This window comes from Haemaphysalis longicornis, unplaced genomic scaffold, assembly GCF_048455015.1.
Source record: "Haemaphysalis longicornis isolate Haplotype H1 unplaced genomic scaffold, Haemaphysalis longicornis Haplotype H1 scaffold_8, whole genome shotgun sequence".
In the NCBI taxonomy this organism is placed as follows: Eukaryota; Metazoa; Arthropoda; class Arachnida; order Ixodida; family Ixodidae; genus Haemaphysalis; species Haemaphysalis longicornis.
Window position 1 is genome coordinate 65688154 of NW_027526445.1, and position 72089 is coordinate 65760242.

General features: G+C 46.3%; 1 protein-coding gene across 1 annotated transcript; it reads left to right on the plus strand.

Annotated features, from left to right (window-relative positions):
• The first annotated feature begins 25472 nt into the window (after positions 1-25472).
• On the plus strand, positions 25473-56670 carry LOC144148848 (peptidase M20 domain-containing protein 2-like). Its single transcript, XM_077680369.1, has 7 exons — positions 25473-25605; positions 29274-29579; positions 31968-32113; positions 42441-42590; positions 48963-49104; positions 53134-53376; positions 55621-56670. The coding sequence occupies exons 2-7, from the start codon at positions 29351-29353 to the stop codon at positions 55935-55937; spliced, it is 1227 nt and encodes a 408-aa protein (XP_077536495.1). The 5' UTR covers positions 25473-25605; positions 29274-29350; the 3' UTR covers positions 55938-56670.
• Positions 56671-72089: the final 15419 nt, after the last annotated feature.

A 72089-nucleotide genomic window follows, 5' to 3' on the forward strand; every position in this document is an offset into this window, starting at 1 on the left:
TATACCCACAGCTCCGCGATACTACACTATAAAAAAAGAACTAGTTAGTGGCGCCCGGTTTCGATCCCACAACCCTCTTTCCGCAACGGGAGGTACGCGGTGCTCTTCCCACTACGCTACAAATCCGGGACAGGAGCAAGTGCTACGAACGCGCCTTATGACCTTGACTCATTCAAACTACGCCAAGAAGCTACTGATACAATGAAGGCACGCGAAGCTGAACGTCAACGGAAACGACGAACTGAAAACTTTATAGGGGGATGCTGCATTTCCCGTGGGAAAGCTGTGGCGGGGAGCGCCACGCGCCTTGCAGCTCAACCAGCCCCGTCCATTGCGCCTCTGATGCTGATTGTGGCAGGATGCCCCTAGGGATTGGCCAACCAAAGAATCCATCACGAGATAGGTTCGCGTTCAACCACCGCCGTCATCTTCCCGTAGGGAAACCGCCGAAGAAGAAGAAGAACGGGAAGACAAAGCTGCGAAGAGGAGGGCGTGTACATTGCCTCAGCCGGTGCACCAATGTCAAAAACCTTTACCTCACCAAAGCTGACGGAGACTACCGATTCTACCACAGAGACAACATCGACAAGAACATGATGGACGAGTTTCGGCGCCTCGAGAACCACCGCCTACTTATCGTAACACAACAGCACCTGCATGCCTTTCCCACCGGTGTGGACCCGGACGCGGAATTCCCTCTGGCGCTAGTAAAAACCATATCACTCAACATAACGGCAACACAATGGAACCACACGGAACCGCCACGATGCTTCGCATCGTCATCAGGGTTCCCCACGGGAAGATGGTGTAATTTTTTTGGGCCATGTCGTCAACGCCGTGGGAGTCCGGCCTGATCCGACGAAAACTTCCGCAATAGCGAACTTCCTAAGAACGAAAGATAAGAAGTGGATGCGGAGATTTCTTGGATTATGCACATACTACAGGCGCTTCCTCGCTAACTTCGCAGGGCCGCCGGCCCTCGCCCACGACACTTCCCCCCTCTCTTACGCACTACTCCTTCATTCATTCCTCCCCTCCTCTCTCCTCCCCCTCTCCTCGTCGCCGATCCGCTCAACCCGGAAGCATCCCAGCGAGCGGCTCACCCGGCCGCCGGCGCGCAAACAGAACTGCTCCTGGCGTGTCGGCGGCCCACCTCCGCGCCCCTTCAGGAAACTTTCAGTGCCGTGTCGCGAGTGTTTGCGCGAGTGTGTGTGGCTGCAAGCATGTGTCCCAACCCCACCCTGTGCCACCATCCCGCCACGGATACGTGTCTGTGAGCCCTAGCCTGCTACTGCACCTCCATCCCGCCTAACCTCAACCTGTGTCCCGATCCCGGAACGCCCATGAACCAGCGGTGTGTGTGTGTGTGTGTGTGTGTGTGTGTGTGTGTGTGTGTGTGTGTGTGTGTGTGTGTGTGTGTGTGTGTGTGTGTGTGTGTGTGTGTGTGTGTGTGTGTGTGTGTGTGTGTGTGTGTGTGTGTGTGTGTGTGTGTGTGTGTGTGTGTGTGACTTCGTGCCTCAGCCAGCAACCCCACCCGGCCTCGGTCATAAACCGGATGGCAAAAAACTCCCCCAAAACCGAACACCTGTGCACCCGGTCACCTGTGCAAACGACAAAACTCTTTGCACCTCGGCCCACGGGTCCACCCACCTCTATAACTAACTAACGTAACCAGTATAACCAATGTGTACTCCCATTTATTCCCTCGTAACCTTTACCATATAATCCTCCTGATTCTATCTAGCAGGCTCACGTACTCCCAGTTACCCTTTTACCTGCGTCATTATCTCACTGTCTATCACCATGTATCCGGGCTTGTCTAATTCTTGTTGCCATCTGGTTTTTTTTTCTTTGTAATGTTTACCTGTTCAACTCTCATCTACTTTGTTTAGCTCAACCCTTATATATCTTGTTCAGCTGTTTAACATTTATCCACTACCTTTTATCAACTTAACTTTTTCCTTATTGTTGTTATTTGAATTTAGCTACTACTTAGCATCTAGTGTACTCCTTCTTTTTTCTCTTTTCCTTTTTTTCTCATTATCTTTTTTTTATTTTTTTTTATCACACACCGCACTGTTCGTTCCTATTCCGGTCCTGTTTTGCGGCTCAGCTGCTTAACCTCTTTTGTTATTAATTTTCTTTTGGTGTACCGGTTTTTTTTCTTTTTTTTCCTTATTTAATTTTTTTATTATGATTACTTTTTTTCCCCTCCCACCTCTCCCCCCGACAGCCCCAACCTTGTGATCCACTCCTGCATAACCCGCTAACCAATTTATAATGCATACCTAGCACAACCGCCAACCAGCGTGTAACCCCTTCTCCAGTAGTTACAGTTCAGACCTAGCGACTGTTGCGGCGGCGGCACAGGCGTAGTTACCCCTCGGCTACCATCTGGTCTTGCGCTCTCGCCACTCGAGGCAATCACAAACCGTCTGCTCACCTTCCCAGTGACGTAATCTTGTGACCCACTTACCGGGGTTCTGATCTCTTCCTGGCGCACCCCTGGGTTCGTGGTGATGTTCCCTGGGCGGGTTGCTGTGTGCCGCGCGTTTCCCCTGTCTGCAGGGATGGGTGCGTGCTACAAAAAAGAGTCGCGTGCCGAACTATTATTCTCCCTCTCTTCCTCCATCCCTCCTTCTCTACTCTTTTTACTGTCCCCCCTCTCGCTTCTGTTCGCCGGTTGAGGTGTCGGCGAAACGCCAGACAGTTACCGGCCTCTATCTCCCCTTCCCCCACCCCCAACAACCACTTCCTCCTCCTCCTCCACTGTACAAGGCCGGTGTCACCGTAACTGCAATGCTGTCCGACACCGACGTCGTTGAGGTAGCTGTCGGCGACGCAGCTGAGGATGCAGACGGCGAGCACCCTAAGGAAGTGCCAGCAACAGAAGAAACAAGAAACATGCTGCGCCTGCTTCGCAACCGAATGGAACGTAGCTACCGCGACCAATAATTGACAAATGCAATCAGCAGCTTGCGACAGCGTTTCTTGGACCTGATGCGAAGGCGAAGCAGACCAGCAACTCTTACTTTATTTTCCACCATAATAAAAAAAAAGGTTTTCCCGATGAAATTTGTGACCTTTATTACGAGATCTCCCCTGTTCAGTGGAGCATTTGTTGCCAGCACTCCAACAAATTTTCCGGCATTTCGCTGCACTCGGAACTACGCTTGTGTCCAAATCTTCAGCGAGTTTTGCATGTTCGTGTTAACAAGGGAATACTGAATATCATCTTAGATAAAGTAAAGAAGTAATGAAGGCTTTTGAACGGTCTTCTGACGCATCAAGTGAAGAGATGACTACTAGAGCGCTGCACGCGCCTGATTTTAAGGCCCGAGACCGGCCCGAGCCCGCTTCGCGAAGCCCGAGCCCAACCCGGGCCCGTAACACTTAGCCCGAGCCCGGCCCGGGCCCGCCATCTCAAGCCCAGGCCCGGCCCGGCCCGGCCTGGCCCGGTAACCTATTTTTTGGCCTAGGGATGGCCCGCGCGTGGTGAACCAAGCCCGGTCTTTGACGCTGAAGCAAGTTTGTATATTATATTCCGGGCGATCAGACGGAGCATCTAGTCTGTACAAGCATGTCACGAACTGAAACGCAACAATTAATGGTTTAAAAGTGCACGTAGTTTAGCTTTCACCGTCTGCAGTTCACGCCATATCGGCGTAATAATAGCTCGTATTCTTGCACGAGAGACATCATCACCTTTGATTACCAGACTCTTGGCAACTTGACGTGGTTGTCTAGGCCACAAGTTGGTATTGCTAAAATTTTAAATGCGACGCTCAGAGCATCTCTTGTCGGCGGCCCTGTCCTTCCTGCGTGCGTCCGTTGTTGTCCGAGCGCGGCCGTTGTCCCCAGCCACTCTCCCGCTGTCCTCTCCAATAACGAACACTCTCTCGCGAGGGGCATTCGATTGGATTCGATTGGATTGGCTTGGCTTGGCTTGCCTTGGATTGGATTGGATTTGGATTGGATTAAAGTGGATTGTGTTGGATTGTGTTGCGTCATAGCCGCTGCAGACGCACTGGCGCCGGCGCGTGCCCAGGTGAGAGCGTGTGTGGCCCAGCGCGCTCTCACTCCGCCGGTGGGCGGCGCTGCGCGCGGTGCTGCGCTTGTGCAGTACTCTCTCTCTCCGCGGTTTCCTCTCCTTCGGGCGCACTGCGCATATTATATATTGCTTAGAATATAACCGGTGTGCCGCTCTCCGGCGGCCTTTCGGTCGACGGTTGCTCTCCGCATGCGCTTGAACCCCCTCCGTGTCGCATCACGCCAGCGTTCCCGCGAGTGCACGTGGGCGTAATTTTTTTTATCCGCATTTGAATCAACGAGTATGTACGCGCGTTGAAATATTTCACCTCCAGTGGTTAATTAGGCGGTGGTGTTTCTCTGGCACGCGAGTTTGATTCCTGGCCACGGCAGCCGCATTTTAATTGGTGCGACATCTAAAGCATACGTGTACATACATTGACATAGGTGCAAAGCTCCAGGATATCTGAATTAATTCATTCCCCTCTTGGGCATTCCCTGTAATCGTATCTTTGGTATGTTGTACACCAAGATATAAAATCTTGATGCAGTACAAGAAATTTCATTAAAATTGCAGTATAGTGACCATCAGACCTAGCAAAACACGTTTTTAAAACAATGCGTAGAAATAACAGCAAGAAGCGCGCAACAATAAACCAAGAATATTCACTTTTATGCTCTTTCCTACACTTACTTCACGTCGGACCTATTAACGGCCGTGCCTATGAATTCAAGCCCGAGTATGGCCCGAGCTTATGGCGTCGAGCCCGAGCCCGGCCCGGGCCCGCCGATAATCTACTTCGGCTGGCCCGGCGCGGCCCGCGGGAATGGTCGGGAACGGGCCCGTGCAGTTCTCTAATGAATACGCCATGTATTAACTTCAGACAAATAAAAAGTCAATGATGTCGGAAATAATGCCTAATTTGACGTAACCAGAAGGACAAGTTCCAGCAAGACAGATACAGAAGGAAACAGCGAAGCATTGCCGGTTGCCTTGTTTACTGCTTTTATTTATTTCTTTTACGGCGCAGGTTTTGATTACACGTATCTAACGTTCCATAGTTCGGCTATATTTAAAAAAGGGATCCAGGTTAGCAAAAGTGATAGTACTCGGATGCCATTTCAAATGTCTGTCAACACATTGTGAAAGCAATGGTACTCCTTCATTACCAAAAAAAAAAATTTTTAACACACTTTATGTAATCTTAAGTTATATGCTTTAGTGCACCCGGCGCCACCTCAGCGATAGCGTTCAAATGCCTAAAGCACCAGCGAAACTCTTCCTTGCCCATTCTCGAGTCGCTTTTTGCAGGACGTTTTTCGAGTGAGTGAGAGAGAGAGAGAGAGAGAGAGATGGAAACATGGATGGATGGATGGATGGATGGATGGATGGATGGATGGATGGATGGATGGATGGATGGATGGATGGATGGATGGATGGATGGATGGATGGATGGATGGATGGATGGATGGATGGATTGAGAGATAGCTAGGGAGAGAGGGAGGGATGAAGCGAGACAGAAAGATATAGAGATGGCGTTCTTAGGGCCTCTCCTTGTGTGATGTGAAGTTGTCGCACGCGTCTTATATCCAGCTTGGGCAGGAACAAACAGAAGTTAAGAAAACGGCCAAGCAGAAGTATTCAGGTGTTAATGTAATTCCTTGGCATGTTTGTCAAAACATTTGTACGAAGTAAAACGGGAACTTCAAATAATCACAACACAATTCGCCGATATAAGCGTAAGACAATTGCCGTGAAGCGCTTCCTCTGCAGTGCGCGTCTTGACATAGCATTGCATCGAATGAACAACAAAAAAATTTCCGCGCCGTCCCGCGAGGGGAACACGAGTAAATGCAGAGCATTGGGGGTCGTTAACGCCGCGTAAAGTCGCGTTAGGGTGGGTAGTTTGGTCGTAGTTGCGTTGGTGTTGGTTTGGGGTAGAGAGAGGAGAGTAAAGTCGCGTTAGGGTGGAGCGAGCGTCAACCAAGGAAGGAAGGAGCAACGCAGTGACTGAAGCACGAGCGACCGCTAGCCGCTTTATATTTGCAGCGCGCGCAGTGGAGGGAGCGCAGTACGGGGGGGGAGAGCGCGCATGCGCAAGCAGCGCGCGCCCTTCCACGCCCCACCGCGCTGCTATCACGCACCTGTTACGCCGAGACCGCGACAGAGCGAACGGGCTGACTACGACGCATGCGCGCGCCAGCTGCTGTTGAGAGAGAGGAGGGAAGGAGGAGAGGCGCACCTGCCGCGGACGCGAAGCTGTGGACGCCGTCCGACGCAGGAAGAGGCGAGGCTAAGAAATGCTCAGCATTTAAAAATCTTATCATACGCAGGAAAGGGTCACTTCTCAACCTTAACCTGAGGCGCTCACCAAACATACTTATGCGCACACCCATCATTCGGATACCTTTCGCAAGCTCTTTCGGCGCCATAATAGACAACTGGGCGAGTTGGTAATGGTTCGTGGCTGTCATAACAGTGCGCACAGAAGAACAACTAAGAAAAAAACAGCAGGGTGATCGCTGACTCACAAATGAGTTGATAGCTGTGCAAACAATAATATCCTCCTCTATAGTTAAAATTTTAATCGTACATAGCATGTTTTAAATACCTCGAACGCGTTTCACTCCTGTGCATTGGTTAATATATGGTTATGTCGCACGATGCAGGGATAGCGAATGCCGGAAGGACACCAACATGCACTAGCAAACAGTTCGGCAACCAGGTGGTAGCTTTGCTGAGTGATGAGGAGCATTACTTCAAGGATTCCTTCTTTACAAAAGTGATCTGAACATCTTCTAAAGGTGTGCTAAATTGTGTAATTTATATTTATCTGTGGAACATTTGTACGCCCGGAGTCAACAATTTTTCGTCTTTATCAATAGGAAACCAGCAGCAACTTTAAAACTGACATACCTTGCGTCCTACGCAGAACGTGCCCGCAATCGCCTTTAACTTTCAAATGCCTCTGAGAAGGTGGTTCTCTTCACAGCCACGGTCTTATATGCTTAACGCGTATTTATTCGAAAACCCATTACCGTTGACTGGGTAGTAAACCTTGTGCTTTCAAAAATGTCTGGCCCTTTATAGGACGCGAAGTAACATTTCAGGGTTCACTAGTTCTTCCAACGCACATAAATTCTGCGAATCTCGGACGAAATCTCAACAACAGTACCGCAATAGGATAGCGAAGATAAAAACATTCTCTATTATATTCAAGGAGTACTGGTTGCTACCCCTATCCGGGAGACTGTGGAATGGTGCTCCAGGTGTTGCCCCTGCGATCTGCTCGTGCGAAGCTTTCCAGTATACGCGGGAGAGCATTTTTTGACCATTCAAACGTCCCTCTTTCATCTAACATAATTCCTTACTGGTTTGGCAAGCCTACACCGTGTGCTGTACGTCTGAATTTTGCCGCAGTGCACGTAATAACTGAGCTCGGAGTCGCGGGGTGGATTCCCAAATATGTCAACCAGTTTTCAGAAGGATTTGAAAATTAAAAACGGCCGTACGTACGAGATTTCAGCGCACGCTAAATATCCCCAGTTGGTCAAAATTGATCGTTAGCCTTCCACTACGGCGCGCCTCTTCGCCTGCGATGCGTCGGCGCGTAAAACGCTGCAACCAATCAATCACACAATCACTCAATCAATCAATCTGTCAGTTTACGCATTGTTATATATTGACTTGAGGGTATATTTCCGGAAATTGTTTGTGACTTGAGTAGGTTTCAGTAATTTCGTGAATATCATTTTTTTTTTTTGAAGCACAAGTAGTTTGGCTTTGCTGGGCAGACTGTTAAGGCTGACGCTATCGCTCAAAATCCTAATCCGTAAATACAGGACAAAAAAGGGTGTCTTGAAAAGGCTTCTCAGCACAGCGAAAAAAGAAGGGAAAAGGAAACTTCGGCGGATCGGAGTAATATGTGGGAAGTGCCGCAAAACGAAGGTTTGAGTTCGCATTTGATGGTCATGGTCGACGGGATTAAATCGACAATGTGGCATAAGTATCAGCAGCTCATGCAGCACAGGGTTTTATTCACCTCATGAAAAAGAGGCAGTCTTGTAATATCATGCATAATCGACAAAGGTGGTAACGCTAGATGAAAGTTCATTACAACAACGCTCGCGGTTTGGTTGTTGTTGTACTAAACAAATATAAAATGTTTTTGAACTAGTTCTTGGTCAGGTACAAAGTTATCCTGACAAGTGTATTAAAATAAGAATTCGTATTCCAGTTTTGAGAGACAATGTTTTATGCAGCTATAAAGTTTGTGCGGACGGAGGGTGAAGGAACCTGTCGCACAAGTAACCCAGCATGTGGCTTCGCATAAGTTAATAACATACTCAGTACAAAAGTTCCAGATTACGTTCCTCGTAATGTAAATGCCGAGGTATTTTCTGGGAAGTAACTGATTCTAATTGGGCGTTGTACAGATGACAATAAAATGGGTTACTCTTGGCGCGAGAAACACGCATTGCTTTGCATTTGTTAGCATTGAGTTGCATTAGCCACGAAGTCACACTGCAAAATAGTAGTGTCATTATCAGCGGTTACTTTTTTTAATAACACAGCCATCAGCCAATTATGAGCAATACATTTGCGCAGCAGTGATCGTGGTTATTACAAAAAACAAGAGTTTTACAGTGGCCGATCCCTACAGTATACCTGCATAAACGGGGATGACAGAAGAGCAAAAGTGATTAGTTGTACAAAATAAGAAAGGTTCTTGGATAAAACTAGCGCGAACTCAGACAAATACAAAGGAAGTCCAACACAAGGACAGCCGCGCGTTGTGTTGCACTTCCTTCGTCTTTGTGTGAGTTTGCGCTCGTTTAATCCAAGAATGTATTTCTAACTAGCCTAGGTTGCAACCCTAAGAAAGGTTACTGAGAAACCATTCAATCCATTTCAACAAACTCTTGCGCAGATTTAAATTATTTTTCTTCATAACATGAACATGTGAAGCCTTATCAAAAGCCTCTCAAGCATTTCAACAATTCTAGTGTACGTATGTCGATTGACTTAAATTTTATTTAGTATATAAGCAAGAAAATAGGGCACCTTCGCTTTGGTGGTGCCAAGTCTACGCAAACAGCGAAGCTAGGGTTTCACCCAGCTTATTCTTGTTTCGGCTAAGCCTATGCGTGGTCAACCTGGAGGACTCGGTCAAATATATTGTATGTGGTTATGTTTCAAGACTCGCTCAAGTTTTCTGCGTGGTGTCGTCGCTAGCTCCAAAAGAGCAATAAGCACTTGGTCGTGAAAGCACGTACAATGGTCGCGTGACTACTGCCTTTGTGGTGAAGCTATAACAATAGCACAGGACTCCGCGGGGCGAACCTTTTCCCAAAACGTTTGAGCTCATTCTGGGGCCACCGCTTGTTTCGGGTGCCTAATTAACGTTATAGCCCCTGAAAATTTTTGCTTATATCAATTTTGCGTTATTTCATCTCGTTGTAATATAACTGCACCACTCGTCGCAGCAAGCACTAGAGCGAGCAACCCGTGACGAGTATCCGAATCCGTGCTTGTACCAGATGCACTAGAGTGTTGAAGACGGCCTAGTTTCTTCATACTGATGGCAAAACACAACGCAAAGGAATTGAATGGAAGACGAGAAAGAGACAAACACGGGCGCTGCTTGTCGCCCGTGTTTTTCTCTTTCTCGTCTTTCGTTGGGTGTCTTTGTGCTGTATTTCGCCAATTGTATCAAATGTAACGCACCTCTCACAGGTCACGCTCGAGCGCGGCGAGGAAAACCGTCTGTAAAGCGCTTCCGGAGTGCGCGATGACACCATCGCTCGGAAAGGGTCTTTTGCGCATGGTCGCAGGCTTTGCCACCAGCTTAAATAGTGGCCCTGTTATTGCATTAGTTGAGTTTTACAAAAAAAGTTCTTACATGAAAACCGAGTTGGGCTGATTCACATAACGAGTGGAATTTTACAACAATATTCAAACTACTGTTTATTACATTGTAGCAGTTAGTGGTTAGACATATAAAGCGTTATTACCACGATAGTTTTATTAACTAACATATGGGCTAGAAGAGTGTCCACTATTTTCCATTTTCAGAGAAGCGTAGCTCTGTACAACAATTCCTGAAATATATGGCGAAAATGATAAAACTAGTAGCAGTAGTGCATTTCAAACAATTTGTGGTGATTCTGTCAATACCAGGAAATCACGAATTATTTAGGCCAAGTTAAACTTAGCGATACCGGAGATATCAATTTGTATTGAAGTCATAGCGGAGCAACTGGGCGTTTGGGTTCCTTGCTTTACATTGGTAGAAGCAGGATAAAAGGTTGTACACATGTTTGGTTGAGTGTCATTTCGCAGAGATTGCTGGCTTCCGGTTCGGGAGATATGTCGTTTGGTGATAGATTCGTTCTACTGAGGGTTTATGTTACGCCATTTTTTATGCTTGAAGAAATATTGGCTAAAGCACAGTAGAATAAAATTATCTCTTGCGTTTTTATGCCCAATATGTGAGCACTAGATGCAGTATTGTGCTGATTCGACGCGAATTCAGAGGTTGAATTCTGGTGTTGCCATAAAACTTTATTTTTCTTAGTAGGCAGATTCTTGATATAGGCATTATACCATAGTCCTTCAGCATGCATGGTGATAACTCGATTGGTTAGGTATTGTTTAATGAGCTCATGAGCTGCAGTTTTCATATTGTCCTCGTCCGCTTCCATGGAATTGTTGCCAAATGCACTCAAAAGTGCATCTGCAAGTTTCTGAAGTACCCTGTTGACTGCTCCGAATTAGGCACTGTTATTCTGAAGGGGGGGGGGGTTACATTGTTTTAGCTGTAGTAATAATGACTTGTAGCTGCAGCTCCCGTGCATAATTCCACTAAGCCCAGTGTCCCGAACGAGATGCCGTTCCTTAAATACAACTGAGATCATTTGCGACGTCTATGGCTAAAGAAGAGTTTTGAATTTATGAAATACTTTTTGTGAAAAAGCTCGGTAAAATGTTTTAAATTTGACCCGCTTACCTTCGCGCGCCGCAAAACATTTCCGATTCTACCCCTGTGCTCATTTCGACTCAACTCAGCAACGGGCTATTTACTGCATTTCCATTATGGCTGACTAGCATTTTGGCGGGGGAATTAGGTTCCAGAAGTATTTTAAGCTCAGTTAGTGGCCCTTTCTGCGAGCAACGTTTTTTAAACATAAATATTAGACACGCTTAGGCCATAAAAGTGCGCCAGCAAAATGTCCACTGCGGCATGTGGTGTTTGTGTAGGCAGCTAAGATTCACATACCCGGCACGAAGCGCCCTCAATGCGTCTGAAATAATGACTCCCCCAATGAATGAGATAAATCGTTTTCAAAATGGAAGGTCATAGCTTAAGAAGTGACTTCGGCTCGGCACCTATTACACGGTAATCTTTGGCCTTAAATCTGCCCCAATACTTGAACACCCTTGCTATCGTGATTCCTAAGTACAAGCATGCTTAACCATGCCTGTAGTGGGGAAATGTGGTACGTATATTTACACATAAAGAGGGCTTGACGGCACATTGAACAAAGATCTAAAGTTGCCGATTTCAACCTATACCAGCCCATTCTGTGTATAGTAAATTTTTTACAGGACACTGCTTGCGTTTATCTGGGTATTTTCAATATAGACAACACAGTGGTTAGCTTTATTTCGTTTTGAAGTAGTTGATCACGAGAAGGTACCTTTGTGGGTGATTAAGTGCCGGCTTGTTTTCAGACTATGAATGGGAAAACTGTGCGAACACAGCATGTGCTGGCGAAAATATTATGAACTAAACCGCATTAGTTGGAGTAAATATTGCGAATTGGGAGATCGCCAGCGTCCGCAAAAGGACTTCCAGGAAACATCTGCTAAATTAGGGCAATTCTGAAAACAAGCGGATGCCCATAAGCCCCGCAATGCATTAAATTTAGGTTAACCACAATTCTACTGGCATCTAAACTGAGCGAGAAAGAACTGGCACGGCTGTAAGTTTTGCGTTTTATGCCGGCCACAAATTTATAGTGAAAGCCTGCAGCTGTTACCTCAATGACTCTGTAAACTCCGGAGTCGTCTGCGGCCTGTACCTGTCCTTGTTATTCGTTTTTTCTTTTACAATCTGACAGAGGTTTTCTATCTATTTTCACTCGTGTGTCGGGCAGACAGCTGCATTCGAGGGACTGCGAGCGAATTCCTGTCCTTAGCTTATGATATTTGTACGTGAAGCCGCATCAAAAGCAAGGCCTACCCGCATTCTTTAGTTCCTGGCCCTTTAAATAGCCCCGACATTACTGGGGCTGCCGATCCCGTAACGACTATATATACCATGAATAGGTCACTTGACGATTTTGATCTTACTATACTGCTTATTTCGAAATGACCTTACTGATTCGGTAAAACACTTTTACCGTGAAAATACTTCAGCTGTACTCTGTCGCAATTTAAGAACATCAAAAGTAGCGACTCCGTCCTTGGAGAACGGCCTAAGCACATCCGTAACGCCAAGCGTGAGATGTATTGTTTGGCACCCAACATCAATTTTTGTTAAAGCGCCAGAAAAATTCTTAAATTTGTAACGTGACACAGTACAGATGTGTGAATTACCTTAATACAAATATGGTATTATATCATTTGGGGAACGTCTTTTCATGGAAAGCCCTTGCTTAACCAAGCACGAACAAGGGTGTTGCTAGTTTCAAGGGAAGCTTTGAGGTTACTGATGGTATTCGTACGTTAAATCACACTTTAGTAAAACCAAGTTTCTCTGACCATCATGATGAGTGTGGGTGATGTAGGGAAAAATAAAATCCTTTCCTGTGACGCTTTGTGTTAGCGGTGTTAGAAACCCCCACCCCCCTTCTCTCGCCCTCTAGCAAAAGATTGATGTGCCACTTAATGAGGAGATGATGCAGTCTTTGGATGGCGCCGCAAATATGGGCGTAACGTGATCTTCAGAGGCGGGCGTCGATAGCCGTTAACCACAGCTCGTTCGTACTATGAGAATGACACTTCTCCCTATGCCGCTGAGGCTGTTAGCCTCTGGACGATAGGCCTGACGTTGCATTATGAGGTTTAGGGCGTTACGCCTGACGTCCCAATTTAATGTTTAACACCATGAACCCACAGCCACCTAAAAAGTAGTCGGTCTACACTGAGCAGCAGGTAACGTTCAATCCGTAGGCTCCAAACGCAGACGTTTGGCCTGAGGAGCGCATACGTGAGGGTTCCTGAAGTGGTTATTCTAAAAAAAGTGGTGCACATGTCCATAGTAATACAAACTCGCAGTATGGCGTTACCGAACCAAGAATCCAACACGCGAAAGCTTCGCTTTAAATCATCTCCCGCGTTAGACGGTGGGCCGCATGTTTTTTTTCTGTTTTGGCGTCTTTACGTTATAACGTGAGGAATATTCTTCATATATTGCGAATAAGTAGATTTAGAATTATTTGTATTCATTTTACACCTCATACGGTCTGCTTAACATTACCTCATCCCATCGCTATAGCTTGTGTACTGCGCCCCGGGATTCCCACGAAGTTTCAAGCGAGGTGGTACTTTGACGTAAATTTTCAACGTCGACCTTACGTTTCTTTAATGCCTAATCACTAGGATGCATCCGTGGAGATGGGGTTACTATCGTTCACACGTGCGTATCTGAGACCAGGCACCGAAACTGTTAACAGCTGTTACTCACTATGTTTGTGCTGAGCAAATATTTTTTTTCTACTAATAAATAACCAACTAATATTAATTGGTAGGAGTGGCTCAAGGCCGCAGGGGCGACAGATGTGGGAGGAAGAGGAAGGTGTCAATTATGTCCTAACATGGAGCCGTCACTGACGAACCCCAGCAATGCGGATAAAGTCTCTTCAATGCAGTGTTTTGGACGGATACAGTATTTGTAAGCAAGGACCCAGGCAGGCCGATGTGTCGAGCGTGGCCCCATGAGGTCTACGCAGTCTCAAACAAGGTGGTGTATGCTGGGTTTCAGCGCCTGCTCACATACATAGCACACGTGAAAAGAGTCAGATGCTGATGCCGTCGCAGGTGAAAGATCGTTGGAAACTGCTGTAGTGGAGTTTCCACCCCGTGTTGTTGGGGTCGACGTGTCCTTCCACCTGGCCATGACGTCATCAGTGAACGCCCAATCAACACGCGCATGATTTATGAATACCTGTGCTCCGCGCGGGGAATACCAGGAGGCACTGCGTCCGGTTTGATGGGCACTGTCGATAGGAGAACGTGACGGCGGCGCTTCTTGCGGTGGTGGCGTTCGGCATCGGTATCAATGTAGAACTGCCAGGTGAGAGAGAAGTCAAGCTGGGGGCGGAAATTTCGCCAAGCTTCTTCCAACTTCTTGCATCGAATAACGTATCTATTAGCAGGTCTCCCATATGAAAGGACTCTAGCTTATTCTCAATTTTTGCGTTGTTTACCAATTGGTTGGCGATGAGGGCATGTTATTTCTTCCAGCTCCTGATTTCTGGCCAACACCAAACAGCTGGTATGCGCCGGACTGAAAACAAAACCAAGAACGGCGTTCTAAGAATTCTTATTGTTCTAAGAATAATACTGGAGAAAGGGCACGTAAGTGTTACCTGCGCAACACGTAATTACCACTGCGAGAATGAATTGACGGTTAGCTTCCCTTCTGCTGGATTTTTTTTCAGGCATCCGCTCAAAACAGCGCGCGTTTCGTAGTCAAACCGACCAATTAGAAGGGGTATGAATGAAAAAACAGTTACGAACAGTCGTTCTCAGTTACCATGTGCAGCTTTCCCGCTCATGGAAGTCCTTTCAAAAGTGATTACTGCTACGTATTTAGAGAAACGTAAAGTTCCTTTGCGCAGCTAAAATTGGGCGTGAAAATTTTCTTCGAGCAAATTTTCAAGTCTCGCACGTTGCGCGACTAGGTTCCTGAGCCATGGAAACTGTCTCTTAGAAATGAATGTGTGTAAGATTTCACAGCAAATTATGCACAAAATATTCAGAATTCAGCAAAGTACTTTCAGTGTTTTCATCTTCACGTTAACTTCTTGCTCTTTACCGAATATCACGTTCCTGAAGTGGTTTTGCTAGGTTCCTGAGAGGTCGGAATTTTAAGCGAAAAAGCTGGATATGAGCGAATGATAACTACACACTAGCAGATCAATCTTCACTACTTTACAAAGCTTACTTCCTGATTAAGAAATATGTGAACGCAAACCAGTGTGGGTACCGAAGGATACAATCTCGCGTGCCAAAGTGGCGTGGTCGGTGAACACTTGCACCTACTGGCATTTATTTCTCTTTGTAACGACCGCTTCCTGGCTATTGGTTGGCGGAGCAATGCAAACCTAACCGCGCTGATGACGTAGCGCGTCAAGTTAACAATGTTGAGGAGCAAGTGCGCACGCTGACGGTTTTGCTCAGCAGCGCCAGGTCCTTAGGGATTGGTCGTCGGACCGCTGCGAAAATAAGTGCTGTCATGCGGCACTGAAAGTTTAGTCTACACTTGCCACGAGTATAGGTTCCTGACAAGTTTAGTCAGACAGAGAAACTCGGATTTTGTTAACGCATAGACAGTTCACAGTGAGCAGTTGCACTCTTTAAAAACACATGGCACGGGCGGAACTCTTGTTAGCCAATGACCCTAGGTTCGGCTCAGAGTATGGGTCTCCACCATTGACTACACTAATGCGCTGTGAGGTGCGCTTTTTATAAAAATGGGGAAGGAAATGAAAATTCCACAATTTCTTATTCTCGAACAAGTTCTCTATCACTTCAGCCGTTGCTAATCGAAAAAAGCGTTGGTGGGAGATTTTCAGCGCGCGAAAACATCAGAAGGTCTCGGGTCACCGCCACCGTCCACCTGAAAAGATCCCCTACTTCTGATAATTTTTATTTCCTCTGCAGCTCGCTGCAGTCAGCTAATTGGGATAGATATATGAAGGGGACTGTGTTAAAGAAACCAAAACGTGTTTGTATTGCTCAGGCTGAAGATGTACAGGCGTCTCCAAAAGTACTACGAAGAAGGATTCGTTAAAATGGGGAACTGCTATCGTTAGTCTCTATTTATTTATTATTTCAACGTATTTCTAACGCTCGTCTGATGGTTATTACAGGGATGGAATGTATGAGACATAAAACTTACAAGGCTCTTTCAAGTAACGACAGGAAAACACAATAAAAAAGACCACATATTCTCGAAATATATCGGAGTCATCAAATAGGAACTGGCATGCAATCGTTTCCAAGGAACATAGAACATCGCAAGAGTTTAAACGAACACAATTTCCAGGACCATGCGTATCAAAAAAAAGGTTCAAACACTTTAAAACCGATATATTCAGCAATTAGTCCACGTATACAATTTGAGCTTTCAATGGCATCCAAAAAAGTGTAGAGAAAATCTAGTCTAGGCGGCCCGATGTTGGATGGTTGCATTATGGTTTAACCTCTTGCTATGTCTACCAGGTGCTCGTATGTTCATGTTTTATTATAGCTTTATGGCTATAGACTACGTGAAATAATACTTTTGTGCCGTTCTTCGGTCGCCTAGTTGCTAACGATTTCAGATTGCTTGAGCTGAGCACCTCAGATATTGAGTCAGTTTTTTTACATACAAATAATACGGCGATTCTTTTAATTCTGTCAAGTTCACCTTTCGGACATTTCTCCAGGGGACTCCGGCGTATTTTAGTAAATAAGCAATAAATGTTCTGTGTGCCAATAGGTCCACGCCTTCAGTTTCGTTTCGTAGTTTTATTCGAATTAAACAGAGATTTTTGTAGGCAACCAAGCACGCATTTTTAGTGTGGCTGTGCCAGTTGGGGTCATCGGCGGTCACTACACGAAAAATATGTGAAACTAGTGGCTCTTCGAAAAATAACATTTCTAATGTAATACTGCAAGGAAGGAGAACTTTTTCTTTGGGAAATGTGTGCACCAGTAGGTTTGGCATAATTAATTTCTATGTTTCACTTTTTACACCAAGCAGAAATACCCTCAAGGGACTGCATAATTTTCATCTTGTCTTTTTCACCGGCAACTGAAGTTAAAGTAAGCAGTCATCTCCAAATAGCTTGTACACCACTGGTGTTTTAACAACTTTAGCAACAGGAGTACTATAAAGCCAAAAAATACCCTGCCGAATACTGACCCCTGCGTTACTTTACAGAATACATCCAAGAAATTTGATACTGAATTACTAACACTCACAACCTGGTTCGATCTGTAAAATTTTCTTATATCTATTCTAATACACCATTAGCGATACCAAACTGACCAAGTTTATACAGCCGTTTACCAGTAGACACGTTATCACACCGTCTTCCAAAATCACCGTAGATCCAATCTGTCTGCCGTTGTTCGTCTAAGGCCACCAAAAAGTCGGTGGACCCTTTCGACTAGTTGCGTAACCATCGAAAGGCCCCGCATGAAGCCTTGTTGGTTCGCATAACGTAATTTTATTTGTTGCCACAACGTTCCTGATGGCTTTTGCGATTACGTGTTTCATGAGTTCGCCGCAGGCAGATGTTAGGGAAAGAGGGCGATGTTTGTCAAGCAGCCGAGTTCGGGTTTTGAACACAAATAACGGCCACGCAGAGCCAATCCTCTAGAAGAGAACGAGTTTGCAAGGGTTTTTCAATTAAAATTACAGGAAGCGCGCCCTGTTTTTTTTTTTTTTGCCTTCCGTTTGTGTGTCACTTTCGAGCTGCTTTTCGCGCGAAACCCAGCTTTATTATAGAGGATAAACGAATAGCTGCCTGTTTCGCGCCGTCACCGTAGGCATCATTCTGTTTGTGTAACACACACCGACCTAATACGCTAGACCACTGAGAGAGCACTAGACAAGTAGCACAGGGCTGTTTGACGTCCACGTTTAAACCATCCGCAAGGCTCAACGGACATAAACCTATAGTTAGGGCAGGAACCTATAGCTGTGCTTTATCGGCCCGTCATACCCACGCAAGCATAATCCGGCAACCGGTTACGGGCGCAATTTTAGTAGTGAAATCAATACTCGAAAATCTTCCTTCAAAAGCCCTTCGAGCAGAACAAGTCACAGAACAAGAACAGGCGTCCCGAACGGGGCAAGTTGCTGTTCTTTCGGCAGTGATTTGCAGATGCTCGATGAGTTGGAGCTTGACGCGGTAACGGCGGCCGCAGCGGCTTTCCCTTGTTTTCGCCTCCATTCGCGGTTCTGGTCGGGGCGACACTACTTCAATTACCGCTATCCTTTTTCCAAGGGAGCGACATGCGTGATTTCAATGGCGATTCCAATGATTGCAATCCAACAGCGTGATTCCAATGGCAGTCCCCTCATGGGGAGCGAACATTGCATACTGCTCCCCGCTGCCCTCGAGTTGAGTGCGCCAACGTTTACGAGGGTACAATCACTGTTGAACTATTCAAATCCTCCCCCCGATTTGTTAGTGTGCAGCGTACATGCCCGCGTCGGCAGGATCAGCGAAGGAATGTCTACCACGGGTTCTGGTTGGTGTCATCATGATCATCACCAGCCTATCTACGTCCACTGCAGGGCAAAGGCCTCTCCCATTAATCTCCGATTACCCCGGTCCTGTGCTAACTGCGACCAATTTATCCCCGCAAACTTCTCGATCTCATCTGCACATCTGACTTTCTGCCACTTGCTGCAACGCTTGACTTCTCTAGGAATCCACTCTGTTACCTTTAATGACCAACGGTTATCTTGCCTTCCCATCACATGCCCTGCCCACATCCATTTCTTCTTCTTCATTTATACTAATATGTCCTTAACACGCGTTTGTTCCATGAGAAACTCTGCTCTCTTCCTTACCCTTAATGTTACACCTATCATCTTCCGCTCCATTGCCCGCTGAGTCCTTCTCAATTTAAGTTGAACCCTCTTAGTAATACTCCAAGTTGCTGCCCCGTAGGGTGAGTTCCGGTAAGATAGAGCTGCCGCACACTTTCTTCTTCAGGGACAATGGTAGGCTGTCATTCATTATCTGAGAATGTCTGCCGTATGCGCACCACCCCTTCTTATCCTTCTATATATCTCTGCCTTATGGTCGGGATCCGGGGTAACTTGGCCTAAGTAGGTATATTCGCTTACCACTTCCACTGGTTCGCCACCTATCTCAAACCGCTGTGCTGTCCCGACGTGGTGTAACACGTACCGATGATGTCGGCAGCGATCCTCGGCTAAACGTTACCCATGCTCAGGTAAACGTCACCCAAATCTCGGATGAACTATCGTTTCGAATATTTCTCGCTCCGTGCAAGGGCATTGATTACTAGAATATTTGCCACAGATCGTCGTTTATTGTTCCGGCGTAAGCATGTTGCCGAAGTTACAACATTGGGCAGTGCTAGAAAATAGGCTCCTCCACCATCAGGTTGCAGCGAACTTAGGCACCTTTGCGTTATTTACAGGAGCTATGTTTCTTCCTGTGATATGTTCTCTCCTGGAACTCCTAAACAACATTTCATATGTTCTCACTAGAGCTAGAACTTCTAGTCATGGCAACTTTCTCCCTCTGAATGGGAGCTTCGACGTGTTTACCAAACAGGAAGTGGATTGAGTTAGTGGAGTTTGTATGTCTTCAACCGGACTTTGCTCTCTGATAAAGAATGCTCTTTCTAATCCTAAGCGTTACTCGTATCACCCTCGTTTGCTTGGTTTTGTTGATAATCCATGCTGTCCATGAAACACCGTGTAAAGCTTCACGTTTCCTCCCTGAAAGTTATTATGGGCATGAGCATGGGCTCTGTGCGTTGGTTTAACAATGGAGTGTTGTACAAGCCGTAAGTTCACCATCGCAGGAAAAAATACCAAGGAAAAACTGAGAGCTCCTAAGTGCGACCCCGAAGAGACAGCCGACCATCCTCGGCATGCGCAGTGGCTTTATAAAAAAACACCGGCAAATACCCCGGGGATCAAGAAAATGGCGAATGCCCGCAAACGCGTCCCTCGCGGCGACCGCCGAATCCTCGGGTGGCGCAGCTGATTTAGCAAAAAAAGGAAAGAAAACTTCAGCCCTGTAGTAAAGGGCTGCCGCGCATATAAGAAAAGTCTCCAGCGCTCACGCTATGATGCTAAAGCTTAAAAAACGCCGTGATTGGGAGAGGCCCCCGCGGCCGCCGCGCTCGCTAGAATTTATTGCGGATAATTGGAGCCATGGCTGCGAGTGTGTCAGTCCGTTTCGAGACTACTTGCACATCCCTAGACCGCTGCCTCTAGCCGATGACCAACAGCTGGTAGAAGTCTTCAATGCAGAGGATGACTTTGCATCCACCACTCGCCCCGAAAAAGACGATGATCTCTTCGAAGCATATGACGGTGATTACTAGAACGCACCGAAATTACACACATATACGATGATACCGACACTTGGCTATTTGTCTGAAAATGCTCATCCACAACAGCTTCGGCCTTCAAGTATTGCGCATGAGCGCAAGCCACGCCAGTATTTTTTTTGGCTTCGTTTAATCTCACGGCAGCCGTGAGAATTACCTCCGGGAAATTCACACGGCAGTTTCCATAAAAGCTGGCTGGCCTAATATTTGCTGAGTAATATTACGTCCCAACGTGACCTAACATAAGGTTACCTCACCGGACATAGCGTAACCTAACCGAACATGCCATAGCCTACCCAAATCGAGCCCAACGGTGACAAACAATCTAACCCAGCCCAACAATACAGAACACAACCTATATAAAGCGTATTTCAAACCATTCTAGAAGTCCTGTGGGTTGATATATTGATATAGTGAAAACCAGGGCGAAAGAAAGTGTTGCGATGATGTGTCTTGAAAGTGTCAGGATCACCAAAGAAATGAGAAAGATAAAAAAAACATGGAATGTCGGCTTCCAACGTGAGCCGCCTGGTTTAAAACCGAGTACTATACTACAAGGCTACATAGGCCGGGGCAAATATTACGTTTTAGGGCATATTTATCTCATAGTATTTCCGCGTAGCATGCTTAGCCAGTGAGAGGCGACTGCCGTGAGAAATTCGAAGGTAATTCTCATGGTGTCCGCGGGAAGACACCACCTTTTTTTAGGGGCAAAATTTAGCCTAGTACTTATGACTTCCCCGTGTTGCCAGTGCGCCGCCCCACTGATTAAATGACGGGGTTCTTCCTAGTAATCAGAATTTGAACATTAAACATGTCCCACATGTTGAAAATTTCACCGCTGTAAGAATTTTATCCTCACTAACAAAGACGGTTCTTTTTGCAGTAATTCTACTTATAGGACGAGTACCGACGATCTCTGGTGTATCAAACGACTGGGGAGGTACAAGGTATCCAAGGGGTACAGACGGCAGAAGTTCCCGGCCGGTAAGCACGTGCCGGAAAAGTAAACAAGCAGGCATAAAAGACTAGAAAGCTGCAGCAGGTGCAATACGAGCATTTTCAGACCGGAAAGAGGTTCGGAAGATTCTTCCAATGACGCTTGTCATGTATCGACACGAACGTCCACGAAGTTCAGCAGAACATACTACAAATATGGATCCAAATTATTAAATAAACAGCAATGTGAGCGGGAAAATCGCTTACTGTAAGGCCGCATGTCAACAGGTCAGCGTTTGATTCGCGGAGGATGATGTAGAAACAGGTGACGCCATGGCTTCTTAAGATTTCCGAAAAAAACGGTAAAACGGTAGATATATTCACACGCGAAAAACACACTGACAAAAGAAAGCTGGTGAAGCAAACTACAGTCTCCACGGACTACACACGCGTGAGGCGAAAAGCGAGAAGTCAGAACAAGAGTTCAAAAGGAAAAAGAGACGAGGATGCGCTCACGTTCGAATCTACTCGACGCTGCGCCGGGACGTCTCGGTGAAGCACAGAAGACAAGCCTCGAACGTGGCGGTGTAGAGTGTTGAGACACCGAAAATGTGACGGTACACTTTCTCCGTGGCACCGGTCGAGATGCAGTGGCAACCGCTTGGAACGTTGACGCACGCGCCCGTGCCTGGCCGGTATAGGCCCCGTCCCCGAGCCTTGTCCCGGAATGCGCCTCGGGAACAGGCCAACGGGAACACGCACCCCCGAATAGCAGCAGCGGGACCGCAGGAACAGTTTCTTCTACGATTCTCCAGTCCTCGGCGCAATCACGCCCCTGGATTGAGCTCGAACCTCTCCCGAGCACATTCTTTCACCTCGTTCCTTTTGTGCTGTATGGCCGCTACCTCCGCCCGCACAATCCCCTCTCGTGCTTCTCGGTCCGCCTGCTACCGGTGGTCTTCCTTCTTTCTCATCTTCCATCACCGGTTCTTCTCCGTCTTCTGCTAGCGCCATTTTCGAAGGCCGGGGATGGCAGTCATCGGACCTACAAATAAAATAAACTGGGATTAAATGTGCCCAGTTTTACCAAGAACAGTAATTTCGAGGGGTGCCCAGTTATTTCGAATATGAAGGCTATAGCCTTGTTACAATCGAGGGTAGAAGATGTTTTTGGCCCATTTCTTAAGCCCGACATGAGAATAGCGGGAAATGGCGATTGGTAAGGTATCTCTAAAGGCCGATCACAGAGACCTATGGTAGCCACAGACATGATGCACGGAACCAAAACAAAAACTGGTTTGCACAAGTCACCAAACTTAAACCGAAACAACTACATTTCGACTGGCATGTTTGGTGCCAAAAGTACTAACAATTATCATAAAGAATTAAAATAACATTTACACACACAAGCAAGTGCGCATGGATTAGCTTTCATCTCTTGGATATCGCCGTATCATATGGCAAAAAGAATGCCAATCATTGCGCTTCGCTGATGCAGTTGCTGCGGCCGCCACAAAGGCCACATTGTATTTTTTCTTCTTTCAAGATTTACACGCAAATGCTGCCTTATCATCCAGTTAAACACCCACAAGTGTGTTTATTGGAACGCTTCTACGCAACACAAACGTAAACAAGAGTAGAGAAATTCACCGAGTTTGCGGATCAACTTCTCTTGCAACACGTTTTACCTGTATTCACAAGGCGCGTCCTATCAATGCCGTTTAAGGCTTTTGCTCTAAAAGAATGATGCACCCTTTTATTGATTGATTGATTGATTGATTGATTGATTGATTGATTGATTGATTGATTGATTGATTGATTGATTGATTGATTGATTGATTGATTGATTGATTGATTGATTGATTGATTGATTGATTGATTGTAGGGTTTAACGCGCCGACGCAACGCAGGCGATGAGGCGCGCCGTAGTGGAGGGCTCCGGATTAATTTTGACCACCTGGGGATCTTTAACGTGCGCCGAAATCTCGTACACACGGGCGTTTTTGCTTTTCGCCTCCATCAGAAAAGCGGCCGCCGCGGCCGGGAATCGAACCCGCGACCTCGTGCTCAGCAGGGCAATGATGCACCCTTTGGCTTGCATGCTCTCATTCAGTAGGCGTAGTGCTCTCACCCCAGCTGAAGCCCGTCCGCACAATTATTCCCCTGAGTAGGGTGAAACACTGAGGTTAATTCGCGACTGCTAGTAGTACTTTATTGGTCTGTCCTACACATGCCTAGTTTTCTATGCGGGCGTGTTTGAGAAGTTGCCAATAAAACACATATAATTAAGATAGCTGAATAAAACTTTTGATCTTTTGAAGAACTTTGGACATAGGTGATGGAATACGTCCGATTGGTGTCGCGTCACTACTACATGATCCGCCACATGTTTTTAAGCTTCTATACCTACACCAATTGCGTGTCCTTTACTTAGTTTCTAAGTAACAGGGTTTCCACATTGCGGCAGACAAACGTATATATGGAAATAAATTTTCATAAATTTTGAAATTTCGCGGGTGCGCTGCACTTTAGAGAAGTTTGTTAGCAACTTTATCACCATTTTTAACTTGAAAAGGCGGTGCCAGAATAAAACGTGTTTTGCTGTATGTGCGGGGGGGTTGAAGATTCATTTATATCTCACGGTTTCAAATACTTAGTAGAAGGCGCTGTGAAGGGGTCTCCTTACAATGACACTGTGAACTAAAAGTCCTCATTTACTCACCGAATGCAACTTCAACACCTTGGCCAACGAGCGCTCTTCGCACTCATCGTACGCTGAATTCTTAACTACATGTAGCGCAGTACTTACCCACAATTTGTGTTGTAAAAGTTCAATCATGCTTACCGATGAAAACACAGGAAGAATTCGTGTGGGCACACTTCCCTCTAAGGAGGACGACACAACTCTGGTTAAATTTTAAAATGCGAACTCTACCAACCTATTACAGTTATTCATGTTGGTATGTTGGTGCTCACGATTCCTTTAAATATTTTTCACAACAAAACCTCGTATTATATAAGTTTAGTGAGATTTGAAATCCTAATAGTAACAAAATGATTTTAGTTACTTTTTCAGTAGGGCCGCCTTTATCGCAAAACGAAATTGTAGAGCGTTAGAACCCGCAGCAAATGCAACATGTTCAGGAAGCAGTTATAAAAAATTCATGTTTCTTAGAAATTATTTACCCGGAGATATATATAATCCAAGATTGATAGCGATTTAACTGAAAATCCCATATTTATGTCATACGCGGCTGTGATCCCTGTCACAACGAGCATTGACGTTTTTTATCACACTAAAGGGCTTCGATAATCTGTCTTGTAGTGCGGCAATTGTGTGCTGAGCACTGCTTGAAGCTCGTCTTAGGAGAAAAAATTCTAACGCAGCCTTCTCAAACTTTTTTAACATACGGTATACTGCTTTTGCACAAGGATTAGACTTTTTAACTTTTCCTTCCCAATTGCCCTTTTTTCGTCGTCCCTGGAGAGTAAAAACACAACAACTACTACTAACCAAAAATAACCCTTTTCTTATCTTCGTTCATGACACACAACCTACAAATTAGGCCCCAAAAATCCTTCCAATGTGAGTGTGGAAGAACGTCCAGGGAGGCATAGGAGGAGGCCGTCGTCGATAAAAAGCACATATATTTACATTATGTACAGGGAACCGTCTAAAAAGCGTCCATCTTGTAGCCGCGCCTGGTCGTCTTCGTCTTTTTCGTCTGTGTGCTTGCTGAGCTGGGTGCGAGCTTGTTCGTCTTTCATGAAAGTTCCAACAGTGAGCAAAGTTGCCACAAATGCTCACTCGAATACTAAAAAGAGGGCGGACGGCAGCTTTAGCAACAACATCGGGAGAAGTCATCTTATATACAAGACATTTTGAACATTAAAAGAACGCCTTTTTGTCGTATCTCTTCTTTGATTTGAGGTTTGCCGCAATACTAAACGTACCTAACTCATCAAACAAACCTCCCTTTCACAGCTTCTTTTTATTGCGATATTTTAATACAGGCCAAGAGTTCAGGGACGCAGTGTGCAGCTGTTACCTGAATCCCTCCGAACACGGCTGTCATGTCCATTGCTAGTACTTTATTTTTTTTACCTGTTTCCCGGGATCACATCTTGTACGGAATATTTTTTTTTCATACAACACACCTACCCAGTCGGCAAGTGTTTCCGTTAGCTTCATTTGTGTGCCGAGCGAGTGCAACGGAAAGCACTGCCTATTCTAATTCCGTGCTGTTTTGCATCGTAAGGAGCATTGAAACGATCACCACAAGAGAGCGATCTGAAGCCCCGTCCTATAGTAGGTGGGTCACCTTTTCGCATTGTATAACGCTCTACGCGTATCTCTTGTCATTTGTGTAGGTTACTCTAGATGTTCGCAAATATTCTTTCCTATGAAAAAGATCGCAAGTGACGATATACATGCTACGATAATCGCTTACAACATGGGAACATCAAAAGAGCTGGTTCGCAGTAATATTACGGCTACAGGGTATCCATCAGTGTGGGTCTCATTGTGCGACATCCGAGAATAAGTTTCTTCGAGCACATAACGAAAAGCAATCAGCAAGATTGTTAATTACCCTATTCTACAATTACCGGTTAATAAAACAATTTAATACAAATGTGTAAATTAGACAGCGTCTAGAAGGCCTCATCGTTGAAATACAGGTGAAAACTAAGCACAAAGAAGGATATGGCTTTTTTATGTGTCTTGCAGACCCTAATTTTTATTGCTTAATGGCGCGAGAAATATGTGTAATACTGCGGATTATATATAAATTACAATCTTATCCTTCGTTTCTCATGTATGCGGATAGTCAACGAATCCGCTTCCATCGCTATTGCATTTGTACTGCAGGTCGCTACTCCAAGTACGTTAGAGATGAGACGTCGGAAGCTTGATAATCTAATTCAGCAACATAAATTTACACTTTCAATGCTGGTCCTACTTTTGTTTTCGACCACACCGCTGGGATACTCACAGAGATGTTAGAGCAATTCGTGCCTGGTTTCTGATAACAGGCCCCAAAGTATTATGTGCTTTCTTAGTGCATATTTGCGGCCCATATAATTGCGAAGGCTGTTGTTTTGCAGTTTGAAAATTTTGCCTTTTCTCTCTTCGTTTCTTAAATTTCTAGCACCTATCTACCTTTCTTTTTCTAACTCTCATATTTGATTTTCCGCATCTATCTTAATTATCTCAGCAGGTATTGGAATAGTTATGTGATGCGGGAATTCCCAATACCAAACCGATTCATGAATAAGACTTGTACCAGAATGAGAAAAATGATAAAACCAGGAACTAGAACGCCGATTTAAGCAGACGTGTTGTTCTAAGTATAGTAGTAGAGGACGAGCGGTACCGGAATTGCGTTCTCCAATGTAGTACGTTGTCCATTCAAGAAAACCTACGTACAAGTCAAATCGACTATTCTAATTGCATCTAATATTAGAAATCTCGCATGCACACAATACAGTTACTGACAATATTCCTACGCCATAGCTACACTGTACAAATAAATGTCTCCAATTTTATAAGGTCTTCGTTATCACCAGACGACAGCAACGACGTAACCCGGGCAAGTTGTAAAGCCCACAATACCGCATGTCAACTCCGCGAGCTTGCTCAACAGCTGCGCGCACTGCCACGTTTGCTTTGCAGCGTCTGGTCCTCGATGATTGGTCGGCGGAGATATGCAATCAAAAGTACGGCCATGCGGCTAATGAAAAATAGATTGTTTACGTGCTTATTCAGGCGCTGAAACTGTAAAGTTTTCCTTCCATAGACCGTTCACTGCAAATATTTGCGCTCTGCAAAAATAGATGGCGTGAACAATGTAATAACCACGAGCAGCCTTAAAGGGCCTGAAACCAAAGAAACCAATTGATACCGCCGTTGACGGCCATGATGCGCAGAAAGGTGCGTTATAATAAAAATGGGGAAGCAACGTAAAGGCCACAATTTTATATTGCTGTCCTTGTCGAACACCCATTTACCCCTTGAGAATCTAAAAAAAAGCGTTGGTGCCAGCGTTTCAGTGCGCGAAAACGAGAATGCCACGTCGCGCTGTCACTACTCACGTGATTCGACCATTCGCTTCAGATAATTTGGGTTCCTCCCGTAACCTGAAAAGGCCCGCAATTTGCGACAGCTATGTTAACAAGAGTGTGGAAAAGCAGAAAAAACATGTTTGGTTCATCCTTTGTTGCTCATGCTAACGATATGCCAGTTTCCCGAAATAGGAACATGGATTCGTAAACAAATTTCCAATTTTCCTCAGCTGGCCCATAGCAGGCAATATCAGTGTACAGTGGGTTCCATCTACTTAGGAGTACTCCCTTAAGGGCCAGTAATCCGCGGAATATGAAATTTCTCTACGAAATCCAGTTTAAACCACTTTCAGCGGAACCTGTGTTTTCTCAGTGTGGGGCGTCTGGCAGTGTAACGAATCCAATCTTCGTAGGCAAAGGTGTGTGCCAATTGTTAAGTTAAGCATTTCGTCACGGGAGATTAACTCCCCCGGTAGCACTTTGGAAGTCACATTTGAACTAGGCACCTAGAGAGCCCCATATCATAAACGCTGCCGGAAATGCTAGGTTCGTAACCTCGACTGAATTACTAAATCTTGCACATTGATAATTTAAAATCTATATACAGTGTGGCTGTACGGTTGCGACATCTCTAGGATAACTTGATGTGGTTTGTGAAAGCGTGCGGGTATTCCAGCACAAAAATATTTTATCGTTGAGCAAAATGCTAAATTCATTCCGGGCATTACACCGACAAAATCAATTAGGAATATTGCAAGACTCTTAAACAAGATTTAGCTGGTACAAACCACTTTTCAATAAACAACTTTTGTGTACATGATGCACCATACTGAAGAGGTGTTCGCTTTGATTCTTGGAGACTCTCCTCCGACAGAAAGCCACTCTTGAGAAAATTGTGAAACAATTATGTTGCTCACGGGAAAGGACTGCAGTTTGTAACGCTACACTTAACACTAAAACAGTAGTTTTTGTTGCAGGGGCACACGTAGTTTGTTTATAGCAGATTGCTTGTTGTGGTACAAAACGCAATTTGTCAAGTACAGAAACAACCACCCTTAATTTTCTCAATTCTTCCTCAGCAGCCCATATTGTCGATTTGGCTAGGCACATGTCATATGGCTGTTTATGTACGGTTCCTACGGCAAATGACACATGATCTCCACCTAACCTATATTAGATTGACACGTGGCGAGATCAACGTGCTCTCGGAAAACTCATCAATGACGTTGCACAAACAGAGCCGTTTGGAAGACAGGGATGCAGCGTTTAGAGAAGAAGATTCTTCGTCACCAGTGTTTGTCGTCGAGTGGAACTATCTTGTTCTACGTAGGTCATTGTAGCTCGAAAACGGCGGCTGCGATACCGATTTCTGATGCACGCAGCGAAAATGTAAACTTTTGTTCGTGTCTCCTTAGGAGAAAGTCTTCCCACTGCTTTGACGAGAAACCCCCGAAATTACCTAAATATTGTGCTACGTTTTCAACACTCGCCATTAAAATGTTACTTATGATAAGGTGGGCGCTTCCTGCAACAACTGTAAGCATTTTATCATACCATGGTCGTTCTTGAGCTTCTTAAACACTGTTCTCGCCAAAATTACAAACAGGACCTCAACTCCAAGCCTAGACCTCAGAGCTGCATTAAAAGATCAACAGTAATAAAATGCTTCAAATATATGGCACGCGAGCAGTGGAACCAGGGAAAATTTATTTGCTTGACCAAACCTGCATAGATTTATTTTGGCAGAAGCAGAAAGGGAGGGGAAGAGCATGAGATGTGGCCGGAGATGAAAGATATTCATTATTTCGGAAAAGATGCAGAAGACTATCGTCTTTCGCCGACAACTGCCACGAAGTGAGCAGAAACTCAGCTACTTTTTCCACGTTGGGCAACCATAGCTTGGATGATGTATTTCCAGGACCAGCAAAGGACGCTGCGGCTATCATCGAAAAAGGACGTTGCTGGGGTGCAAAAGTTCCTGACCAGAAGAGCAATATGTCCGGTGACCTGAAGGACGTCGTGAACGATGTGATCGAGCGCCAATCTGACGACCTGGCACAGCTGAGCTCATTTTTGTGGTCTCACCCGGAACTGGCCCTCAAAGAGAAGCAAGCACACGAATTGCTGACTGGCTTCCTAGAGCGTCACGGCTTCCGCGTGGAGCGCGGCTACCTGCTGGAGACCGCATTCAAGGCAGAATTTCACGCCCCAGAAGGGTCGGATGGTAGGTTCTGCATTATATGTGCAATAGACTGTCACAAAACTTTTTATGCTTCCTGGTATATCATTACAAAACACCTATTGGTGGTATGGGCGGGGAAGGTGGGAACAAGATTGGAAGAAGAGCGATTTTGCGAAGCATTACAGTGAGCGGATCACTACGAGCAACATCGTGGGCTTCAAACAGATTCGTTTTTGTAATTTTTTTCGAAACATTCACCAGCTTGGGTATCATATGGGTTGCGTTTTTCGTACGAGAAATAAAAAAGGCCCAAGATTTGCTAATGTTTTTCCTTAACGAAGGTGTATTTTGTTACTCTAACTCAGCGTAGTCTCGGGTAGGCTTGCCAAATTAGTGTAAACGTAGACTGAAGACTACGTAGATGGAACGTCTGCGTAAACTACGTAGGATAAAGAGAAGACATAACCTAAAATTCCGAGAGCATATTCAATCAAATTCAATGTATGGACATTGTAACAAACTCTTGAGCGTATTCATTTTTGTTTCCAATAAACAAATATACTATACGCACTGCAGACATAACGGAAACTATGGCAACAGCTCGTACAGCAGGATCCGCCAGCGGGCGCCGGTCTAAACGATGCTTCTAGGCTTAAATGGCTTCTGATTAGCTCATCAAAACATCACAACTTCACCCGACTCCCCACTAGACCCACCAAACCAAAAAGGGGTGCAGCAAATGTAGTATGTACCGCTTCTAGTGGAACCCCCACAGAATAATGGTTTGAAAGATCACCTAGGGGCAAGCTCAGCACGCGCAAACGTCAAACCTGGTATGACGGTAGTGGAAGTAAGCCGCTGGATTCATTTGCTTGTCTTTGTTTTGGATGCGACGCGTCTCTTTCACTCGCCTTGTCCCTCCGACGTCGTCCGGCGTAGTACGCATCCCTCCCCCATTCTCCTCGCGCGCCAGCTGCGCTCTAGCGCCGCTATCACCGCAGCTCCATCTGCGTGTTAGCGCTCGCCGGCGCTCGCGCCGTCGCCGTGCCAGCTGTGCGTGGGTGCCGGTTAGCGCGCAGCTTGCGCTCGGTTAACACATGCGCATGCGCTGCTATGCGCTGCTCTCTCTCATTCGGTTGCATATAAACGCGGTAACTGTGCCGCTCCGCTTAGTCGTTCCGCCGCCGCTCCGCCGATGACATCCTCCGATGACCACGGGGGATTTGAATGGAGACTAACAGGTCTGCTATCGCGATGGTCGGCGCAGCCGTAACAAGCACTGGCCACCCCGATAAAGTATACACCATCTTCCCGCGAGGGGAACCATGAGGTACATGCGACGCATCGGGGGTGAACATGTTGCGTGAAATATGGATACACAACAACAATGGACACGCTAACATAACGGAAACGCAACGGAAACCCCCGATGCGTCGCATCTACCCCATGGTTCGCCTCGCGGGAATATGGTGTAAATTTTTACGTTAAAAATGTTCCATTAAAGAATGCGCCTTTTTCGAACATTGGGGTTTTCATTTCCAGACCTCTTTTGTATCTTTCCTAACGTGTTTTTTACAAAGTGAAATAAACAAACTTGAACTTGACGATTATTGCGAATTTTTTGGCAGGTTCAATGTGTAAGAAAACCGTTTTCAAAAAATTCATGTTTTTTATATCTTTAAACTTCTGCTTTAGCTTCTAGCTTGTCGTCTGTTTTATACCACATAAAAAAAACAATACTTTTCAAACCCAGCCACGTTGAGGGTAATGCTGAAAGTAAAATCCCCTTCCCAGATTGAGACACGATTGAGTGTATTTGCGCCCCCGTAAAATCATACTATTTGCTGTTCCAGGTCATATCCATTTAATTAATAATGCGCCGCGCTTAAGAACTGAGAAGTATACAATCATTAGTGCAGTATATGGTGTGCCAGATCAACAGTGGTTCTTTCTCGCAATCTTCACTATTATTTTTATAGCATACTATCATCATCTGAGCGCATATCTGCCTGTTATACTTGTTCCGTAATCAAACTTTGTTATGGGTCCTCGTGTTGTTTTCAAAATTGACGTCGGTGCAGTGTACAAGCGTTTTGCTACGAGGATTCACCGCCAGCAAAGTAGAAAACAAAGTTCAGAGTTTTACCATGTCTTCAACTATATTGAAAAATGTCAAGCGTAGCTAATATTGCGGATAGAAGTCACCACAAATTTCTTATAAGGCATAACCCTGCAATAAAAGGAACGTATCGGCTTCAAGTGACAAGCTACCCTCACTACAACGCCATGAAAAGATTAACGTGTCTATATTGAAATAAAGCGTGGTTACATTATATTCTGAAGCGTATATTATATTAGGTACGCTCCTTAGGACGCTTGAAGCATGGTTCTTTAGCCAGGAATTTTCAGTGCGTGTGAAATGTGTCGCAGGGCCCTGCATCGCGTTGCTGTGTGAGTACGACGCACTTCCAGACATTGGCCATGGCTGCGGTCACAACCTCATTGCGGAGGCTTCCATTGGAGCCGCCCTGGCTGTCAAGGAGGCAATGACGAAATGCAATCGCACACGCGGGAAGGCAAGTGCCTTCAACAATCTTTTGTTGTTAGTGTAACATGCAGTGTTGTTTAGGCAAATTTTTACTTCCCTATATGACATCACCAGAATTCTTTATCGCTTCATGAATCAGTGTTACTTTGGCACAGTATTGCCTATTGTTGGCAGGTTAAGGAAAAGCTAGCGTAGGTGGCTTGATTGAACAGACGAGATGCGATGTACAGATAATGCCGTGGCCCTTGCTCTCTATTGTGTAATCCTTGTGCAGCACAGAAATGTGTACTTTTACGCGGGCTCAATTTTAAACCACTCCTGCGCGGTATACGTAATACCATATTGATGCCTCTGTCACGTGCTAAGTCAACCTACTGAATTTTCGGCTTATTTGGCGTGTTTGTGTTATGTCACTTTCAAAAGAGCCCGTAAAACCTCCTTTTCATGTCCGAAAGTATTGTGGTGTGAAAGCTGTATTATACACCCCAAGGGGGTCAACAACCCTCCAATTCAGTGTCATCATCAACATCATCATCACCAGCCTATCTAAGAACACTGCAGGGCAAAGGCCTCTCCGATTATTGTTCAATTACCCCCGTCCTGTGAAAACTGTCGCTTACAAAAATGCTTTTTTACATTCTGTAGACGTTCTGTTGACATCCTACCAACTTTATTGCTATCCTACATACTCCTACATTCTATTGACAGTCGTCTGTAAAAAGTCTACTGAATGTATGTTGACACCCGTCTGTTGACTGTTGTATGTAGAAAGTCTACTTAATTCACGTTGACATTTGTCTGTTGACGGTTGTATATAGAAAGTCTACCTCATTTTTGTTGACATTTGTCTGTTGACGAGCTTCTGTAGGATGACCACTAAAAGTGTTTTGACACGCTTTGTCTCAAGTTGAATTTAGCGCAAACATCTTTTTCCTTCGTCCTGGAGTCCGATTTCAATTAATTCATATCGGTTTTTGCTAAATACCAGGACAGGTTCACAATATTTGGGGACAAACTATTTACTTGACTTTAACCAAATTACGTTACTTTGTTTGAATCAGTTTTTAAACACACACACACACACACAAACACACGCGCGCCCGAGCGCCTGCACGCACGCACGCACGCACACAGACACACATACTCTCTCTCTCTCACACACACACACACACACACACACACACGTATCTTTCTCTCTCCCTCTCTCTCTGCATGTATCTTCACACTTGTGCAGCCCGAGAAAAAAAAAGTAGCAAAAGGGAGCAACTTTCACTGTTCGTACCTCGAGCCGAACAGTTTCTCCCTCGGAACAACCAGTTCGTCCCTCAGCCGCACGGGTTGGTACTTCACGAGCCGCTCGCTTTCACTCTTCACGGTGATCAACATGACTATTCAGCGGTTCCGAACAAGCGCCAGCCAGCGGCATCAACCACGCGCAACCGCTCGTCACTGTGTTTTGATTTGCGCAAGCTAAGTGCCATGCATGGTTGAAAGGAACGAATTATGCCAGTAAATATTTCGCGACAGACTACTGGACGTGTCTCCAACAACGGCGATAATCTAAAATCGCCTGCTATGCCCACCTAATACGGCCGGCGCAGATGTTTTGGTCGCTTTCGGCCAACCGCCAGCGGCGCCCCTCCCTCTTTGCGTACCTCCGGGAGAAACACGTCAATCACCGGAGGCAGCCGAAACGCGGCGCGCAACCCATTCCAGATTTCCGTTTTGTTTAGTTACAGCTTGCAACAATAAAGTAAACATGAAGATATGTGCAATTGCTTACGTTCCAGTGTTTCGCGGTATTATATTTTGGAAATAATAACGCGTAGTTTTGTAAACATGCAATGAGAGGCGCGCCTCACCGCGGCATCGGCATCCCGCGGCTCGCGGGTATATATACATGAAGTGCACTGCTAGCATTTGTGCGGTGTCGGTGTCCTGCTTGCAAGCGCTTGTGGTTTTTCGGATGTAGTACGTTTGTGAGCTGGGGTTGTGTTGTTTGTTGTGTTGTGCTTCAGAAAGTGCGCGTGTGGATGTGTGGCTCCGCAAAAGGTGAACCCTCGCAGACGAGGTTCCCGAGGCCTAATCTGTTTCTGCTTTCTTTTTTTTCATTTTTGCTCCCACTAAACGATCTTTTAAAGGGCAATAATGACGACGTTCTATTAAGCTGTATTGACACCACGGTCTAGGAATGGCCGGCTTTTCTCACAGCATCACGTTTCGAATATCCTGTCAGAAACGCTTCGGTTAGCAACAGCGATTGAGTATAAAGTCTACAAAAAACTTTCTGTAGAAAGTCTACAGAAACGTTTCAGTTCAAACACGGTGGCCAATGGTTGACAAAAAGTTGGTAGGCTGTTGCTAGGAAGTCTATAGACAGTAAGTAGACAGTCTACTCGATGTTGGTAGCTTTTGTCGACTTTTGTCAACAAACATCGAACTCAATGTTGGTAAAAAATTTTATGAGGGGAACAATATATTCCTGCAGACTTCTTCATCTCATCTGCCGATCAAACTTTCTGCCGCTCCCTGTACGCTTGCCTTCTCTAGGGATCCACTCTGGTACCCTTAATCACCAACGCTTATATTGCCTTCGCATTACATGCCCTGCCCACGTAAATTTCTTCTTAATTTCTACTAGTACGCCCTTTACACGCGTTTGTTCCCTCACCCACTCAGCTCTGTTCTTGTCCCTTAGCGTTACACCTATCATTTTCCGCTGCGTTGCCCTCTGAGTCGTTCTTAATTTAACTGGAACCCCCTTAGTATGATCATCACCACGTGCTTTGCACCCTTCGATTTCTTTCAAAGTCTTCCTTACTTCTTCGGTTGTTACTGGTGGGATGTCTATCTCCTCTGAACTACTTTCTCGTTCGGCATTATCCTGGATGTCCTGGCTACTGTACAAACTCCTCGGCCACAGTAACTATGTTATCCCTATTTGTGACGACATCGCCTTGCTTGTCTTTAAGTACATACATCTGATTTCGCCCCACGCCAAGACGCCTCTTTGCTGCTTTCAGGCTCTCTCTGTTCTTTACAGCGTATTCGATCCTCTCCATATTATACTTCCGTATGTCAGCTGTCTTACGTTTATTGATTAACTTTGAAAGCTCCGTTGGTTATATTCTGTCAGCTGGGATGGAGATTGTCATTTCTTAATTAGATCTTTCATCTCCTGGGAAAGTTTACCAGTATCCTATCTAGCCATCGTGCCCCCGACTTCTACTGCACACTCCGTGATAATGCGTGTAAGGTTGTAGCTGGCTGAATATCGGTTCTGCAGTGCGATCCTGAATTCTTCTAAATTACGCCTTACTATTAGCTCATTAAGCGGCTACTTTCGTACTAGCTTGTTAAGGTCCCTCCTCAAATCTAGCTTAATTACAGATCTTACCATATGGTGGTCACTACACCTTTCCCTTCCGAGCACTTCCACATCCTCGACGACGCCAGGGTTATCGCATATGAGGTGTATTTCATTTTTATGGTCCACATTCGGGCTCCTCCACCTCCACTTCCGGCTCTCCCGTTTACAGAAGGTATTCATTATGCGTAGGTTATTCCGTTCTGAAAACTCAACTAGTAGGTCCCCGCGGCTATTTCTACAGCCCAGCCAATAGTTCCCAACTGCCTTGTGTCCAGGCTGATTCTTGCCTTCTTTAGCATTGAAGTCACCCATAACTACGGTATACTGTGTTTTTACTTTAGCCATTGCCGATTCCACATCTTCATAGAAATGTTCCACTACCTGGTCGTCGTGGCTGGATGTGGGGGGATAGCCCTGTACCACTTTAAATTACAAGACCTGCTGCCCTTTCGTAATTGCTATAGTATTCGTCTACGTTGCCAACTAAGCTTTTATTGACTAGAAATCCCACTCCCAGTTCTCTTCTGTCCACTAGACCACGGTAACGTAGGAGGTGTCCATTTTAAACAAAAGCTTTTTACCTCTACCCCCCAAGGGTTCTTTCGCGACCATTGGTGTCAACAGAAAACTCCAGCGAACAAATAAAAGAAGTGACTGGCACCGACAGGAATCGAGCTTGGAACTAATAGCGTTACATTACGAGAGCTCGTAGTTTTACCGATTCAGCTACGAGCGCACGCGGAGACGGGAAGACAGGTGGTGCACTCACCAAGCACGTCTGCGCGTTTACCACCTGCATTCTCGCTGAATGCCACGTGGTATCGTCACGCGACCTTTCCCGCCGCTGTGCAGGTGTAGCAGCCGTGCGAGTGCCTTGCGCATGCGGAAGGAGTTACAGAAATTAAAACATGCTCACACAAACGCATGCCATCTGTCTTCTAGAACACCAATGTGCTAAAGCCTATGACCTCCAGTATTCAGCACAAAAACAAGAGATACTTGTATTCTGCCCTCATGGCAAACGCCACATTATGGAAGATATTCAACTACCCTTTGACGACGAGGCCATCATTCCAAGCCCCAGCATCAAGATCCTGGGCCTACATCTCCAAGCCAACACCAAGAGTGACGCATCCTTGCAGCACTTCATATACAGCATCAATAAAATCATACACATGATCAGGCGAGTTGCCACCAAGGAACGACGCCTGAAGGAAGCCGACACCTTTCATTTAGCTTTTCTCCTCTCCAGAATCACTTGCGTTAACCCCTGTCTTCTTGTCAGCAGTGATAACATAAAGATGCTGATATAGTGATTATAAAGGCGGTTGAGCTGGCCATTCGTCTTCTCATGAGTGCGTCCACCAAGAGGATTCTTAGGATGGGGGCCCACAACACGGTGGAAGAGCTTATAGAGGGCCATCTTTCTAACCAGAAGCTCCGATTGAGCAGACCTGCGGTGGGTCGCCGCATCCTTCCCATGATTGGCTGGGCAGCACAGAATGTCACACCGCGTGATGTACTCTCGGACTCTTGGCGACAAGAACGAAAGAGGCTCCCTTTTGCATGGTAATATGAACCCTTCACACAACGAGGGTCGCTGACAAGCACGGACTCAAGCGGTCAACACCACCCTCGGCGGGGATTATGCAGTTATCTACACAGACGCTTCCAAACATCGAGGCCAGCTATACGCAATAATTGCAGCTACATCCAGAACCAACCTCCTTGCGTGTGCCTCACTCAAGACCAAAGACATGACGGCAGCAGAAGAGGCAACCATCGCTTTGGCTCTTACTGAAACAGGGGTTCGAAAAGGTAGTCACCGATTCCCAACAATCCTATCGCAATTACCAGTCCGGGTGGGTATCCCGCGCATTGCCTAAAAACCTACTTCCCAACCGATTTCATTGAGCTCATCGGGACGGCCGCTCACGCTTCCATGGAGCGCAACAAATACGCCCACCAACAAGCCAGCGCTTTTACCCCCCAGGCTGTGGAGCTGCACGAAAACAGTCACCCGCTTGTTACGCTCAGGGACATAACCCAGAATAATCGCCTGCAGAGAGACCCTATCCTCGCCTTACCCAGCCATTTCCAGAGAACAACAAACTACCCTACGGCTCATTCAATTCGGCTCCTTCCCACACCCGACGCGTCTTCACTTAATGCACCCGAATCGCTGCGACGCGGAATGTTAATTTTGTTCAGAAGTGGGAACACTCCGCGACATATTAAGGGTGTGGGACTGAGCAACCTCTGTCTTCCCGTCAACTACCCAAAAAAGTGCAATGGGAGAGGGCGCTGTCTAGTCACTCTCTGCCTACTCAGCTTCAGCTGGTAGAAAGGGCACGGGCGGCGCGATGTGCATATGGGTTCCAGTGACAGAACCACTGCCCTGCGCCGCCCGGTGGGCAGTCCAGAAATCTGAATAGAACTATTTCCTCCTCTTATTCTTCCTCCGCCTCCTTTGTCTCTGCTGCCGAGCTCGTTGCCTCCGTCAGCGGTGGCAGAAACGGAGAAGAGAAGGCGTGTAACAGCGGGTTTGAGCTTCCTTGAATTTCATTAAAAAAAGTTCCCACTCATGTGCTACACCAATACAACTCAACCAACCACCGTTTATGCATAAGGCAATAATTTAACTTAAGCAAAAAAAAAAATTCCCCCGCATTTCCCCGAGGGGGAGAATGTGAAAGTGCGAATGCACGGTTGTCGGCCCGCTTGCGGCGCTTGCGCTCGGCCCCCGCAGCCCACCGCCTCGCCGCCTTCTCTTCCATCTCTTCCATCGGGTTTGTAGTATCACGTGTACACCACGCAGTTATCAAGCCGCTATAACGCCGGTGAGTCGCCAACGCACGCCGCTGACGACGTAGTTTGAATGCGTTAAAGATATAAGGCGCGTCACTAACACTGATATCAGCGTCGCGTCCGTGGCTTGGTCGGTAGAGCGTCGCGCTGCGGCCGCAAAGTCCTCGGATCGAAACCTGGCGCCGGATGCTGTTTCTTTTTTAAATATAGAGGAGCACTGCGGACGCCGCCGCCGGCGGTGGATGGTTTGGGGTCGCTTATAAAGTGCATTCGCACTTAAAATATCCCTTTGACGTAAAAAGGGGGTGGTTAAGTGCATTAAATCTGTCTGTGGTTTCCTCTTTGTAGAGCCACGTAGGTGAATTTAGGTGACGTCGAATGTGTAATCGTTGTGGGTGCCGTTTATAGCTTTGCTTTCCAACCACATTCGCCGGGTGGATTGGCACGATTTTTTTCAGCACCGTAAGGGCTTCCCTTGTCCTCCTAGCCTCACTAAGCCCTATGCCATCCCATTTAATGCCCTTTAGTTCCTCGAGAAACACGTCTAGACTCGCTTCACTAGATAAGGTTCTCGTGTTAACCGTTGCCAGGTTCAGATTCCAATGGCGGTCTGACCGGATCCAGGTATTCTTATCACCTTCTACTGCGTCACAGGTCTGACCGCCGCCATGGTTAATTGCTTCGCAGTCACTGGAGACTGAGGGCCGTGGGTTAATTGGCGTATTCATGGGAGGTTGTGACCATTACTACACAAGGGCGGCCAATCCTGCTCTGGTGAGGGAGTGCGTTACCGGCAATGGTCGCCAGGGTCTTGCCGCACCCCAAGCCCCAATCTGCAATTCCGTGAATGCGCGGATTTTTTTCCCCTGTGGAAATCGTCCGGCACCGGGATTTGAACCACGGTCTTTCTGGACGCGAGGCGGGTGCTCCACCTCTACGCCACTGCTGCACCGCATGGCGGTGCAGCGGTGCCGTCGACATGTAAATACACGACGGCGTAAATACACGGCGCGGGATTAACGCGGCTCTGGAAGCTTCGAAGTTAGAATTTCTACGCGGCTGGGCCGATGGCCCACTAAGAAAAATAAAAATAAAAAGTTGTCCGGGGACACATACCGCAACATTGTTCTCTACACTCGCAGCTTATTTTCTTCCCGCGGTGGAGACTGAGATAGGTCCGGGAAGCCTTGCGACCGCGAATTGTTTTCCTGCTTTCCCAGTTGGCCTTTAAATACACGTCGGTGGATTAACGCGGCTCCGGAATCTTCGAAGTTAGAATTATTACGCGGCGGGGCCAGTGGCCAACAAAGAAAGAGAAAAATAAAAATTTTCCCCGTGGGCAGATACCACAACACTGTTCTCTACACACGCAGCTTATTTTCTTCCCGTGGCGGAGACTAAAATAGGTCCAGAGAGCCCACGGCGATTGATCTGCTTCTAAAAAAACCGCGCCAATCCACCTTGTTTAGGCGATTGGAAAGCGAAGTTGTAAACGACACCCCCAACGATTACCAATGCGACGCCAATTGAATTCACAAAAGTAGCTCTGCAAAAAGTGAAACCAGATTAAATTGAAATGCCCTTAAACACACCTTTTATTACTTCCGAGAGCTATTCTTTGCTAAGGTTAAACGATCCACGAATGGTGGTTTGTTGAGTTTCATTGGCGAAGCACATGGGTGAAAACTGTTTTTATACAATAAAGGAAGCTCAAACCCGATGTTAGGCGATTTCGCTTCTTCTCCGCCTCTGCCGCTTCGAAAGGGGGTGACGAGATCGGTGGCAGAGACGGAGAAGTGAAATGCCATGCGCTGGTGTGAACTTCCTTTATTTTTTACTTACTCCTAACGCATGCAGAAGGCCCGCACACGGCCACTACACGAGCCGTGGGCGTAGGGCACAGGGCGTCTGGTCACGTAACGTAATCACTTGACATTCAGGGAGAACACAGGTGGTAAATTTGCAGATGTGCTCGGTGAGCGCACCGTCTGTCTCCCCCGTCTCCACGTGCCATCGTAGCTCAATTAGTACGTCAGTGAGCTCTTGCCCCGTTTCTCTATACGTTCCAGGTTCTATTCCTTACGGGGCCATTACTTCTTTTATTCGTTAAGGGGGCGGGGGTTCTGTTGACACCAAAGGTCGCGACAGAACCCTTGGGGGTAGAGGTGCCAAATCTTCGCTTGGAAATGTATCAAGTTAGGTAAATTGTCCGACTTTAAACAAAGGAACCAGATATTAGACTTTGCTTGGAGAACTAAAGCATGTAAGTATTCGGGTGTGAATAAGCTATACCTTAGACAAGCAAAAAAGACAGAACCACAGCGAGTTGTCCTGTATTTCTCGTATTTATTTGTGTATGTGCAAGCTGCTTGCTATGCGAATATGGGTGAACTCGAACATTGTGGGCTTCTTGTTGGCCTGAGCGGGCCGAAAGGGGATTGAGGAAATGACCCATCCAAATGCCACAGAAGGGTTCGCAGAGTCCACGATGGAGACACCACGACGGGTTTGACTCACCGACAAAGGGGATGACAGGCTCCAAGGGGCCTGGATGAACCGAGAGATTTATTGACCGACTGTTACAGCGCATATTGGATGGCCTCGACAGCGCTAAGAACTACACTGTATCTACGCGCGCATCAAGGCCCGGCCTCAACGAGCTGAGGTGGCCGAGGCGACACGTGGGCTGCCGGCGAGGTTGGGCTATCCCTACCGCGCGCGTCCAATTGGGGTCAGGGGACCCGCGCCGGACGAGTGGCGGCACGGGCGCGGGCGAGCCGCGTTGCCCCGCTTTGCTTTGCTTTGAAGTTCTTGGGGGGAGGGTAGCAGAAGGAGGAAAGGGGCCCGAAACTGTGTGACTGGGGGGTTGTCACAACATATCAGGCCCACCATTGCCCCGCGTTCCCTACACTCACGGAGGAAAGAAAAGCATTCTTTCCTCCAGGCTTAAACTCTATCCTCCATTTCGTTTCTAAGCGCCAAAGCTAAGAGAGGCAAGAGACACCCGCGAAACGCACGCTGCGCGCTTATAAGACGCGGGGTGAGAGGAGGCAGGTTCCAGGATGATGACGAGCGACAGCGGCGACGGGGCAGTTGGGGCACGCCGGCGCCTCGGCCGGCGAGGGGACGTCACATGCGGCGCGGGAAAGCACGCTAGTTTGAAGTTCGCGCTCGCGGGAGGAGGAAATGGGGTTACGAGGGATCCCCACAACATATCTCATCTCGCACCTGTACAAGTCCCCCCCCCCCCCCCGTATTTTGTGATTTGTCACCACTAATGAAGCACTGTTTGTGAGATTTATTTCTTTAGTTTTCGTGAAACAACAGTGAAAATACAGTAGGTGGGCACATTAAAACACAAAATAGCCTGCACACAGGAACACAGCCTAATTATAAGACTTGACGGAGTCCCTGTTTACAAAATTACAAACATGCTCGACTAAAATGAAAAGGCGGAAAAAAGGGGCTAATTGAGAAAAATCGATAGCAGTAGATTAAGAATACTATCGCGGCAGTGTACTTTTACTGCTGTGCGGAACCCTTGAGAAAGAAATATTTACAATTACGTCCACAAAATCGCTTGCGTAGAGATTCCAGTATAAAATATAAAAAAATTCACGGCAGCCTCACGTTTTTCTAAATATAAAAAAATACCTTCCGCTCTGTACGTGCAGTAGAAAGAAAAAATATTCCTTTTAGTGCGTTAATCTTCATTCTCTGCTTCGAATTTGTTGGCGGAAGAACGCGTTGTAAAACGTGCTCGCGCATACCCAGGATATTTTTTCCTAGCATATGATACCTGATTGCAAATTGGCATGTAAATGTAATAATCCAGTCAACTTAGTCCAATCCGCCCGGGTAGAATCAGGCAAAGAAGGGCCCAGAGAGCTGTATAAATTCACTTAGTGTTGGAGGGGACACTCAGCGGGGTAACATATGTTATTTTAGCACTGTTTTGTAACGTGCATGTTACCTTGTCATGCTGTCAACGCACCGCTTAGTTACGGTACCTTGTCGTGCCACTAGTTATAGGTAACACATCTGCATTATAGCAAGCAAGAAGTGAAAACGTATACTATGGGAGAAGTCATTTTACGTGTTTCATTGCGCAAGATAAAAAAATGTTAAAATTTAGTCATTTTCGCATGCTCCCTGCGTGGTTAATTACCATTCCCAGCTGGTCGTGCTTGGCACTCCCGCTGAAGAAAGCTTTGGCGGCAAGGAAATCCTGATCCAGAAGGGGGCTCTCGTGGGAATAGACGCCGCCATTATGGCGCATCCGGCTGGGAAGGACCTCTTAACAATTGGTTTCTCAGCCTCACAACAGGTAAGTCTCCCTTGTGTACCTGGAAATATTCCCGGTTGTACTCTAGGCGCCGCCTGGTGAGGAAGAGTTAGCAGAGAAAGCGACAAACAGTAGTGTGCCAACTGGCTAATACATTTGTGAGTAGCGACTCGCTCAGAGTAGCAGTGACGGCACTCTCACTTTTATTTTTTTTATTTATGACATACTGCAGACCCCACAAGGGGTCCAAGCAGGAGGGGCAGGATCACTGCAGTGTAACACACTGACAACATAGGGTAAAAATATAGCAACAGAGGAAAAAGAAAAACAACACACACAAAGAGACATCACTTCAACTTTCCAAATGATCGATTTCATCTATGCAGCTGATAGCAGATATGGGCAGATCGTTGCACTCAGATATTGTGCGCGGAAAGAAAGGAAATTTGAACACGTTTGTCCTGGCACCGTAGGGGGTTAGTGATGCGCTGTGTCGATGCCGTGTACGTCGAGCTGTCAATGGTTGAATATACTGGTCAGGGTTAATTCCAAGTTTGTTGGTCTTGGGGTGGTGAAGAAATTTTAGTCTCTCTATTTTACGACATACTTTGGTACGCATAGTAAACTGTTCAAAAAAGGCAATCTGTGCTGATTCTTCCTACTGAGCTATTCGCTTCTCGCAGCATCGACCATCTTCGGGCTCTCAGAGAAAAGGTCACCAGACTTTCTTGCAAAGACGGCGTCAGGATTCTCAGACAACAACACTGACCAAGTGTCGAGAGAAGGCATGAAGGACTCATTAGGATGTAGTCACTACGACTCCAAATCAGTGAGCAAAGAGAGGTACTTTGTCTACTCTGTGACCATACTAATGACTGTGCGCCTGACTAGTTTTAAAAGAGAGCCCCATACCCTCCGTATAGTCCTTGAGTTGAGTGGGAGTATGCAGGACTACGTAGGACGAAATAACTGTAACTCCAAACCGTTAAACAAAGGTGTCCTTTTTACAATACTTTAACCCCATTTATTGGGTCACCAGACCATTTTTGAAAGAGACTTCTCTTAGACGAAGGTTTCAGTTAGACAAAGATAGTCAAGAGTAAGTATTATGGCTGCCTTAGACATAATTTGCACTATTATGTCCGGTGAGCTACACCTGCATGTAAGAAACATCAATGCGAGAAACGAAAATGTTTGCTTTAAATAAATTCAAATCCAATGCAATTATAAGGGTTCTCAGCCATGAATGTCGACTCAATGACTAAAAAGAATGTCAAGTTAAACATAGAATCACTAGAGGTAACTTTAGAAGCTATATATATAAAACAATTATTATTACTGGTGAAGAATTTACAAGATCCTCGATCCAATCAATAAAACATTCCCCTTCATTGTTCTTTCACAAACACCACATGTCATCAGTTGATACATGGAAAATGAACTGAAGGAAAAGTTTTACGCGAAGTCCTCTAAACGCCGAGTGGCCCGTCTCCAGTGCAGTTGACCTTTGGGTGGGATGACATAATTTATGGTACCTGCAAAGACGCAGAAAATGAGCGTAGAATTTTGCTGCAAAACTTGGTGCAAGAGCGTACGTTAGCAAATGTAATGTTTACACATGATACATGTGTTTTCTATGTTTTGTAGCGTGAATACCAGTATCAACGACAATATACTAAATATAGAAAGCATGCGGGGTTCGACATGCCCACGTTACATTTATGGTATTAGGTGCGCCATGGCGGAGGGCCCCGAATGTATTCCAACCAAGTGAGGTACAGAAAGCTAGCCGGAAGATATGTACCTCGCGAATATTTTTTTTTCTTTTCCATGCCTATCTGTCATATTAGAAAAGGTTGCGTTGCAACATATGTGAGAGATTTTCAGACAATTTTTTTTATAATAGGCACTTCTTAAATAAGCCGCGATATGGTGAACACTCACCCCAAAGGTCATCGGCCAGAAGCCCAATAAATGCTTTCTCTCAATAGTAAACTGCAGTGCGTGTTAAATTACATTTTGTGCAATTATACAAATTTTGAGCCGGGCAACTATAATCTGAATGGTTGGCAAAATCACTTTCATTCTATGATTTAGCTAGCCGCCCCTTCGTGTGCCTTCACACTGCTTGCGGTGCTACGGAATGGTTTCAACTAGAGAAGCAAAGAGCTTTATAAAGGCTTAAGCATGTGCAAAAAAATCTTACTTCATTTGTAAATGCATCATAATCTTTTTAAGAAGAAATGGTTACCTGTGTAGACGATTCTTCAAATTGCTACTGTCAGGGAGGTTCACTAGCACCAGAAGCATTTTTTATTCAGGGCATTGATTTTTCCTCCGAAATATCTAATCTTTTGTTTATGTCCTCTCGAGTTGCTATGCAAATCGTCCCATCACTGACAATAGGAATGAACATTCGTTTAGCTAGACACTGATTACTTTGTTTTTTTTCCCATCGGCACTTGTTCTCTGTTTATTGATACTCCACTACATAAATACCCAGCCCAATGTCAAGCTTCCGTGAACTAACTTTGGTGAAATAAAGAACCCGATACCAGTTTAAATAGCAAGCCTGCCACAAACGTTACAATAATGGTTGAAAGCATTTCTTGAACGTCGACCAGCACTACGACGCGCTAGCTATCAAGTGCGACATTATTCTTTCAGTATACTTACGTATGTGGAACTGGCTGCATAATGATTGCTTTGCCTGCTTTGTGCGAGTACGATCGGCACGTAGAAGGCGTGTTCGTTACGGTGGCGTTTACACATTATACTCCGCGTTTAGGAGTTTTTTTTTGTCGAAACCAGCCAAATTCCCGTCATCATTAAACGTCATCTCGTTGTTCTGCAAGCAGATCCCCGTTTCAGTGGCGCACTCATGACGCACTCCACTTTCTTGATAATTGAACGTAGGAGGTTTTGTGGCTTTTTCGGCAAGTGTTATCCCGTTGTTTTGCGCGTGCACAGTGGCGGAGTTTTTGCCGGTACCTATGTGTGAGCTGTGTGTAATAAATGTTCCTTGCAAGCCTGCACCTTCCCGGCATTCCCTCTTTTTTGTGACATTCCTAAATTCCGCAGTTTTCAACAAGTCTTTCTAATTTTTGAGCATCGCCTGGCGAGCTGGCTGCAACGCTAGGTAGATTAACCGATGCGCGCAAACATTATGCCTCAAGAATGACAGTTCCACAGACTATACTCCTGTATATAATTGTACGGACCACGCGGACGTCCAATTAGCGGATTTTACAAAGTACTAGGGTAGACCTAACCAGCCTTCCTTGTAGTCATGTACAGTGGCGGTCACACTTAGGGGCAACATGGGAGCGCGTGGAACGACCTACTTCTAGAGCATCCTAACGGCACCTCACGGAAACAGCGCGCCTAGATGTTGCGGGGGCACGGAGAGTACAAATATCGTAGCGCGCATCGCGGCATGAGGTGCCAGCGCGTCGTCTGCTTTTTGCACCTGCCGGCGCTCAATAAGCAGTCGGCGTTGCCAGTGCCCGCTGTGAACAGCAACAATAACTCCACCGGGTTACGATAAAAAGATTTCTTTTACACGCCAAAATTAAACGGTTGATGCAGGGGAGCAAGAACGAATCGCGGGCTTTTCCTACGACGCGCATCGCCATCCGGCAGCAGCGAGGATCGCTAGCACGATCCGTCACTGTCATCTGTGGAATGTTTTCAATTCTCGACCGACCGGACGATGCGCCACTACCACGCGCATTGTCTGCACCTTGCTTCGCAATCTCCACACCTTTCATCTCCGTCGGGGTAAATAAAGAAAAATCTCTATTCATTATGAACCTCGTTCGAAACCCAAAAAGGAGCGTGTCGGCCCTGCCATGCTTTGGTTACGAATGGTTTTTTTTTTGTATCTTCGCGTATTTTGTGCAATCTTGTCAATAACAGTAGCGCCAAGTTTGCTTCTTAAACTGTGTATTTTCTGTTACCTGCTACCTACGTCGGGCTGTATAACTCGCTTTACTGCAGGTTGGGGAGGGTGTTTGTTCAATGCAAGGAGCTACATAAGAAGTTGCAATAAGAAGTTGCGCAGTGAAGATGCCCATCCAAGGAGCATGACGGGGAAGCTAGCTTCTCGGTTTCAAAGAATTTTTATTTCGCGGCCTAGTACAGCTTATATCGAGATGCAACCCCGACTATGTCTTAGCGTCCCGTTCTTGGTCTTCTGGCAAAACACAACCGCACCTTCCTCTTCTCAGGGGCAGTGAAAGTATTATAGGTTGTGCAGTGAAGCCACCCTGGACGATTTCTCTCTCATTCGCCTAATTTTGTTTAGAGGGGGCGGCATGGCAGCTAAAAATAAATCTTAAGTTTGTCGCTGAGCTTCAAGTTTAAATATTTTTACCCCTGTTTATATGGTCCCGGGCTGAGGAGCAGCGCTCAATAATGACACCACAGGCCTATTGCAGCACGCGATATCCCGCAAGAGATCTGGTTCCAACATCCGGCCCAGGTGCAGCGCGCAGTTCCACAAACGGGAATAACGCAACGAATGTCGAAATGCAATTTCAAATCTCGGGCTAGGATACGGCAGTCTACGCTCGCAACAAATCGTGCGCCAAATCGCCATTCAATGCGTGAGTTACAGCAACAATTAGGACAAATCATATAGCAGTTCAGCCAGCGACGACTGCTTCAGTGATGCTTTTTTCTGCACCCGAATTGACCTTCAAGTAACTGCACTGTAGTTTCTTCGACCGCGTTGATTGAAGTTATTGTTACTCCTATGCAGCTGTGACTTGTCTCGCTGCTCGCCGGGACGGCTCGTGCTAGATATCTTCACGGCTGCAGAATAACGGGGCGTGTCGTTGGAAAAGACCGCAACCCACCGCGGTGGCTCAGTTGCTAAGGCGTTGCGCTGCTGAGCACGAGGTCGCGGGTTCGATTCCCGGCCGCGGCGGCCACTTTTCTGATGGAGGCGAAAAGCAAAAACGCCCGTGTGTACGAGATTTCCGCGCACGTTAAAGATCCCCAGGTGGTCAAAATTAATCCGGAGCCCTCCACTACGGCGCGCCTCCTCGCCTGCGTTGCGTCGGTGCGTTAAACCCTACAATCAATCAAACCAGGAAAAGACCGCGATTCGTTCTTGCTTCACTGCAGCTTTGTTCGCGCGTAAAAAAACAGTGCCGGAGCATTTATTTTTGCCGTTGACGCACCTACCACTGGCAATGTTGACTGTTCCTTGAGCGCCGATATGTGTACTCTCCGTGCACCCCCAATGCGAATGCGCGCTGTTTCTGCGAAGCGCCGATAGGATGCTGTTGCAGTAGCTAACGCCACGCTCTACCGTATTCCCACTAGCTTTGGCCGCCATAGTAGAGCCTCCCTCCTGCCATTTATCCGTTGTACAGGTAAGTTTACGGTAGTTTCGATCATAACCACACAGAATCCTGCCATATGTGACGGCCACAGTGGCATGAAGTAAATATAAATAAGTAAAATATAAATAGATAAATAAATAGATAAATAAATGAATAGATAAATACATAAATAAACAGATAAATAAATAAACGAATAAATAAATATGCATCCCCCACAAAAATAGAACCAACGAAATGAACGTGTCCTTTGGGACCCAAGCAGAATTGTGGCCGAACTTCAGAAACATTCTGGGCAATGCTGGGAAATATTTCTGCACCGAAGATTTCCTACCCGTAGCTTGTGATGTTGTGGCGACGATGCAGAGCAGCACGTTCTGCATCGGAAGCAACATGACAAGCAAGCCACTGACAACTCAGGAACTGCGGACACAATTTTCAAGGTTACAATTGCATTCAGAACACCTGCGTTTACCTTTTCATCCCAGCAAATTTATTAGCGGGTTTCCTTAAATGTATTTTGATATTGCAGTAGTATATACCGTTGAAAATTCTGGGTTAGGTTAAAAAATTTTGAACACCAGAAAAAAGATTTACGCGGGTGCTTGGCGTTTGGCCTCACGTTCAACGTTTTATTTTTCAGGGCTTCATAGCAAATTTATTGTGCTAGCGGGGAAATTGAAACTATGTTTATTGTAGGGCCCGGAGGGTGCTTGAAAAAGATCTCAGAAAAGTACGTCTTTGTAATGTCGATGAAAAATGCTTACATGAAAAAAATACACAAAATACAACAGGCCGTATTGTTGTCCGAGACTGCCTGTTATGGCAGTACTAAAAATTAAACAGCCCCTTTGTTCGTGAGCGACCAGCAGAAGAAACACATCATGTTTCTTATCGGTATGTATGTCTCACTTTAACAGATAAGCCGCAACGTGTGTTCTGCTCTGCACGGTGAAGTGTTACGAACCTTTTTAAGCTGATGCTAGCTTGGGTTCGGTTACTAAGCAATTTTTCCTGAATAATACCCGACCCCAATATTTGGTATTTTTTTCATAACCTGCCGCAGCTGACTGTGCGCTTCAAGGGCAAAGCCACTCACGCTGCGTCGTCTCCTTGGGAAGGCGTGAACGCTCTCGACGCTGCCGTGGCTTCTTACAACAACATCAGCGTTTTGCGACAACAAATGAAGCCCACTATAAGAATACATGGTACTATGTACTCCGACCCACAGCTCGATGACATCTGCACTTTAGTTATTCGTGCACGGAGTTTTTTTTTTTTCTTACACTTCTTTTGTGATGTGGTGCGGAGCTCACGGCCGGTGCCGGGGAAAGTGCCTCCTTTTCTAGGTTAGTGGGAATGTAATGTTTAGGACAGTGGCAAGTTGGGCGGGTTGGTAGGTGTTCATAATAATCACAGCGCGAAACATGTGACAGACAGAACAATAACCACAGGACAGACGCTCTCTGTCCTGTCCTGTCCAGTCCTGCCCTGGCAGCGCCTGTCCTGTGGTTATTCTTCTGTATGTCCAGTCTTTTGGGCGGTGATTATTAGGAAAGTAACATTGTTGCATCGACACAATTACTTACTTTTATTCAGGAAATTTAAAATGCACTTCATAGTATTCACTCGGTTACGCTCCGTAAACCTATTAATTAGGAGCTGAGGAAAGATTGTTCGCTGCGTTTTAAAATCAGAACACTGCATTGTCGCCATCGCACAGCAAGTGTACTAGTATGAAATGGCATTCCCCATCAGTGCAGGATATTTTGTTTAAACTTTTTACTGCCATCGTGTTAATATTCTATTTATAAACTGTTCATTTCTTTACACGAAAACGTGTAAGGCTCCGCGTGTCTTTAAAGCGCAAGGAGTCTCACAGCGTAAACTATTCCGAGGGTATCGTAGTCTCATAGTACTCAGGAGTAGCATAGTCCTCTCCCCGAACGATTAGGGGCCGTTTACACAACCCCTACACATTCTGTTTGCTTCCTCGCTGCCGAGGGCTGAGGGTCCGGTTACCCGCTGGGTAATTACAAGTTTTCCCTATAGTATGGGCTTTACCTCTAAATAAGCAACATCACACTAAACGCGGTTCGGTGTATGAAACGTATGAGAAACATCCGAAAGTTTAACGTGGAACCTAATAACAATCCATATTGTGCTGAGCGCATATGGGTGAATTTCTTCGAGGAATATGTTGGTTGAAAGATGTCGCAGGCGTTCCGTAGAACTTTATTTATTTGGCATGCAGAACCCTTAAGATGTGCGGAGGTGTCTTCTGACAGTCCTAGCGCTGTGGACAACATTCCGTTGCAACACGCCTGTGACAGCAGACAGTGGTTTGAAAGTGTTTCTTGAACCAAAATGAAGTGGTTTGCGCATTTTGGGTTGGGGACGTCCGTCATGCGATGTCACACTGATACGGCTTCAACTACTATCCAGCGCCTAACCCGTATTGATTTGACGTTATTCAAACATGTGTAAGCGATTTCTAGTTGGTTTATCAGTATGTTATGGCAACAAGACAAGCATTGTTACCCTATTATGAAATTTAAATGGATGTGCATCTCAACTAGGCTACAAAAGTGAAAACAAATCAGCTGTGTTAAGTTACCGGGATGGTAACCACCAGCTGCTGCATAACTCAAGCGGTAATCGACAACTACAGCGAACACGGTAGCTGCTTTCTCTCGACAACTCCGGGGTTTATATTTAGAGGTGTTCAGTTGCCTGCCGACTAGCACCACCCGCCGACTGTTTCTTTGTACACTAATCTGCAAATATGGCTTGCTTTGATTTTGGTTGAGTTATTTTCATTTAAAGTATTTTTTGTTCAACCTAAAGCATACTCCTGTGGCGAAAGTCGAGTTATTATTAAAGCTCATTCGCCGCAAGTTTAGTCCGGATAAAACATTAGTGGTGGTGGCAGGAAGTGAAAGGAGGGATAAACAGAATTTTTTTATGAAACTGACGTCTGACCGCAAATTGCTGGAAAATGTCTAGATGTGTAGGATAAATATAGTCAGGTCTTTATTTCGGACCAGTTCATGGCTGTCCATTTTATGATATTGTGTTTCCACGCATGACAACAAACTTTGCTGTGTACTACCAGCCGGCAATTAAGGACTTCAGCTAGGTACGCGGTATGAAATGTACCGTTGCACGGGTATTCTTATTGGGCTCTGTACTTATGTACCTTTGCTATTTATTTTTGCCAAGTAAGAGGTACAGCGCAAGTATAAATAAGAGACTTCATTGCTTACCCGAGTTGTGATAATAATGTACTAATGGATTAAACCATTTTTACATTGAGCAACACAAACACGTCGTTAACGTATATCCTCACCCGCGATACTCCGACAGAATAAAAAAAACTATAAAGCAGGAACACCACACCCAATTCAAGGATGCTGCAGATAAGTATTCCTTGCCACACAAACTACCATTCCCTCCTAGCGAAAGTTGAAACAAATGTTAAAGCTACAGATGCATTCAACTTCTGCTGAAGATGCGTCCAATCTATCGTCACAGCTTCGAAGACCGAAATCGAAACAAAGAACGAACCTATTCACCGTTTTTGTGCAATAGATGTAAGCATCTACGAGCGATCAAATTATATAGCGACGCGTGGTGTGTCAGATAAAGTTATAACTATTACACCCGTTCCTCATGATGGATTCCTGTATTATCTCTTCGGGAACCGTTCGTTTTTGACGATTTTCAGATAACTGTTTTCAGATAACAGATTTTCAGATAACAGATAACGAGATTTTCGGTCGACCAACCGTTATATGGGAAAATTCGTTAGTTTTCTGACAGGACTCCATCGGTTCAAATAAGAAAGTTTTCGCCTTACAAGTTGATGTGCAGTCATTGTGACCAAGGCGAAGGCGCAGATGTAGGCGTTAATAGAAACCGGGAGCCCAGGCTTTTCGATTTTTTTTTTTTGAGGGGCTACTTTTTAATGTTCAACCTTTATTACAATGCCATGATACAAAGTCCTCATTCTGTCAGCTATATTCAGCCCTTCAAATAGCTATTTTGTGTTGTAATGGGCTCTTACCCCCTTGTTAACATTATCGATATTTCCGAGAAGACATTTCTTGTCGGTTTAACGTGATAACTTTATGCCCCAACGAGCATTGTTTGATAGATTTTCAAATGTGCTGCCGTGAGCACTGAATTTAGGCAAATAAAAAAAAAAGGTTTTGATCCAGCGCAAAGACATATTATTTTCAAAATTTTCCAAATATCGCCACTCCATTCGGTTGCCGAATGTATATTTTCCCGGGCGGTGCAAGTTATTGCTAGTGTAACATTTTCGGCAATACACAACCCCATCACACGCAGATATAATTATGCAGCCAACCATGTATCCCCCACTTATGCTCAATCAAGCTTTCACTTTTGTAAAAATACATCGTTCGATTGTTCATCTACTGCAGTTGTTTTTCTGTCGTAATGGTATTGCGTGTATTTCACACACACAAATATCCGCAAACGGTGATAATATTTTCCTTTAAATGAACCGTACTCGGAGCAAACTCCGGTGCCTGTCAACAGATACTGGCAAAATTCAAATAGACCCTACAAACTCAAACAGAAGCTTTTACCATAACGCGCTATTGTCTATTTCCTTAGCTTTCTTAGAGTAAATTCTTACGCATTTACTGGTACTGTGGAAGCATTTCAGTGATGACTTAACTTCGCGCCTTGCAATGTGACTCGAAGGAAAACGTTGTTAGGTAGAACGACCATCCTAAAAAGTGCGTAAGCAACGCTTGGTGATAGAAAACGGGCATGTTATTTCAAAAGACAAACTGGATTGGAAGGCAATATAGCTTAGTTCGTGAAAGTAAGGAGGGCCTTTACGGGCCCCATAATGCGGATAGAATTGCTCATCGCAGTAACTGCGTGTGTTTAAATATACAGCGAAGTTTCATGAAGTCGTGAGAACAGCTAAGCACGCTGTTTACACACCCGGAGGAACGCACGCCTATACACCTTAGTATTTCAGCCCACTAGTATTATTGACACATGCGCCAGCATATAGATGGGCGGGTGTTAAATAAGGCGTCCATTGTGCTTAACAGCAGAGCGTGTGTAGTATACCTTGTTTTAGAAAAAAAGGAAAAGTAAGATCATACTCATTTTTTGAATGTCAGCGGCAATACGCACCGTTTCACTGCAGGTGTAGCCAATCACTATTAATGACTGCAACAACTGTTTCACAGGTGTTATCTCTGAAGGCGGGAAGTATCCGAACATCATACCCGAGGAGACGGAGATGCGCTTCTTCGTGCGGTCGCCATCCACCGAGGACCTGCTTCAGATCCTGCGTAAAGTTGAAGCGTGCTTTCGCGGGGCTGCGGAGGCAACCGGCTGCACTGTGAGCATCGAGAAAGAGGCCACCTACATGCATCTCATCCAGAATGCCACTATCGCCAAGTCCTACCGCAAGCACGGCCATTCTCTAGGTGGGCATTACTGTTTCGCACAAGCAAGAATTTTGATTGATTATCTCCAGAAACGTACACAGTTACGCTTTAGTCGATTGAAACAAGTGCTCAAGGTAAACAAGCCTTTGTGTTTTGTCCGAATATTTTGCTGTTTACGGAGACCCTGCCCTGCTCCGTGTAAATAAACTACTAAACATTAATAAAATGGAGCAATACAGTGTGTCTCGTCAGTTTGAAGCGCAAATGGATTTAAGATCAATAAAATTAAAATTCAACATAAAGAACATGAATAACGGTACCATCCATTGGGAAGCAGTAGGTGATGCCAAGTATTTAGAAGCCGTGATTTCTTCTTCTTTGCGTCCGTGAAGACGAGAGCCAGCCCTTTTTGTTTTATCATACCGTTGGGGAGGAAACCTTTTTTCACCTTCATCAAAACTAAGACAAGACAGGCAGCATTCAAGCCGGCCTTGACTTGCGCAGTGGGGACAGCACTGGTGCTTCATTCTCATCATCCTACTAGTAAATGCCACCGACAACGTGTGCGTTTCTGGCTGAGAAACGATCTTTACAAATGATAGCGCACCGTGCAACACTATACTTGCGTCCACACCGATGCTGACGCTTAAGAGTCGTCTTTCAGAATGTATGGAATGGGTGTTACGCAATGCGCATCAGCAGGTGGCCGGCTTCATAGCGGAGCATACGTGCCGATGTGCTACGGGCGCTAGTGCCTTGCAATTCCATCTGAGGTCATTTTTCACCCCGCACACTAAGTTAATATCGGGAGCGTTAAGGTCCCGATACCAACACTAGCACACTAAAGGCGAGATGCCGTGACGGCGCGGAGTAGGCCGACCATGGCGCTGTCGGTGAATTACACACTGTTTTGCCTCCGTGGTGGTCCCGTGGTTCACCCATCCTACGCACCTACACCCCCGTGGACGCGTCAGGCGTCCACGGGGGTGTAGGTAGTTCACAAACTGCAATGAAGACTCAACCAGGATAAACCGATCATTCGCCTTGCAAATCCAGGATCGGCTGAATTAGGGCGCAGCTATTTTATTCATCATCATCATCATCATCATCATCACCACCAGCCTATCTACGCCCACTGCAGGGCAAAGGCCTCAATTGCCCGTAAATACAAAGTACTAATTCACAATTTACGAGCTCTAAATGTATTGGCGATTTGCTGGGGGAATAGTTGGTCATATATTTTTATTGCTACTGTTCTGTGGTGGTTGTGCTGTGAGAACCCAATCTTTCGCTTTGGATATCCAGAATTAGCGAGCTAAGGCGCAGCCATTTTTCATTAATTACTTTTATTTTATGTAGACGGATGGTATCTTGCTGTTACCCCCCATTTAAAAATACTAAAGTGGGATTTTGCAAGGTTTAAGTGCATAAGCAATTTTCTAGTTAGTAAGGTTCATATTTTGTACATTGCTATTTTTCTGTTCTGGCTAACCTCTACACGTTTAGGGAAATTGTACCCTAACTGTAACGCACTCGAATGTCACCAAAAATAAATAGAACCTATTGTAACGAGGTAAAATCGCTGTAATTAGCTGCAATGCTCGCTGGGTTAGTGTTTGCGCTGCTGAGCCTAAGCACGCGCGCTGCAGTCTTGGCCATCGTGAGCGCTTTTTAGCGAAGGACGAAAAGCAAAAACTTCGCGTGTGGAGAATCTTGCGGACGTTAACGATCCTGATGTAAGAATTACTCAGGACAAGGCGCGCCTAATGGCCAGACGTAGATCGGGCGCATGAAACTCAAATAACATCAAAAATTTGAACAACCGTGGTGCGGCGTTAAATGGCGTTAGAGGTAAGAAAACGCTAAACGAGGAATGCATATAAGAGAACGCGTTCTTCCACAACGTACACAAAAAAAGATACGTCAAGTTCTCTGCATGACCTGAGTGCTTCGCGTTCATGTCAACTTGCTGATCTGTACTCCTATACGAGCTCATCCGCACCACGTGACTTTCCCGAAGGAGGCTGAAAATATGAGTGAAAAGACGAGAATCACCATCGGTCTGCAACAATCGCTCTAAAAATCATGTTGTTAATTTGCATTCAACACAAACATTCAGTTGACATGTGAGCGGGAAGCTCTCAATATCACGCTTGTTCACCGCTCCCGCTACAAAATACGCGTGCTGATTTCCCATTGTGGCCGGTTTCACCTGAAGCACGCTTACTAAGGTATTGCATGTATAGAGGGCAACCTATGCGTGTTTCTTTTTCCTTACTCCAGGGGTTTCCTTCGTGGACGACTACATAAAGAACCTGCCGACAACTGGTGCTTCGACTGATTGCGGCAACGTGTCTCACCGTGTCCCCACGGTGCACCCCATGTTTGGCTTGGTGGAAGAAAAGGGGAATAGAGGTCCAGCGCACCACACTCGGGAGTTTGCAGTGTTGGCCGGGGCCGCCGAGTCGCAGGCGCCTACGCTGAGGGCTGCCAAGACCCTGGCGCTGACAGTCCTGGATCTGCTCACCAACCCCGAGCTACTTCGCGAAGCAAAAGAAGAGTTCGCCGCTCACAGCACTCAGCCAAGAAATGCTGCATAAAGGCTGATGTGTGGGGGATGACTATATACCCAGCTTGTTAAAAAACACGAATTAACATTATTCAGGCTAAAAATGAATATCTGAAAGTAGAGTTGTGTGTTATGACCTCTCATATTTACATTTTTATGGCATATTTGGAGGTTTACTTTTCGCTACCATAAAATAGTTCTACTATCTTCAAATCACCTTTCCTTTCTTTTCAAGAGTAGCGTTTAGTAGAACAGACTAACAGACTATAGTAGAACAGACTAATGCTTGCATGGATGATACCGCCATGCAAGCATTGTTCTCTTTGCCATGTATGTTGCGTTTGAGTGACATGTTTCAACGTAAGCTGACCAATCTTATACGATTTTGTGTTCGTAGGTAAGAGGAAATGAGTGTGACGTCTGCCATTCTGATATTTATTGCTTAAGAATACTTGTGCCGTTAGCGCAGTTCTGAGCGCTGCAATCATTGCCTACAACATAGATCTCGGTTTGTAATTAATGATTTAACGTCATTATTTCGCAGTCGCAAGGAAGGTTATCTTGTACCTATCGCGTTTTTCTAGCTTTATTGTTCTCTAAACTCGTACTTCTTTTCAGCACCCATCAAAAACATTTTTTTAAAGACTTCCAATCCCTGAAATAAAATATCACGACAGAAATATCCGAGCGTTACAAAATGCAAATATTTGACATTAAAAGTTGTAATGACTGAACGAAATAAATTTGTTCAAAATATTATTTGAGCTTATGCAGTAATTGTTTGGTTCGTTTTTTGTTATTTGCTGTCGTTTTTCGGGGTTTTAATTGTTTTGCAGATTTGTTTTACACATTGTTAATTGGTTTTTGTAGTTTCTGTTATTTTTGCCTTCGAAGTATTTGTTCAGTCAATTCTATACATTCAAGCAATTACAACATAGACATCAGGCCGATATCTGCTCGCTTAACGGAAATGCGTCGAAAGAATATCGTTCTCTGATGCACCCACGACTCCCATGCTCCCTGTTTTATCGCTCTCTCCTACACTCTCCCTCGTTTGGTTAAAATTGTTTGAATGCAATTCATTTTCACGACTTCGCACTTGTCGTACACCCTCTGTTGAGACTGCGCTCATCACTTCCTGTTTTTTTTTTGTTTCTTGTAACGCCTGTAACCGCACGACGGGAGCACTGTTATTAATGTTCTTTATTTTATCTCGCCCGAGGTGGAGTCTTTCTGTCCCCTTTCTAAACTATCATTAGAGCGAAAGCTCCGTAGCGGATGTGGTGGTTGGCGTCCTCTGTCGTCGTCGTCGTCGTGGGAATAGTCATCGTAACCGTCGTCTCATATAATCAGTGTTCTAAAACACCGGGAAACTCGTTTACGCATCGCACTAGAACGTAACGTGTACTAGCAAAAAACACCAAAATAGGAGTGTACACCTCGCGCTCGAGAGCTTCGTGCTGCAAAGGCATGAGACTTTTACAGCACACCTGAATACCTTTACCCCTATACCCCTATACCTATACCCCTAATGGTTTCATCTGCGTTGAAAACACACCAAGGCGCCAAAAATACACTTATACACTGCATGCTTCGCGGCTTCCCCAAATTTCACTTTAGTGGAAATGTCCCGGGATTGGTTCTTTCAGTTCCTATTGTAATTACCAACCGAAGGTGGAGTCTTTATTAAAAGAACGTGTGTAGTTCCGGTCCTGCCTCCTTGCATGGTTCGTTTTCTTTCCTTTTCCCTGCAAAGTGCCTAAAGTTTTCTTTACGAAACATAATGGGGGCCGGTCTATTTACTTACAACTGAATTTTGTAGTACTTTGGCGTTGTTTGTTTATACCGATTTTTTTCTGGTAATTATCTAAACTTCGTACTACAACGATGAATCGAAGGGAAGACAGACGCCGAAAAATGTTCGTGTTTAGAAGACCCGGAAGGGTGACCGCTTTATATGGCTTGGTCACGTATTTGCTTACTTCATTGCAAATGTCGTCGAAAGACGATAGTCGTCCGTAACCCTGCCACATAACAATTTCTCGGCTCTCACTCCTGGCTCCCTTTTCTTCCCCTCGTGGTGCTCTAGTAAAAAATTCAATAAAATTGGGTTTACGTTTATTGTGTACATCCGGGTCTGCGCTCATGACATACCGTTATGGGTTTTTTCCAGTGCGGAAAAACAGGACGCCTTTTAGTCCGCAGTGAACGATCTCTTAATGGTACATAACACACAAAGACAGTCACCTACATGATGCCAGCAGAAGGAGAACCAATTACGAAGAACTACTCGCGACTGTGGTGTCGGAAACCTGGGTAACCTGGCATAGCATACGACAAACCGAAATCATATAAACAGCGCGTATATTGAACCATTGAAATATTTTATGACGATCTCTGTGAACTATTATGTGGGTAATTTTGACTGGCATAAACTGTCGTCGAAAGAGGTTTGATGATAGCGATCTTTTGTCGCGTTATTTGGCACATTCTAATATGAAGCCCATGGAGCGTTTCGTTCTGCATACGGCTACTGCATCTCCGTTTCAAACTGGGCATGAACTTCGGAAGTGGCCGCCATTTTCCTGGTGGCTAAAATTGATTTTTTTTTAATTTCTCATCAAACATTTATGCAACGTCCTTGTTCTTTTTGTTAAACAAAATAGACCAGAAGGTAGTACCTTCACGTGAGATGTGAGCGCGAACTGTGCAGGACTTTTCTGGGGAATGATGTTTAAAGACGCACATTCCTGGGTGTACTACTCTGTATATGAAGTTTACTGATTAAACGAAGCTAATTGTACACCGAACTGCATCATTATTTGTATAAGTATGTAGTTCGGGGTGATTACATGAGAGTAATTTGAGTCCGCTGTGAATTAATGGGAAACTACGGGAGCGCAACAGACCCTCATGTTTTTTTATTTAAATTCCGCTCTCTTCTTTCTTTGTATGCTCCACCCGATTAACAAGCAGGTATGCTCAGTAGCAAATTACAACAAATATGTCTGGTGTGGCGCTTTCCTAGAATAGCGCCTATCTTCGCCAGCCATTTTCCCTTACATGAACGAAGGGCATTCATTGTTTTTCCGGTCGGTGTTACTACCTGTAAGGATAGCCAGAGTTGTAGTCCATTGTGTTAGTCAAATCATCCTCGGGGTAGGAGCCCCTAGGTAACATGCCATCGACAGCTACCGCGTGGCACCGTCGTACCGCATTGCTTCCAACCAACAGTACAGCGCCGGGTGCCGTGGCGCTTTAATACTATTGTGGTAAGGCATGCAGTGATACCCGTTTAAGAGAGCGAACTGCGGAAGAACATTGTTAATTGCGTACAGAAGTGGCAAATGTCACGCACTAGGACTTAAGTCCCTGCTTGCATTATGGCGGGGTGGTTGCACTGAATGCATTGCCCTGTATGGGTTACCAGGACGTTCGTCTTGCACACTAAATGTAAAAATACAACATAGGGCGGATATGGCTTGTCCTGTAGCGCACTGCGTATAGGGAGTTTTATTTACGAAGGAATCGAGGTGTTTTCTGGAATTTGGCGGAGTATTTGTTGCGATCCATTGATCAACTGAGTTCCGGTATTTTGTCGTCATTCAGCAAAGTATTTTATGTAAATCAAAACGCTCATGAAGGCGGGCGGATTTAGGCATCTGGTGAAGCGTTTTATTTACCCTTAATCTCCGCCACGGATAAGAGTGTTGTAAGCTGTTTATTCAAGAATTTTGTTTATGAGAATCCCGCAGAGCAGGGCAGTATCGACACTTGCAAGCAAACAAAGCTAATATTTATTTATCGTCCCCATCGCGACGGGCCAATTGGAGAGTAGAACAATATTTGCGTTGAAAAATAAATAACCCTATACTCAAACCTATCAGGGGTGCACAAAAAATACGATAATAGAGAGTAAGCCACATCGTGAAACTAATCACACGAAACCCAAATCAAACCTAAATTATAGCAACACAGATGAAATATCGTAGAATGTATATTCAGCCACCAGCCACGTGGTGGCTGAGTGAGGTATCTGCAACTGAGGCCCGAGATACTGGTTCGATCCCAGCCACGGCGGGCGTTTTTCTCAGGGACGCGAAAAAAACAAGGATGCTCGTGCGTCGATATTTCTTCGAACATTAAAAATCCATTCATCACAACGCGCCTCATTATGATAGTAACTTCGATGCATTGGGAACCGAACAACATATTCTATACGGAGCTCCAAAAGAAGCCTTTCACATAGGCACCTGTTCTCCTTACTCAATAGCGCAAATTCCAAACAAAATGGCTAGGCAATGTTAAGCGCAAGCCACTGCCCACGCAAATCTTGCTACGAAACCCTATATGGCGGTGGGTACGTTGACATATCCGTGCCCTGTTTAAACCATGAAGTTTGCGTAACACAGAAATCAAACAAAAAATCACAACCCATATTTCTCGAGACCCATTACTAATAATTTTGCAACATGGTTTGTGAGGATTCTATCACTAGCTGCTATAGAAAAGACATCTATGGAAAATCCACGCCGCCCACATAGATCTCCCCCGCAGAAGCAAAAAAAAAAAAAAAACAAGTCAAGCTTTCCCCAAAGGAAAACAAATAAGCATGGCATTCAGGCATGACAAAAATGTAAAATTAGCGCGATGACCGAAGACAAGAACGAAAACCTTAATAACGAGAATGTAAACAAGAATACCCCATTGGACTGCGCGTAGAAAAGTTCTTTAAATGCCCAAGTTTTTGGTGCCAGTCGACTTGCTATATGTGCGTATGTCCCTCCTTGTGTTATTCGTTTTCCGTGAACGGCTGAAAGGCGCGGAAGTGCCTGAGTGTGCACGGGTACTGCGTTCCTGAATGTTCCCAGAATATGATGGGAGGGTTTTCTCCTTTAGTGAAGGGCGACGAACCGGGTGACATCTTCTTGAAGCAACACCTTCGCGGAATGTTAACGCCACATTCAGACATTCAGTGTTTTTCTGGCACTGCATATTCCTTCTTATAGGCAGGGACGCCGCAATCTTCGGTGCAGGGTGAGGCCAGAGCTACCCCCCCCCCCAAGGGTTTTTGTGGATGAGATCTTCGCCCCATACGTCCTGCCGTATTGACAATTTTTTGCGGAACTTACGATTTCCACTTTATTTTAAAGTTGCCGAATTCCAATACGGCATAATAGTTAAATTTACGTTAATAACACTCACAAAACACGAAAGCGGCCACATATTGTGAAACCGACAAGCCGACGCTTGTCGGCGTGGCGGCAACCGGAACTGCAGTTGAGGTACGCGGGAGCCATTTACCAATCTACGTGGCGCCGCAGTCTTTGACTATTCTGGTGCAGGATCGATATTCTAGCGATTCAGCTTGGTGATACAGTGATAACCACCTGGCGGAGTCTTTCTTCCCACGGGACAAAACAACAAATGAAGTTCGCTAATCCAATTCAGAAAAGCACATTGACTCGTCACGTTAGGTGGGTGAAGCAAGGACTGGTGAGCTTTGCCGATTTGAGCAGTACTCCGTGTGTGCGCTTGCACCAAACGGTTGACGGAACGGACAATGAAACCTCCAGAAGCGGCGACGGCGGCGGCAGGCAGAAAAAAAAAAAACATTCCAGTGATGGATGACCAATAAGCTTTCGAAAGTGGACAAAGACTGCGGTGCGTCAGCATAAAATCCGCATGAACGGATTTAGGTAAGCGTACCCACCGGCATATATGATTTCGTGGCAAGATTTGCGTGGGCAGTGGCTTCATCCTTAGTGAATGTAGAGGAGAGCAAAAACTGCGGTGCCATCGTGCAGCAGCACTGAAAAATTCCAGTTGTTCTGAGTTAACCCTTCCTCCCTCTCCCCATGTCTTTGTGGAACACGGAAGAGTGCTGTGTGGATGTTGACGGTGTGTAGTGCTGACGTTCACGCAAAGCGGGTTAGCTCTACGAAGAAAACGAGTAACGGGGAGGGTCATCCTAAAACGCGTTTGGAAAGTGTTGAGTTCGGGCACTTCACCTAATTATGATGGCATCCAGGACACTAGATATCGGTCTTTGTGTATAGTGTGTTTCTATGTATGTGTTTGTTTTCACGCTAGCCGAGCTGATCGAGGCCGGTGGGGCGCGCGGAAATTCCGCGGCGGCCCTTTTACTTGGAAGCCTGCGGGCTTGGGATCTCCTACCCAGTTTTCGATATAACCCATTAGAAAGCCTAGGTACATTTGCAGGATGACCCGCTGCAACTTGTCGCTTTCGCAACTGGAACCGCAAAGACAGATTACTCAGAAGCCAACCAGTCTAACCAATGTCTAACCCCTCCCTTTCATCCCGTTGAAGCCGATTGACTAGGCACCCCTCCGAAGCTCCTCCTCGCCACTGCCGACCGCTCTATCACAACTGCTATTTCCCTCGCCGCCACCGATGCCTCTTTCACTGTTAGGCTGTCGGCTGAGGACGGCGGCAGCAGTGTTATTAGAGGATTGCGGAGAACACATTGAAGCGCGAACGTTTGTAAAAGTGAGCGAAAGCCACCGCCGTCGCGGCCACCTCAAAATCCACCTCGCCGACTGGGTGTGAATTGAAGAGCCACTTGCACACTTGGAAAGCCGGCGTGAGCGCATAGTTTTTCTTCAACCTAAAAGGCCGAAGGTCATTTCCGCAGGTGTATTTCCCGCATAATTATACGCCCATTACCCGTTGCCGACTTATGCGTGCAGGGGTCGCTGGAAGGGGGGGGGGGAGAAGAGAAGTGGGGCGCGCACGCACAGATAGGCCTCATGCCACTATGAAAAAGCTTGGTGTGCTCGTACGAGATATAAACGTGGAAGTCATATGGCTCACAAATGCCCCCTTTCCGGTGTCCTCCGTAATCGAGCGGTTTCGGTCTGGTTTTGTGTGCTAAACAGACAGTAAGATGCCTTCGACGGGCAAGGGAAACGAACATCCGTATGTTTGTCCGCTAGAATAAAGCTCCAGACCTTCCAGATTTAACACGCTATTGGGACGGACGCATGTTGTTTGCTTGGAGGAAGAGCGCAAATCTAAGAAGCATCCGCCCGAATAGAAGCGCGAATAGTCGCGAAAAAAATGGAAAGCGGGTGCTGCCGCCCCTGCGCCCTCTAGTTCATGCTCTTCGAGTCAGTCACTGCGAATATCTGCCGGATGAACTGCAACTTGCTCGATTGGAACGCTGACGCGAGCCTATATAACTCGGTCGGCGTGAAGATCTTTCATAGTGATATGTTCGATTCTTTCTTTCATTTCGAAAGCGGCGCACATAATCGGTTGCCGGCGTGTGTGGTTTGGAGGGGGTGGCGGGGGTGCATACGAAGCTATGTTTCATGCCATTGCTAATGACATGTCCGTTGTGATGGCGGTAGGTTAAAACGTGGACGTCAAACAGCCCGATGAGACTTGTACGGTGTCCTCTCAGTGGTCCAGCGGATTGGGTTGGTGTGTTAGACAAACAGTAAGAAGCCGATGACGCGGAAATGAAACAAACAGCTCCATGTTTGTCCGTGAGACTGGAGCTCGGGTTCTTCCGGATATCATTAACCTAATTGGCTAGGTAGTAATCTGAATCGCGAATTACGAACAAATGTGTTTTTTTCGTGTGCTCCATAGACTGCGCCCAGCTTCGCAGGCCGTCTTTCTTTACAGAGTTGAAGGGTGCTCATTTTTTCGTTCGCCGCGCTTCTGCGCTTTATTGGAGAGCAGGCCAGTGGAAGACCTATACCAACACCCAGGTCACCCGAAAGTCGTCACAGGCGATGCTACCTTTTCAAGCAGGGTTTCTTCTCTCTTGTGTTGGGAAACGGGCCTAGAGGGACCATGGGCCTTGTAACAACCACTATTACCGCCATGACAATGTCCGCGGCAGACCGAAGCTGTGGGATCGACAAGGGTTCCGATTCCGTCCATTTTGACCATGGCGACTCGGTGGCTAAGATACGTCAATGGGTAGATGGCCACGCTCGTAATGTACGTGCCGTGTTGACAAAGCACTAAAGCTTGGGATTGGGCTAGTCGGTTTGACATCTCAGGGGGGAAAACAGCGCAGAGACGGGGACTAACGGACGAAAAGACAGTACAAGCGCTGACTAACAACTGGGGGTGCTTTACTGCGTTCTGCAATTTATACATGAAAAAAAAAGATGACAAAGAGATGAAAAAGCACGAACTTTCGGAGGCGAGGAGCCGAATCATTAGCGCGCACAGTATGGACAACACATTAACAAAGGCCGCATGAGAGCAGCGTCGAGAGCGACGGCGGGCTTTCGAGCTGCTTTTTATTTAGGTATAATTGTACTTTGCCGAACCCCTCGTGGTTTTTTGTATGGCAGAGAGAAATGGGTCACGTGACGATTTTGTAGCCCTATAAATTTTTAGCATTGTGACAAATCAGTAGCCTTGTCATGGTTAATCAATACGCGATCCTCACTCTCACATTGTGACGTCCCTGTTGTGAGCTGAGTTTTGGGGGTAAGACTGAGTAGCTTGATGTTTTCAAGATCAGGTGACGAAAGGCGCTTGTTTGCACTACGACGACAACGTTGCGGTTACTTTCCTGTGCTCTGGTCGTGGCTCAAATGCGGGCTGCTGGATTGCCCTCAGTGTGATCGCGCCGAACTGGGTGCCACTTCGGTCACTTTACTGGGATATAGCTTGGGAGAATACATGATACACCCTGTGGAGGCGTGATAAAGTAAGCTCACTGAATTCCGGAAACCAGAAACCAAAAAGAAAGTAAACTCCTTCTACGGACTAGCAGGCTATTACCGAGGCATCATCCCACATTACGCCGACAAATCAAGCCTTTCGTAGAAATGACCTAAAATATTGAGAACAACGTCTAGTGAACACCCTCCCCCAGGATACGAGCCTTCGAGCCGTTGAAGGCTGCCTTGGCTTCTAACCTCGTCCTTCGAGCTCCCGATATCCGTAACGTGTTTGTACTTCGGTCCGACGAGTCAGAAAGCATTGTAGGCACTGTAGCGTAGCACCATCTTGACGGAACGCTCCACCCGGATTCATATGCCAACCGAGAACTTTTGCCATGGAAAATCCGACACTCATCTATCAAATGAGAGTAGTTGGCCCTAGTTTTGGTTGTAGAGTATTTCGGCATCTTTTTCTTCAGGGCCACTTTTGTGGTCCCATAAGACGGATCATCAACCCTTATAAGTATTTTTCCAGAGCTATATCTTTTAACAATCGAGTGCTTCGGCGTCGTCTCATCATAGCTCGGCAAAACTGGATGCCACTATCTCACACTCACTCAAAAAAATATATTTATCCTAACGCACTCACTCGCACTCGCACTCGCCAATCTGCCCTCACCACGCGCACTCACTCGCACTCACTCTCGCCCTCCGCCTTTACTACTCACACTCACTCGCGCTTATGCTGGCCACTCGCCCCTACCACTCGCTCTCACTCACGTTCACCCTCACCACTCCACTCTCACAACTCGCACTCACTCGCGCTCACGCTCACCCCTCCACCCTCACCACTTGCACTCACTCCCGCTCACGCTCTCCCCTTCTCCGCACCACTCGCACTCACTCGCGCTCATGCTCACCCCTCCACCCTCACCACTTGCACTTACTCCCGCTCACGCTCTCCACTTGTCTGCATCACTCGCACTCAGTCGCACTCACGCTTACCGCTCTACACTCACCACTCGCCCACTCAGTCCCGCTCACGCTCTCCACTCGTCCGCAACACTCGCATTCACTCGGGCTCATTCTCACTCCTCCGCCCCACCACTCGCACTCACTCGCACTCAAACTCGCCCCTCTGGACGCACTACTCGCACTCACTACCGTTCACGCTTGCCACTCGTCATCACCCTTCGCACTCACTAGCACTCACGCTCGCCACTCCGCCCTCACAACTCGCACTCACTCCCGCTCACGCTTGCCACTCGTCCTCACCACTCGCACTCACTCGTGCTCACGCTCAACACTCGTCGTAACAACTCGCAGTCATTCACGCTCACACTCACTACTCATCTCCACCACTCACACTCGCTCGCGCTCACGCTCACCCCTCGCACTCATCCACGCTTAACCTCACCACTCGCACTCGCCGCTTACACTCCCTTGCACTCGCACTCACCACTTGCAATGGCCACTCAGACTCACTCGCGGTCACCACTCGCTTCCTCCACTCACACGCATGTACAAATATTTTCAGGCATGAAATATTTACTGATTTGAGCTAAAATTTACCTTTCTAGCGAATGGGGTCTCCCTTTTTCCTAAGTATGTGTTCGGTTATTATGAGCACATGTCTTGATATGCCACTTTCAAAGCGGTAATCGTGGCTAGACTCTTTTACGAAATGAACAAATTCTCGCCAATTTGCCTGAACCATTCATAACTTTTTATTATTGTCTATGCTATTTCGCTCAGATTCTACAAAAGAAAAGACACTGAATATTTTACAGCGGTGGAAACATAAAATAAATAGTCCAGTTCGGAAGAAAAGCTTAGAAAAGCTGTTGCCATGTGTCAAAATACTGGCTAGCGCGCGCAAATATTTCTACCTCGAAGCGCGCTATCCCCGACACTAAAATTGCGCAGTCTATTTGCTCTGACAACCCTCCAAACAGATTATTTAAAGAGTAATCCCAGGTGAACAAGGGCGGAGAGCGAGTGTCCAACAAAACACGGCCACGAAAAGATTGGAAACGGCAAGCAAAGTGAAGGAAGGCTATTGGAGCGCTTGGCCTTGAGCGCTTGGCAGAGACAAGGCGAGGCAGAGAGGCAGCCCCGCGTGGTCGTGCCAAATACGCGACGCCTGATTTAGCGCGGGCGTCCTGATGGAGACGATTTGCCTAGCGCCCGCCTCCATCCCTGTCTCCCTCCCTGAACGGCGCCAGCCTGCCACAGAGCAAAACCGCAGCTTGATCCTAAACTACACCGTCATGCGCCCGCACAAGGCACCGAGACAAGTTCACGTCGAAATGTTATACGAAATAACTGGGAGAATAAGTCATCGGACACACGCACACGTACGCACACGCACGCACGCACACAAGCACGAACACGCACGCAATACATACACACGCACACGCACACAAACGCACTTCAACACGCGCGCGCACGCACACACATAAGAACTCGCACGCACGAGCCCACGCATGCAGACGCACTCACGTGAACACGCACACGCACGCACGTACGCACGCACGCACTCATTCACTCAGTCACCCACTAACAATTTACGCTATCCGACTGCCGAGAACGTCTACTATTCATCACACCACTCAGGGGTCACAGTACCCCTACGCCATCGGCACGCGGACGACGATCTACATACGGGGCACAAAATATAAGAAACACTTGACTGCGAAGCCCTGTTCAGCGAATAAGCGTAGCAAGCATGACGGGGACTACAGTATTTGGGCTGACCAGAACGATAAATACGAAAATAAAGCAGCGGAAGCAATTTCACCTGCATAACTAGCTGGTTCGCGACCGTGAACGGCCAGAACCAAACAAAAACAACACGTGGGAGCCCAGGTCACAATTTTAGCTTCGCTAGGCGAATTTACAAGGTTAATGGTAAATGACCGTCGATGACACCAGAGCAGCGCGAACAGCTAGTATCTTACCTTTCGCGATCTGAAGATATGAAATATATATTTCACAAAATTCGCGCAACAGTAACGATTCGAACTCCGCGTTTCGGTACGGCGAATGAGGAGTCAGACATAAGGTACGATTCTTGTGAATCTGCACGAACGGATACACAAATTTCAGATGGAGACATGGAACTAAATAAAGAGGTGCATACGGGGAGTCATCATGACAAATAATATGTGAGGTGATGCTAAAGCGAGCTTACTTCTTTTGCTTGCGGAAGGTACGCAACATTCACGCAACATAACGAACTGTAAACATTTTTAGTGAAGTTTGCAATAAAACAGCAGCGGTGGAGTTTTCAGCTGTGTCAAACACCCGAAGCAAATCACATGCCTCAAGGCACGCACCATAATTGCTGTAGAAGGATGTGTGACGCCAGGTCCGCTTAAAACCGAGTATCATAACAGAACGCCGCCGTAACAAGTAATGACAAATACATATACGTTTAATACGCCAAGGCCTCGAAAATGAGCTACTACTTCCACAAGACGCAATTCGCCCATCCGAACCGTTTGCCATCCTGATACGCGAAGCTGGAAAAATCTGCGATACCTTTTCAAACCATTGCGGGCACTCACAATTTTCGCTTCAGAATAGCCGCCGGCCAATTATGTACACCAAGTAATGCGGCACTAGACTACGGTGCTTCCTAATGCCTCCATCGCTGCGCTCAGCGATAGGGAAGTGCAATCGCTTTATTGCGACGACGTTGCCGACACTAATTCCAACACAAAACGGTGGGAGCCAGAAACATCATTCTGCGAGATTGCGCGCAACGGCCCCTCAATGAGTCATTACAGTGAGAGTATCAGCCCATTATGGTGTCAGACGTCCATCCAAATCATAATCCTCAATCAAGAGGTCACTTCAGAGTTGGTTCCACGGTGCCTTATTTACAAAGGGGAGTAGCCAGATATTTCAGAAGTTACAAGCAGTCGTTATATTAAATAGTGGCTGTGCGTACGAGTGGATATCGCAAGCAACAGTTACCACAGCAAGCGGTTCCTGGGACGAATGCCGACAGCGAGTGATGCTCACCGCGGTAAGCCCTGCACAGCGCGCAAGAAGCGCGCGTTCACTCGCCACTCATGAGTGGTGAGCGGAGCTCGCCGCGAGTGGAACTTGCCCTCGCGAGTGGTGAGTGGGACTCACCGCGAGTGGAATTCGATCTCGCGACTGGTGAGCGGAGCTCATCGCGAGTGAAACTCTCACTCGTGAGTTGTGAGTAGGGCTCACCGCGAGTGCAACACGCACTCGCGAGTGGTAAGCGGTGCCCCACGCACTCGCGAGTGGCACCGCGAGTGGAACTCGCACTCACGAGTGGCGAGTTCCACTCGCCGCGAGTGGCGCTGGCACTCGCGAGTGCTGAGCATGGCTCGCCGCGAGTGGAAGTCCGACTCGCGAGTGGTGAACTGGGTTCACCGTGAGTGGCGCTCGCACTCGCACGCACCAGGCCAAAACGTCGATGAGGCTCACTCACCACTCACTCGTGACTGGTGAGTGGGGGGTGTGTGAGGGCACTCATGAGTGAGTTTCTCGACCTATGAGTCCCATTCTACCAGAATGCTCTTTTAGAGTAGGGTACATGTTCGAAAAAAGTACGTGCAGATTCCATTATTCGTACCCCACGTACTGCACCAATGTGCAGTACGTGGGGTAGCCGCCGGTTGTGTGTTCCCTCAATATCCAGCCAACAACGATAGGCAGCGCTCTTTTTCTAAATGCGATTGTATGCCTCATGGCATAAAATGAATTTCTACTTTGGCGTCCGCTTCGCGGGAGTGGGCAAGAGCGCGGTGGTGTGGTCGTTTTATGCACCAGTGAATATCTGGATGGGGGGAGGGAGGGGGGGGGCGGTGGGAAGGGTCGATGGGCGATATGCAAGGTTGGAGGTGGCCTGTGGCACGAAGGTGTCGTTTTCGCCGTTTCCATTGAAGGACACAATTAATACAAGTGTTCTGCGCCAGAATCACCGGCAGGAGCTGAGCATAAATGCGGCAGATGATGATGATTGATTTTGATTGTAGGGTTTAACGCGCCGACGCAACGCTGGCGATGAGGCGCGCCGTAGTGGAAGGCTGCGGATTAATTTTGACCACCCGGGGACCTTTAACGTGCGCCGAAATCTCATACAGACGGGCGTTTTTGCTTTTCGCCTGCATCAGAAAAGCGGCCGCCGCGGCCGGGAATTGAACCCGCGACCTCGTGCTCAGCAGCAATGCGGGAGATGAGCTCGCAAATACAATCCTGACAGGACCACAGAAACTCCAGCGTTGATATGCCGCAGAATACCTCATAAACAGCGGAACAACGTGCTGAACGATGCATTTGTTGCATAGGTGCGCACTGCTGCTTCGTAGAGCCTTGTCGAGCCCGCACGCTGACGAAATTTGATTGGGGTGCGGGGCGATTGGAACCGCCGGAGGAAAACGCGCGCGGGTGATCTCGGACGCCATGGTGCGCCGTTAATGGTTACGTTTGGCCCCGCGGGATGGCGGTACTTGTCCGTGTGAATTAAACGATGTATGTTAGACGTTCCAAACTCTACCCAACCGAACGCAAAGGAATGCCTGTACTCCAATGTCAGTGCGATCGATAACATCTCTGTTGATACCACCGTTGAAAATTGTGCTGAAATGTGGCAGAGGACGCACGCCGGTGTTTTTGTTTCTGTGGTGAACGGGCGCAGGGCACAAGCCGCGCCATGTCCGCGGTGCTTCGGCCATGTCTGTGGATGTTTCCGTTGTTGCCAAGCGAAGAAATCAGCAGCTAAACTACTCAGTAAATACAACCTATTGACTGAGGCAGCGCCACAACGTAAGGGCTGCCACATGTGTTAATATCGCCACCAACACAAGAAGTACTTCAATCCAGCTCAGGCAACGCCTGACCAACTACACACGCCCATGTGTACTGTTGCGACGTGACGCCGATAACTTAAATAAAAAAAATTGAGAGTTCGAAGTCTTGATTAGGTTGGGCAAAACGTGCCACTACTTTAGGCCGTAAAATTTGTTTTGTCCCTTCGAGATGAAAGGTTGCCGCATGAGGAGCATGAGACCTACAAGAGCATAAAAAAAAACTCGGAATATCATAAATACAGTGTCGCCTATACAAACCACCTTTCAATAAACACCTTTCGTGTTGTTGATATGCTTGACACAGCTAAGTACCAAGGAATGCTAATCACTTTAGTTCGTAAATACTCTCAAATTAATAAAAACAACTGTGGAGAAAATTCTCGCCCATTTTGTTCGCGCACTTGAAAGGTTTGTACTTTCTAATGCCTCATTTGGCACTAACAACACTTGTTCCTGTTTAAAGACGCTGATGTAATTGTAAAAATGCGACTGCTCCTTCAACTAAAAATTAGCCGCGACTTTTCGGTTTCTCACGGTCAAGCAAGTAAAGCCAGAAGGAGTGCAGTTGAAAACCGAACGATACAGCTAGTCGAACACTGCGTACTGGAGCACTCACTACAGTCGCTTCGTCAGTTTTCATAACCGCCGTCTTAACGCAAGCGTCCATTACCGCCTATAAACCTTGTTCCTGTCGCATTTAAAGATTCCTCTCCCTACACGTAGCTTAGGGATGCTTGCGTTCTTCACTCGTTCCCGACTGCGGCCTTGGGTTCTTCTATTAAGTTTTTGATATAACTCATTAGAACGCCGAGGTTCATTTGCATGATGACCCGCTGCAACTTGTCGCTTTCGCAACTGGAACCGCAAAGACAGATCGCGCAGAAGGCGACCAGCGTCCTGGCTCCTTTATTGATGCCACGGCTGCACTGAGCGCCACTTAGGCACGAAATAGGCAGGATGGGTGGCATAGAGGAACTTCAGGCACTCACCTGTCGACGAGCGACGTGCTGGAGTTATTGTAAGGGGCCATGCCGAAAAAAAAACAGCAGTCATGCAGACAACCAAAAGTCTTACAGTAGCGAAATCCCTAGCAAATGGAGTTTTCTTGCTTATTTCCTCACTAAATCCACCCGTTACCGTTCTTTCACACAACGGCAAGGGAAGCAGGTGAGCGTTTCTGGGACCAATTTTGAAACGTGGAAGCCCTCTGGGAAATTGATGCTTGACTTGCAATCGTACACAAATTTTAAGACCGGAATCATTATAGGCACTTAGGTGGTGGAGTGCGTAAAAGTTATTTGATTGCGGTGTATACGAAACCGTTTCTTCCTAAATTAAGTGTCTCATAGGGACCCTGAGGTGATTTGTAAACATTGGTGAATTACTTCCGCGAATTGCTGTGTGGAATCCGTAGGCCGTGCTTCGAACACTCTCGCTGCGTTTACGGGAACCTATTCAGTAGAGAAATTCCTTTGAAAGTACTATCGGTTTTTCTGCATCCTCCTCGCAAATTGCATTCGACCTTTCGGATGACATCAGAAAAAGATGGCTTGTCTTGACTGCGATACTCCACCGATCGGCGACTCTCCGACAGAATCAGTCGACCGATTGTTCAGTTCGCCAGCGCTGGTGTGTCGTTGCAATTCATACGCTCAGTTGAAATTATTACACGACAT

What these genes read in the sequence shown, in the direction of transcription:
- LOC144148848 (XM_077680369.1), top strand. Translation starts at nt 29,351, where the DNA reads ATGTCCGGTGACCTGAAGGACGTCGTGAACGATGTGATCGAGCGCCAA. An exon ending in GCAATCGCACACGCGGGAAG is followed by an intron (nt 32,114 to 42,440) that starts GCAAGTGCCTTC and finishes TACCATTCCCAG; the next exon opens with CTGGTCGTGCTTGGCACTCC. An exon ending in CAAGCACGGCCATTCTCTAG is followed by an intron (nt 53,377 to 55,620) that starts GTGGGCATTACT and finishes TCCTTACTCCAG; the next exon opens with GGGTTTCCTTCGTGGACGAC.